General features: G+C 42.7%; 1 protein-coding gene across 2 annotated transcripts; it reads left to right on the forward strand.

The window, feature by feature from the left end:
• The first annotated feature begins 29202 nt into the window (after positions 1 to 29202).
• On the forward strand, positions 29203 to 59178 carry BDNF (brain derived neurotrophic factor). 2 transcript variants are annotated; one of them, XM_074998994.1, is made up of 2 exons: positions 29203 to 29273; positions 58417 to 59178. In XM_074998994.1, exon 2 carries the CDS (start codon positions 58438 to 58440, stop codon positions 59176 to 59178), a length of 741 nt encoding a protein of 246 aa, XP_074855095.1. In that variant the 5' UTR covers positions 29203 to 29273; positions 58417 to 58437. The 2 variants fall into 2 exon arrangements, with proteins under 2 accessions (XP_074855095.1, XP_074855094.1); XM_074998993.1 differs by lacking the exon at positions 29203 to 29273 and adding an exon at positions 30168 to 30275.
• The last annotated feature ends 12911 nt before the right edge of the window (positions 59179 to 72089 follow it).

A 72089-nucleotide genomic window follows, 5' to 3' on the forward strand; every position in this document is an offset into this window, starting at 1 on the left:
AAATCAATGGAACTATGTTGATTTACCAGAAATAAGGCCTAGCTCAGAAACTTCTCTACATAGCTTTCTAAATAAGTGTGTTTGTGTGTTTGGGGCAGCAAACTCACAAAAATGGCCAAATTTGCTTTGAAACCGAAAGAAAAATTTTCTGCAAAGATTGAGGAAATTTTCTGATATGGAAACTGCGTATGGCAGAAGAATGTTGACCCATATATCCCCTGTGAATGCTAATTTGAGGAATTTATTGCAATGGTGTGTATTTTCTCTCCTTCCTCCTCCTCTTCCCTCAGCAGTAAATAATTCCTGTTGCCCCTTACAAGCCCTATTAATTCCATGAATGTTCCTTTATATAATTTAAAACTTTCTCGTTATTGCCTTGATTGTTCCATGTGAATCCTGAATTCTTGGGAGCTGACAGGATCCAAACATTGTCGATCAAATTCTGCCCTCACTTGACTTGACTCAAACTTTTGTACTGCAAGTGGAGCATAGGTCATCTACAAGCCTCCTCCACTTCGCTTTGTCTAGGGACAAAACTTCTAGTTGACTCCAGGAGTACCCCAGTTGTTGTCCTTCAATCTCAGTAGATCTTCTCCACATTGTCTGAGGTCTTCCTCTTCTCCATTTTCCTTGCAAGTTCCATGTGAGAATTTGACAGACTATGTTTCAATTACCCCATTCTTAATTTGGCCCAGAGAGAAAGTGTCACACTCTCTACTTGTGTAAATCAACATCTCTCCATTAAAATCAATGGAACTATGTTGATTTACCAGAAATAAGGGCCTAAACTCAGAAACTTTTCCAGATAGCTTTCTAAATGAGTGTGTTTGTGTGTTTGTGGCAGTACACCTCATTAATTTGCCTTAGGAAACAAAAAAAGTCAATGGCTGAAAAAAACCAGCTTCTCCAAATACATTCACTCTATGGATTCTTACTGAAAGAGTTGACAATTTGGGTTTTAGTCTGTGCACTTTAGGCAGTGTAGTTCTATATGGCCTATCAATGGGACAGATTTTCTTTTCTTCTCAGGTAATGAGGAATTCACTCTTTTTTAACTTTATTAATTGGAGACAATCATGTGATCCTGACATTCCAAATAATTAAAAACCTTAAAGAGGAAACGAGGCTACCCACACATTGGTAAGATGAAAACTAAGGACTGGTTAGAAGAGTTTTGTATGTACCTGGCTTTATATTTGTCCTTACCAGTGGTATGGCTGGTGCTTGCTTAACTGAGAGACTGAACTTCTAGAGGTGGGACGTAATGGGAAATGGAAAGAACTGCTAAAATTAATGCTGCACTAATAAAATCCTCCACCCAAGACCACAGAGGAATTTATCATGTACCCATAGTCAGGCTAGAACTTTTAAGCATATACATAGTTTTGTGTCATCAAAAATAAGATTTATTGTGTTTTCATCTCAAATTAAGATTCTATGGATCTAAAGGTATTCCCCATGTTAACTGAACATCAAAACATACAATATATTCATTTTTGAAAACTGACATTCCCTTTTTATCTGCGAAATATGGCTTGGAGTTTTGAAAAAGAAATGTTTGGCACATCAGAATATTTTACGGGTGAGGGTTTACAAGGCAAATGAAAGAAGTGGGTATAATCACAAATCGATCATAGTCTAACACAAACACAAGATTTTCTGCGTAATTTCTTCTTGTAGCATGTTGGGGGTGGGAGTGATTGGCTCCTAAGGAAGGAGCTCAGCAGTGCTATCCTGGGCAGTAGTGCTAGGTACCTCTATTAGTTTTTCTACAACATCTTGCACCCAGGACAAGGTAGAGAGGAAGATGTCAGCTGTACTAGTCTTAGGGCAGCATCTGCTGGTTATTCCATGGATCAACATATATGGTTGTCATGGAAGATGCTGTTTGCTTTGTCTTCCAGAAAAAAAGTAACTGTTGAATCAGTGACTTGCAGAGCTGGGTTGGAAGTGGGAGGGAGGCACCGGAAAAACCATACACAATTAAAATAACATAGCACGATGATAAAGATGGGGGATACCCAATGAGCCTTAGCTCAGATTAACACGTCTGCATCTTGCATTTGGATATTTTGAGAGAACAACAGCCATAAACTTAGAGAGACAATCTATGGATTCTCAACTTCAGCCTAATCAAGACTGTAGCTTGACTTCAGGATTCCTCCAAATACAGAAAAATAATCATTCAACCTGTGTTTTTAGGGAAACTTGTATATATTTAAAAGGGGTTGTTTTTCCCATGCTTTTTGAGATCTAGGGTTGGAAATTACCAAATAAATAAGCAAACAGACATGACAGGAAAAATAATGAAACTTTAATACATGCAAGCTTTTACAGAAATGATAGTTGGGATTTATTTTCTAGTAGGGAGACTGCAGTTATATCAAGCTGCTCTGGAGAATAATTCATAGCCTGGTGTTTTATGTGATCCTATAACCTAACAAGGTTTCTTACTTTAAATAAATAAATGAAAAGGAAACCTAAAGGACAATAAGTTTTCTGCTCCAGCTATCCTGCTGTGAATCAAGATGAACATGCAGTTGACTAGCCAGGTTAGTTTTGACTAAAGAGACTTGACAATGTGGATTTACAGTAGTCACTGCTTGACATGGCAGGCGCTGACAGTTTATCAATGCAATCTGCAGTATCAGAGTGACCAATGGGAACATAGTGATAGTTATGTATTGCTTAGGAGCCAACAAATGGCAAATGAGGGTGGGGAAAGCCCCATCACCATTTCTGCTGCAGTCATAAACTTCCCTAAGTTCATGCCAAGCAGTAGACTCTTCTTGACACTTAAACTATAAGAGGTTGCCTTGACAGACCTCCATGATGACTTTTTAAGTAAATCTGGGGTAATATGGAGCAATGTCAATGAAAGTGTGTTGCCATGCATCCACCTCAACAGGTGCAGTATACATCACAGTTGTCACAGTTGCTGGATCTGGAAGGTGGTATGTTCACTCCAAGTCACTATCCCCTTTGCTTTTGAACTATCCCAATGCCATCCATTAGCTTGGGTGCTTTTATTCTTCTGACTAAAGCTTTGCTAATCAGGCGGCTATTTTGCCAGTCCCTTGACAGATAGCCCCCAGCCATCCGTGTTCAGCCGCTCCCCCCACCACCCCGCCCTCCTCTCAGTCACCCTGATTTCAAACAATACCCATAATTGGATTAACTAAATCGCAGCTAATCAATTTCCTGGCAGAGGAGACACTGACTGATGCGAGGATGCTTCTCTGGGTAATTCCGCGGAGCTAGCTCCGAGCGCCAGTTGGGTTATTTCACAGCACAAGACGCCAAGTTGGCTCTCCGAGTGTCGTTACTCACATTTAAAGCTATTACAGTAGCCTAGATGCAGCGATAACTTCATTCAAACTCCGTCACTAGACGGAGGCTGAATTCCCCACACTTTGGGGGGCAACTTTCGGCTTAGAAACGAAGAACGCTAAAGCGCGCGAGATCAAGGCAGAACGGTGACTGAGCTGCTGAAAACAAACCCCAGTGACGCCCCCCTCCCACAGTCCTGGGGTTCAGGCGCTCCCCAAGACCAGCGTTAGCCACACGTCCTATTTCACACGGCTGTGCCCAAAGAAGGGTGGGAAAGAGACGCCCGTTTGGGAGTTCTGCTTTGTAAGTTACAAGGGGTTCCGAGCGAGCTAGGCTTGACAGTGGTACCTCTGTCTCTCTGGGAGGCACGCTGCAGAAGCTTGTGTGCAACAAGTCTCTGGAGCGCTTTCCCTATTAGCTAGCGGGAACGTGACATTAAAAAGCCAAAGGGTTCCTTACCTGCCACCCATGCAAACTCCAGAGCCAGCTCATCTTGTACTGCCCCAGGTGTGAGCCAGCAGGTTGTAGGAAAGTGATCTGGAGGCTGAGTTTGTTATAAAGAGCGAGCCCAGGAAAGACTTTCCACGGGAACTTTCTGCCAAACTCCCAATTTACAGGGAGGCGGCTAGAGTCACGTTTTATACCATGTTGGTTTGTAATCATTGGTAACCTCTCTCATTCATGAAAATCACGTAAGAACTCAAAGGGGAACGTGTCTCTGAGCTAAGGCGTTTGCGTAAATCTTTAGGTTTTTAAAAATCCCTGCCAGTTGCATTCTGTCTTCTGTAGGCACCAAGGTGGTGGAGAGTTTAAGCTTGCGGATATTGCAAAGGGTTATTAGATTCATAAGTCACACCAAGTGGTGGGCGATCCACTGAGCAAAGCAGAAGTTCTCACATGATGACTTCAAACAAGACACATTACCTTCCAGCATCTGTTGGAGAGACTGGATTTTAAGGCACTTCTGTCTCCAGGACAGCAAAGAAACAATGGTGAGTACCAATAAAAATCCTCTTTTTCTACCTGCAAAAAAATGTTTGAGATGTTGCTTAACAACAGTCTGTCGTATCTGGGCTCAGCTTTGTAGAACCTAATATGCCCATGAAGCTAACCCACTGAGGCCGGATGAATGGTGTTTTAGACGGTGTAACTTTAATTGCAAGGCTCTTTGATTTAAGACTGCGATGCAAAGACTGCGTAGAACAAACTTGGAGCTGGGGGAACCTGGCATAGCTGAGCGCTCAGAGCTGACGGCTCTGCCAGGTTCCCCTCTCTTCCACCTTTTCTTGGTGGGCATGGAGGCTGATTTATGGGTGGCATCTGTGGGTATTTCCCTGGCATTGGTGCGCACTACTGATGGAGAATTAAGACAAGGAAACACAATGGCTACAAGAAGCAGGATCCCAACACTGAGAACCCTGGGTCTCTCTACAGCTGACGGGCGGGGGAGGGGAGAGAAGCCGGGAAGCGAATGCAGCCGATAATGAAATGGGTGAGCCTCTTTGCAAAGCAAAGGGTCCAGTCAACATGTGATCGTCTATTAACAGGACGGGTTTGGCACGGCGATATTCACGTGACAAGGCGTGGGAAACGCGAGGAACTGTCTAAAGCGGTATCAAATGTCACTTAATTAAAGTCTAGATGGTAGCCCTTGTGCTGCTGGAGCCCGCTGTGCAGTCTTGGGAGCGCTGGGGCGGGGGGGGGCTCCATCAGGACCTTGGACAGGGGCATTGGGTTAGGCAGAGGTGGAAGCACCCCAGGTATCCGCCTCGACTCCGGAGTGAAGCCCGTAGCCCTTAAAAGGCGGCTAGCCCTGAACATCAGCTCACACTATAAGACCAGGCTGGAGGAGAGACTCTAGCTCAGGAAGCCGATCGCACTTGTAAACGCGCCCCAGTTCCGTCGTCTCTCCGGTGCCGGCTGAAGTTGAATTCCTGGCGGTGCAGGCTGGACTAGGGGCACAGAGAGTCTTGCAAGCGCCGGGGCTTGGCAGACTGGTGTCAACTTTGGGAAATGCAAGTGTTTATCTCCAAGATCTAGCCACTGCTTGTGGTGTTAGCTGTGACTAAGGTAAGCCAAGGGGTGCTAGCCCCCTAGCAACGCCCCCTCTCTCTGCGCACTCCCTCTCCTCCGTGGGGCTTCTTTCCTGCTCTTTGCCTAGTTTTCTTACCTTTGGGGCTGACCTGTGTGTGGAAAGGAACAGAAAAGGTAGGACAATGGTTGCGATGTAGCGGAGAGTTAAGTTTACTTATATCTGATTTAATGTGAGAATTGCTTCTCCCTCCCCCTCTCCCTGGTAGGTTTTAAATAAACCTTAAGCTGCTGTCTCGCTAACGAGATGCAGCTGATCTTTAGATAGGGCTGCAACTGATTTTAGCTGGAGATGTAACTGAGCTTTCGCTCCATGGAGATGAACCGATTTCTCTCGCTAGCTCGCTGAAGCAGCCGCGTCTGCTACATATGATAGTATGCAAAAAAAGCCTGACAGGGTTGCTAAATCAAGATCTGTATCTACTTTGCTATAACTAAAACGGGAAGCTGCTGAAATTAACGACACCGAAGCCTGCACGCAAATAACAATCGGGCACCGTTCTAGTGAGCCTTCTGCTCGGCGCTCTCCTTTTCCCTCCTTCGCTTCTTCCTACGTAGAAATGTAGCTAATAATATTTAGTCTCCGGGCTAAAAATAAGCCCTGGGAAGTCAGCAGTTTGGGGAAGCGGCAGCAGGAGCAGAAGCTTCTGGCAGGTAGCGAGGCTCGGGGGTCTCCGGCTCTTTAAGGGGCTGCTCTCTCTCTCACACACGCGCGCGCGCACGCAGAGTTTATTAGTCTGCCCCCAGCCGGAGCAGAGCGGCTGTCAGCGCACCAGCGTCCGGGGAGCAAGGCGGGTGCAAAGGGAGCCCACCCTGGCCGGGGCTCCTGGGGGCAGTGCTGGGGCTGCGCACCGAGGAGGCGGGCAACGGCTTTCCCTGGGCGGCAGAGCCCCGCGCGGCGCCCGCTGCCCCCGCGCGGCTGCAGGGCAGGCCGGGGAGGCTGCTGCGGCTCCGCGCTCCGGGGGCGGGGGGGTCTCGCAGAGTCACGAATCCCTGCGCCCCACCCCTGGGGCCTCCCAGCGGAGCGGTGATTCCCTGCGTCGGCGCTCTGCCTTTGTTGTCGCTTCCCCCGCGGGCTCCGGGGGAGGGGGCGCCCCAGGCGGGCCGGGGGAGCGGGGAGCAGCCCGCCCGGGCTGGGCTGTTTCCCACCAGGGTGTGGTCCGCACGCACGGGGGGCGGGGGACGCTGCCCCGCTCTGCGGGGGCCTGTGGCAGCCAGTCCCGCGGAAAGCCCCCCCTCAGCTGTGTGTGCTGGGGGGGGGGGATTTCTGCCTCAGCTGATGCAATTGCGAGCGTGCAGCAAAGGAACTCCGCGGCGCCCGCATCAGCGCCACCTCCCACCTGCCCATCTGGCGCGGCTGTGAAGCCGGCTCCGCAGGGCTGGCGGGCTCCAGCCGGAGGCCGATGACGGAAGGGGAGCCCTTAAAGGCGCCGCGCTCCCTCCCCCGCCCTAGCCGTCGTCCCCGGCAGCTAATTCATAGGCGGGGAAGAGGAGTAAATATTGTGACGCGCCTGGCTGGCGGAGGGGGCTCAGCTGTCAGCCTGAGCGGCAGCGTGCGCTGGAGGGGGCTGCCGGGCCCTGCCCCCGCCTCCACCAGCTGCTAAGGCTGCCGAGGAGCGCCGGGTGCGGGAGGCGTTCGCCGGTCGGGGCGGGTGCAAGCCGAGGCGGGCCCGTGGCCGGGCTGCGGTGCCATGCGGCGAGCGGAGTGTTTTACTCCAGCGGGGGGACCGAGCTCGCCCTCCGCGACGCAGGAGAGGCGGGGACTGGGCGATCAGCCGCCGGGGAAGTGCGCTGGGGCCCTGCCCCCGCGTGCTCTTCCCGGCCCCGCCCCCCGCTAAAATGGAAGCACGTTGTTGTGATGGGCGTCCGGCAGCGAGCAGGGCTTCAATGGGATGCGCGCGCTGCTGCCTTCTCGGGGCGCGGCTACACCAGCTCCGGAGCCGTCGCGCCTCTTATGTTCTCAGTCATTGAAGCCTTTAGTGCAGCTCCCCTGCTGGAGCGCCCCGGGAGGGAATCCTGGACTCGGGTGTAGGGGAGACAGCCCAAATCTCCCCTTGCATAATGGCAGCGCCACCTGGCCGCAGAAGTTACTGGGCAAGTTGTGAGGTGGGGGTGGGCGAGTGTGGGGTGGGATTAGTTGGGATCTGCATGGCCTCCCCCCCCTCTATTTCCCTGCATTTACTTCTGAAACTGACCCTTCCCATGCCAGTCCAACCCCCGTACGGACCATTTGTTAGGCAGACACAAGATGGTGGGAAAGCAGACAAGAAGAGGTCAACATCAATAGTGTTCTGGCATTATCAACTGCTTCTAATGTACTTGCCTAATTTGCACTTTCATTTAATTTAAAGTCATCATGAACCCCCCTCCCCAACTAGAATTACTTTTTCTTTTGTCACTCAGGTATTGTCAGTCTTTTGTCACTCCTCAATTGTATGGATGCCTCTATTATTAATTAGTTGCAGTGTTCCATGCTAAAACTCATCTAATTCCAAAAATAAATGGTTCCGTCATCTGTTATGTTGCCAGGGAGTTTCTATTCATGTGATTCTTCTACTCCAAGGATAATTTTATATATCTCAGTCTATTTTAACTGTACTACTGTTACTTATAGCTCTTGAATAGTCTCTTTTCTTCTGTTGAATTCTAACCATTCCTGGTAGAGATCAGTGGGCACTGGGATGTCTCTAAGAAACAAGACTGGGCCCAATTTGGTTACTCTTGTTTCAACGGGGCGATATATTACTATGCAAGCAGGTTTCTCATTCTGCTCTGGTTTCCAAATGCCCTTTCTAGAACTGTAAAATACGTAGGCAACCTCAGCCAAAGAGCAGTGTGCTCTTTCTACATATGGCTTTTCTAGGCATCTGGCTATCTATGGCTCTTTCCTTTTGGGCCTCAGATTAGGTGGAGGTCAGAGAATGCAGCATTTTTCGTGTTATGCTCATTGTGAAATTAGTATAACCCACAGGCGCAATTTAGGATGACAGATTGAGGGTTAAGGCCCATGCTCCCTGTAAATGAGCCTTTGGGCAGCCACCCAGGAGAGATTCAATGGCTGCCCAGTTGATTAGCAGAGTACCCACAACCATTCACAGTGGGCAGCATGTTTCTGTTGGTGCACATCCACACATGCCTTGGTGCATGTAAGAATTTATTCCATCCATGGAAAGAAAACATAGAGGGAATGCTGATTTGAGGCCAGCAAAAATGCTAGCATTGTCTTCAATGTAGAAATATGCTATCCAGAAAAGGAAAGTCTGAAAAGTAATTTTGATTGAATTTGTAATCCCCATTCTCATTCATGTTTAGTGAGTCAACTTAACCATGCAAAGTATGGGCACATGATGAATTAAAAAAATCTTTTAGTCTCAGCTATTAGAATTTGATATCAGTTATCATAAAGAGCAACTTATAGAAGTGCAAGTCTGTCCTAGGGGGCACGTCTATTTTCAGTCTTCCCTCCCACCACTCGAAGTTTGTGCTTCTGTGGGGCTCCAACCAATGAGCCTGTCATTGCTGTCACCCCTGCCATCTTGTCGCAGCCCCAACATCACACACACTGAGAAGGTATCGTGGGCAAGTGGACACCATACCATGTCTGAATGGACATGCCACATGTCTCTGGGAGAGGCTCTGACTAATACCAGTGCAGTGCAAAAAACAAGAACGATGTCTGTGACGTCCTACACCTACGTGCTAGAGAGATACCAAGCAGAGACTGTTCTGCCTAACTGAAAATATCTCTGAGAAATTCTGTTGCAAATTTATCACCAGAAAAACACACTAGCCAGCATGGAGTGCGCATAACAACTGCCCACCTATTTGCCTTTTTTCACAAATGTGTCACTCACATGCTTGTGAGTGTCAGTATTAACATTTCCATCTGGTTTTGTTTATTGTTACTATTCTTAGGTGATATATGTTGGGCGTAGGTGCCTGAAAAGGACTTTTCCCCTTTTTGGGTTTCATGAAAGAATAAACGAGAGCCAAGTACTGAAATAAACTCATTTGTGAATTTGACTAGGGCAATGTGAAACGGAGAACACTGGGGACCAAACCTGTGAATTAATGGGAGTCTGCATGGATAAAGACATCAGGGTTTGAGTCTTTGTGTGCTGCTAGGAAGTCCTCTGCTGGCACAAAGCGTAACTAAATCAGAAAAACCATTTCCTCTGCTGTCACAAAGGAACAATATCAGTGCCTGGCCTGGCTTACACTTGCAGAACATGCTGTATCAGCTGGTAGTATTTTGGACTCCTTCTGATCTTGCAGTTTTCGGGCCCAATTTTGCAAATCCTTTATGCACATGACTAGCTTTGCTTAGTCCTATTCGGCTCCTAATTAGGGTAATCTTCATGGGACTTACTTGTGATAACTTTATTCACACATGCTTGAATGTTTGCAGGATTAAGCCCTTACTTGCATATACATTTTCAAATCTTCCTCTGTCTGTGTACTCAGACCTTTGGCAAGCAGAAGACTCTACATATAACTTAAACTCTGTATGGGTCTTCCCCTGTGGCAAAACTGGGTCTGACTCTGTTGCCATTTTGGTTAATAGACATTTTGCAATTGACTACAATAGGAGCACTGCTTGATCCCATTGACTGTATATTTCACTTTCTATTTCTGTTTGAATGCAATAACAAAGGAAAAAAATTCTGGGCTACTTAGGAAAAACTCTTATTGACATCAGTGACAGGCATGTGTCTGGGTCTCACTTTTATTCTATCACTAGGCTCCCTTGTTTCCCAGAAAATCTGGAGTCATTTCTGTCCCTGACAGACTTTAAAGCAGCCTCCTGGCTTCTTCACTGTATAAGGCTGATTTCTAATGGTCCCACACTGGCTGGCAAGCATTGTAATGCAGTGTACTCTGACCTTACTCCTTAGGGTGGGCTGGATAAAAATTGAGTAAGGGGTGAGTGAGATATACTTCCTGTGTGTCAGGGCTAAAAGAAATTTCTGTAGAACCAGGTCTATGGCAACTATGGGGATCCCCGCAATGCTCAACACCTTATACCCTTTTGTGCCACTGAAGCGCAGTAGTGTGAGTGTGGTATATTAGCATACTGTCATTACTGGGTTAGGATCTGTCCCTATGTGTTTAAATTTATGGTTCCTCCCAAGCCCCTCACATCCTTGGTGATTGGACAGCAGAGTCTATCTGGCTTTCTTCAGACAACAGCACACAGAAACAAGCTGGATATTTAAGCCATAGATCGTACCCTCCAATTTATTTTGACATTCAGTGAGAAGGATTAAATAACATGTTCATTAAATTTATAACTTTCTCACTAGTCTGCCATTTAAAACCGTAATTGAATCTAACATGTGGAAAGAATGAATTCCTTTGAAACAGGAAGTAGACTACAAACCTCTGAAGTGAATGCATTGGTTAGTGATGCAGGAAATAGACACTTTTAAAGAAACCATGACTGTCAGAAATCATGGTTCATTTTTGGAAGGGGCAAGGAGTATGTACCATTGATTAAAATATTGTGCTTTGTGCAACTAAGAAATCTAATTATGCAAGTTGTTTCCCTTTTAAAAGAGAAGGCATACCTTGAAATTCACCAAGTGTCTTGAATAATACATTAAACAGCCATTCACTAAATAATTAGATGGACCAACTAAGAGGAATATGAAAGGAGGCTGGTAGCCCAAGAAGTACAGAAAATGTACTCCAGGAACTGAGAACTTTTGACTTCCAGGAACCACTAAAGATCTGCCCTCGCTACCTCAGCCTGATGAAGATAATTATGAGGAAATGTGGGTGTAGAAACCTAGATTATTTCAGCAGTTCAAAACGCAATTGGCAGACACCCACATTGGACACGACTGCCCTTTGATGAGGTGGTTATTGACTTTTTACAGAGGTCATGGTAAAAATTATGTCTTAAGTGTATTGGATGACAGGCTTCTGTCTAGAACTGTCATTACAATAAATGCCAAAATACGCACTGAAGTATCCAAGAAACCCTTAAACATTGCTTGCCTCCATCCACAGTTGAATAGCAAATGATTCCTTAAGTCCCCGTAAACATGAACAGGTACACAAATGTACCTTTGTGTAAGCAGCCCCTGTGCAATTTGAATCTGAGGTAATATGGCCTCTGTGAGAGGTTTTTTGGGCTGCTTTGAAGGAAGAATGGAAAGAAAAGCATGCAGCATGACCACTGGACAGGGCATGATGAGATCTCAGTATATTTGTGGCTGTGCCACTGAACTGCCATATGACCTTGGGTAAGTCTCATGAACTCTGTATGCCTTAGTTTCCCCATCAACAATAATCACCTTAACAGCAATTCCCATCCTTTGCAAAGTATTCTGAGATATAAGTAGAAAAGTGATATATGATCCAAGTATCTATATTTATATACCAGATTTCCTTTTAAATTAGGGTTTATTAAGAAACCTTCATGAATATTGAGACTGGTGACACTGGAAACTTATAGCACCTATTCACAGGGCAAATAGGATGTAACAAAGCATGTTTATCTATAACCTTCTCTAATGCATTGCTATAATATTACAAAGCTATAGGAACTTCAACATATCCACATCAGACCTAATTCTGTATACAGGTGGCTATGTGGAGTTATTCCTTACATTTATTGTTGAAACAACACTGGAGCACTGTCCAATATGCAAGCAAGTAGGGCAGTGGCTACTAAATAGTCTTCAGGACCCACTCATCCAATTCTTACCCAGCCTTGTGTGGCATAAGCAGGTTTACGGGAGAGATTGGCTCAACTCCGCTTCTGCTACATAATGGGAATGCAGAATCTGAGCTGGTACTCCATTCCCATACCAGGAGTAAACTGCCCTCTAGATAGTTACTTCTGATACAGATCTGATATCAGGTATAATGTACCTGAACATATATACAACTACATTATAGCTGAAAAATGTGCAGCCTGTACCAACCAGTCCTGTGGGCTACAGCTCTTTATCTAAAAGTTATAAAGTTTGTGATGCTTAGTTTACTATGTCCTAGTTTCCTTTCTAGCACCAGGTAAATATTTCTTACCAAATGGTGTGTATGAGGAAATCCCAGGTGTGCAATTACAACCTTAACACCCAGAAAAATATTAAATTTACAACAAGCCATACTCGGCTTCTACATCCCCACAATGTAACAGCTAGCTATTGGTGCAAAATGTACCTCATACCTCCCTAGAGCATAATATTTCCCTTTGCCTGGGAAGTCTTCCCAACTTTTCCTACAGATAATTAAGCTATTTCACTTTTAGAGGCATTTATTTAAAAGCAGGCCAGAGCCTGCATGCAAAAATTCAGTTACAGTTTAGATCCTATATTGGTTTGTGCAATTAACACAAATGTATGTGCAAATAACTTATTAGACATCAGAACAAGCATGAACTTGGAATGGCAAGATATTGACAGATGTTTGGTTGTGTGTTTGTGTGCCATGTGTGCCACCTTAGCTCTGTACAGACCGCTAACATGGCAAATGGCCCAATGACCACAAGATCAGTTATGGAACAAAGGCATCAGGACAGGTTTATTGTTGGTAAAGCATGGTAATAGCACCTATCAGACTCTACAAGGATACGTAAACATGTATGCCTGTGATAGTGGATGCAGCTCAGATAGTAAAAAAGTCTTTCCACTGCCCACTAAGCCAACCAAAGATACTTCCTGCGAGACACATTTTATACCCTCATACAAACAAGTTAGTACTACTCTCTGACATCACCTTGTTCATGTTGGTTTAATTAAAACATGTTTATTGTTTGCTGTTAACCTAACCTTATCTTATAAAAAAGCTCAGTGTGTTCTTGCTATCCTTGGGAAATGTTTTTATACCATACTTAACAATGAAATGTTTTGCTACAACTAAATAAGGGAATGTGTTTGTGTAAGTGCTTTGTGACTAGCACTTCCTAGTCAGATTTTTGTAAACAGCTACTGCCTCCTACCACGTCTCTAATACAAAGGCTTGTAGTTCAGTCTCACTTCTTACTACGCCTGATTTCTGTGCATAATTAGTTGCAGTTTTCAACCCCGCTTGTATTTGTGCCCACAGATTTCAGACTTAAAGACTTCTTTGCAAATTTGGCCTTTGCAGTTAAGGACTAGAGCTGGTCAGGAAATGGCTGATTTTAAATTTCAAAGGTATTTTTGTTTCAAAGTGCTCAAAGCAAATATACTTTACATTTTTTTCAATATTTTTCTATATTTTATTGAGAACATTACAGAAAATGTTATCATAATGTTGACAATCAAATTTTGTCAGTTTTTCAGAATAAAATATTACAAAGAATGTTTAATGATGAATGTCAATTTTTTAATTTAAAAAGCCCAGTTTATGGTGATTTAAAAACCTACCTATTTTTTGGAAAAATCTGACTAGCTCTATCAACGAGGTGATGTGAGGTAAATTCTACCATTGGTATTTTACAGTGGAGCTGTGTCTACACATGCATTCCTCTTTTGAAAGAGGAATGCAAATGAAGGAAATAAAAAACGCAAATAAGGCACTTATTTACATACTTTCTTTTCAGAAGAGATTCTTCTGAAAGAAAAAAAGCAGCGTAGATGGGGCTCTTTTGAAAATAAACCCCATCTTCGAAAGAACCCTTCTTCCTGAAACAATTCTGAAACAAAATAGGAAGAAGGGTTCTTTTGAAGATGGGGTTTATTTTTGAAAGAGTCCTGTTTACACTGCTTTTTCTTCCGAAAGAATCTCTTCCAAAAAGAGATTATGCAAATGAAGCATGATATATGTAAATCAGTGCCTCACTTTCATTTTCAATTTCCCTTATTTGCATTCCTCTTTTCAAAGAGGAATGCAAGTGTAGACACAGCCTGAATGGAAGGCTGGCCCACTTTCTCAAATAGCCTTCATTTCAAAAGGTGTCCCTCATTATAGTCCAGAGATATCTGAATTATACATGTGACGTCCTCTCATTTCTCTTGTTGATAATTAATTGCATTTAAAACAATGAAACCAAGGTTACAGAAAGTCATACATACCAAGGAATCCATCTCACAGCATTTTTAAATTTCTTCATAATAATTTTGTGCCCCTCCATTTGGGTCTGTGCCACAATATAATGTATATTTGGGCTATGGCATGATGAAGCCAACCATGAAACTTTCTGTCTGTCTCTTCCCACTCCATATCAAAGCTGTTTGTTTCTCCTACCTCAGTAGTTGCCTTATACACAATAGTACTTCCCAATCCCCAGTTATGCCTGATATCCAGTACCAATAGGACTTTCAACCCACCATTGGTTTTTGCTTTCTTCAGTCCTCATGCTTACCTAGCCTCAACCATCAATCTAACACTCATGGACTTTTTTCAGACTCCTCGTTGCTTATCTTGATTGTAGCAGAGCTCTCTCCTAGGTTAGCATTGTCTTAAAAGTACAGAGGCTTTCCCCAGTCTACTATTCTTGGCACCAAATATCCATTCTGTGTTACTCTTTATCACCTACCTTACTACTGAAGATTTCTTGCAGGCACATAAAAATCTATCTAGAAGCTCTAAAATTTTAGGGAGCCCAAAAGACACAAAGAAAAGGCTAAGCCTAGATTTTTGAGGCATTTCTGGATAAAAAATTGTCTGACACAGCCAGCATCTTGCACACATTTTTCTGTAAACCTTTATCACAGAGGATGAGAAGGAAATGGGTATTGAGTGTGAAGCATGGAATTCAAGGCATCGGGCAAGCTAAATGAGGTGAATGTGAACCTTACCAAAGTTATGTTCTTCTAAATCCTTACCAACTTAGTGACAACATGAAACGAGCAAGCCAGCCTGACAGAGAGCAATAGGGCAAGGGCAGAGAAATGTGATGACTTTTTTCACTGCCCACAAGTAGATATTTTGCCAGATGCTGTTTCTGTTTGACAGCTGCCTGGCACACTGATTAACAGAAAAACTTCTTAGCTTTCTTCTGCCAGTATTCTTCACATGGTGATTGTGTGCTATGCCTATTCCCTCTCAAAAACTAGAAGTCAGCTAGAGTTCAGTACGTACTCCTGTACTGGGGATGTGTCAGCCACAGAGCTGAAACTTTTTGAGCTAAATTTGCTTATGTCTTCTGATCCTTCAAATTAGGCTTCCCAGGTTGCATTTGCAAGCCAAAATGGTAACAATGTCCAGCAACTGACTGAGCAAAGCAAGGTACTACAGTCAATTTGATGATAACATATTAACATTTGAATGCTACATGTAATGGCCTTTATTAATCCCTCTGCCCATTGTTTCCAGAAGAATTTAAAGAAATTACTTATTACTCAGATGAAAAGGAAAAAGGAACAGGAGGGAATGGGGTACTACTATTGGGGGAATGAGGAGCACTGATATGTGGTGAGAGGAACAAACAGAACCTCTGGCAAGTCACAGATGTGGGAATGAAGAGGCACAAAGAGCCTCAACAGTGATGGGGAAGAGAAAAATGAGGGGAAATACAGCCCCACCTCTCACCCCTCGGCACGTGAAGAAGAAAAGCGGGACAATGATATGGAAGAGGGTGACCCACAGAGTTTCTAACATGGGTATGAAAGGAGAAAGGGAGGAGAAGCTCAGACACTGGCAGGGAAGACACTGGAATGGGGTACATATAGACTACATCTATATGAGGGGGTTTTCCAAAAAACTGGGGTTTTGTCAGAAAAACCCACAGAGCATCAACATGCAAAATGTGCTTTGTTAACAAACTGTCGACCAAACCTGGCATATCCACTGGCAGAATTGTGCTGCTCTGTGTTCAAGACTACGCCTTCATTGACAGTTTCCTGTCAACAAAAAAACCATGTAGACACTCTGGGGTCTGTTTTGTTGACAGACAGGGCTCCTGGTTCCCTGGGCAGCCCTGTTTGCTGAGCTTCCAGTTGGCCCGTCCATCAAAAGAGTGGCTGGGCAGTCTGGCTGGCTGTCGACAGACCAGTTTGCTCATTGAATCTGCTTTTGTGTGTGGACATGATCTGACAGAGGTTTTGTTGGAAGATCTCTTTTGACAGTAACTTCTGGCAACAGGTTATTGTAATATAGATGTCGCCATAGAGTCCTAGCCTAAGGAAAAAAGGAAGTAGGAAACTGCAGAGTCCCTGAAAGAGGGGAATGTGAAGGTGATGCACAGGGGTCTTGTGGATTGTGATGAACGAATGAAAGGAGCCCCTGCTGTGTGCAATGGATTCAGCCTACAGAAGCAACAGAGTGTGCAGAATGTCTAATAATATTCTCTTAAAGTCTGGAATGCACACCAGGCCATTCTTAAACTTAAGAAAATGGCTGCCTAAGCAAGTACAAAAAATGAACAAAAAAAAAAAAAGGAGGCACAACAAAAAAATACACCCTACACACATCCCAATACTCCTTGTTTATACTCCCAGAGCGCAGTCGGCAGCGTAGGTGTGACACAATCCAGCTCTGGGGCAGAAGCACCATGCAAACAACCACACCCAGCTTTTCAGAATATATATAATGCAATAAGAAGGTACAGGTTATAAAATGGAATAGGCTTACCTTGGCCACAAACATCACTGAACGTGTTTAACGCCATTAATTTCCATAAGTGCCATCTGCAACTTGGCATGGCAGAGACTGCATGAGAGTGTGGTGCAACCCGAGTATAACACAGGTACAGAGGCTAAAAGTAGGGACATCATTTCAGACTGATCTCCTGCACATAGTGAAAAGAGCTCCAGGTACTCATCAGCATTCCCAATAGCCTCTCTACTTCCACAACCAGTACTACTACAAACAAGCTCTGAGCTTTGCAAGTTATTTAGTACAGGTACCATTGCAAGATGGAGGCAGAGGGAAAGGAGGGGCACTTAACGAGGGCTTTTATGGGTAAGAATATACGGATGTGACCAGCAAACTAACAGTATTTACAATAAGACCTTACCCATAGTGGGCTTCATCTTGCAGTCAGCATATGAGGAGTCCCACTGATATTAACATGAGGGAAAAGCTGCAGAACCGAGTCCAATATAAGGGTAACAAATCTCCACAGTTAAACAGTCAGTGTTTTCTGGTACCTAAACTATCTGGATCTCTGGTAATATATGGATCTTCTGTGCAATTTAATAGCAAATAACTTGATAGGAGCAGTTGCCTGCATTTTTCTGAGCCAACGATGCTTGTGGGCTATCAATAAATATCAAAAAATTCATGGGCCAAATTTGGCTAGTGCTGCAGCTACTTACTCCAAGTCTGTCTTTTAACAAATGAGTATATTTTCTCATAAATAAGTCTTATTTGTTACAGCCTTACTTGATATTGAAATTTATATTACACCCTTTTCACAATGCTTGTACTTTAAATTAATCCAATCATTAACACTTCTTTAACAACATGCAAATAGAATTAAAATTAGGGATCCTTACGTAAGAAGAGTAGTTGAAGATCTCTCAAGTAATCTTCATTAACAGTTGAACTTCCTGAAAGAAAAAATGGTGCATTTTTATTTTTAATTGTATAACATTAATAGGGCACTGGAATAAATTGCCTAGGGTGGTTGTAGAAACACCAACATTGGAGATATTTAAGAACAAATTGGATAAATGTCCAACAGGAATGATACAGATAGTGCTTGGTCCTCCGTGAGGGCAGTGGACTGGACTTGATGACCTCTTGAGGTCTCTTCCAGGTTTAGTATGTTATTATTCTAGGTAGGAAACTGATTGGAAAATATACCTTTAAATTCTATTAGTCCTCATTTTCTTTATTTGACATTGACACAGCTACTGATAAGGTACTTATTTAACCTAGCTATCAAACATCAATAACAAGAAGCAATAATCAAAATGCCACAATTTACATATGAAGAGATTTCCCTCAGAGGAACTCCTATCTAAAGATGACATAGTCTGAGAGTCTAAGTAATACATTCTGTTGCAATGAGTTTTGCATCAAAACTGTTTTTCTATATTTAAAATCTAAGGGAAAAGTGTTGAATATTTAACATTCTGTATCTTTTTTGATCTTAATTCCCATCGCAGAAGAGCTCTTTAGGCCTCATCAATGTGCTCTAGGTACAGCATCAGAGTATATTATTCATATTATGAGATGTAACCCAAATTAGTAAACCAAAGGGGAAAAAGATATATATGACTGGAAGATAAAGGCTCAGATGTATAAAATACAGCATGGCAGAGCAATGAACAGAAAAAATATATATAGTGTCTACAATCTCTGCAGGAGAAATCAGTTTTCAAAATAAAACAGGTCAGTGTAAACCCAATTTATACACATTGCATTCCTGTTGACTTCAATGGTGGTTACACTCATGTAGCTAAGGACACAATGAGGTCAATGTATTGCATATAGCAAAAATAGGTTATAACTAAAGAGAAAACAGAAGCTAACAAATATGACAAACACAACATGAGGAAAGAATACAAACCCAAACCTGACACACAAAAGAATTTGCATCACAGCAGAGTAACAATGGAATGGAAAATAATAGTGTTTGTGGAATAACTGTATAAATATTATTTACAAATTTACACTTCCTGGGTACCAACCCTTGAACCAGCAAACAAAATGCCTTATCCAATGTCACCCTCAAGTCAATGGGTTCATTTCTAGACTTCTAATCTCTTCTGTAGGCTTTGGATCACACCCCAAACTCAGACTTAAAGGGGTGAGGTCAAGTGAAGTTGCACTGAAACAGACATCAGGGCCGAGAAAGAGAATCCTCCTGTCCTTCATGTATTCTAGGGCCAAGGTAATACTGCATGTTTTAGAAGGGCTTGGGCATGTGCAGAGAAGCAGTGTTGGGCTTAGGGGGAACATAATATATGTGCCTTAATGCCTTGTTTCTGTGTGCAGTTATGGTCAAGTGGTTCCATATTCTATGTGAGCACATTGGCCTTGCCCCGATTGACTGACCACAAGCTTACACATACACATCACCTTGCTCAGCCCTGACACAGAAGGTGTTCCCATGGTGCAGTTTCTGCTCTGAAGCTCTCTGCCATGCAAAAATGCATAGTGTAGGCCTTGCATGCCCAAGCAGGGCAGGGCAGAGCAGGCTTTGGTGCACAGAACTGAACAGGTTAAATCCAGGAAATTCAATACAGCACACAGAAGGTTATTTACCTCATAACAAACATACCTTGATTTTAAATAGAAGTCATAGTGTAGATATTTATATCTGATAACTGCAGATTGGGGTTGACAACTTGCATTAGCCAGTAGTGGACGGGGAGATTGCATCTAATGCATCTTTTCATTTCTAATTTCTATTAATCTGTTCTAGCTCAGGGAGTATACTTGTCATGCAGCATCCTGAGAGTCAGGGTGAGTCTACACTGGGAGCTAACTTCAAAGTTAACTTTGAATTTAGGCACGACATCGAAATAGCCAGCAGACAGAGTCTACACACATTTTCCCTTATTTCGAAGGGAGCCCAACTTCGAAGTCCTTACTCCATTTCCAGGAATGGAGTAGTGCCCTACTTTGAAATTTAACTTCCAAGCAGGGTGTATGTAGACACTCTACTATGAAGTTGCTTACTTCGAAGTTGTACTTCAAAGTAAGCAACTTTGAAGTTATTTTTGTAAGGTAGACACAGCCTCAGAGAGTCAGTTGGTGGACCATACAATTAATTTATGCACTAAAGTTTGAAAGTTTGGAAGAATGAAATATACAAGCTAGTGGGAGGAAAAAAATAATGAGAGCTTCACAATTTCAGTTAACAAAATAATGGATTATACAAATGGCTTTGCTGGTGCAAAGCTGACCATAAACCAATTTACCCAGAGAATCTCCCCAGCATCCTCATGGGGCATAGTTTTGCCAGAACGGCTCCCACTCCAGCTCCCCTTCCCTGGGGCTAGCACTAAAGATATAGCTGGAGGATAGAGGGTACAGCGAGGCTATTCCCAACATCCCAGCTAACACCAGCTGCTGCAAAACACTTATGGAATAGCATAAGGTTGCTAGAATCCCATGCAGAGACATTGGCATCCTTTTGGCAGTGGTAACATGCACCATGGAATAATCTGACACTACGGATTCCAAGGTTCAGGAGTACAAACAGTTACATGTGCACACAAAGCATCCTCTCAGCTGTACCAGGTATTCTTCAGCCACAGTTGAGAGTTCAACTCATTTTACCAAGAACTAAACATTAAAAAGATGAGAGAACTAACATCTGTCTCTCAGTTGAGCTCAGCCAAAGAATGCATTGAAGTCTCCATGCATAGTGACACTGGTTATTCAGTAAATGGTAGATTTACAATCTGAAGTAACTGACAAAATCAAAGCCACCTAACAAAAGTGTATTAAGGATAATCTTGGTCCTGTCCACAACTCATTTCAGAAAAGGTCTCTCTCACCACAAGCCATTGGTATGGAATGAGAAAAATAAGGTGTGAGTCTGGAGTTAGTTACTACCATGGTATTTTGGTCCTCAATGCACTGACATTTATACTCTGAAACTAAACTATCTTCCATAGTTTTTCAGATTTCTCATTTTCTGACATGTGAACATGGACAATGTTCTTCATGATCAGCAGTACCTCTTTGATGAGCTATTAAAAAAAAACCAACCCTGAATCCATCTCAAAACAACCACTGAATAGTTAAAACTGAACAGAAAGTGAATCATAAATGTACTTATGCTTCAAAGGGGTGATGTGAAGCCCACTGAATTAATTAGACAGATCAAGACTTAGTGCTGTGCACAATATAGGATGCCGCAGTCTGGAAGTGGCAAAAAGAAGAATTACTGGAGATAATTATAATAGCTGACAGCTATACACACTCTTCAGTCTCAAGATTCTCAAGGTGCTTTACAAATATTTACGTGTACAGGAATTTCCTTAATTCACTTCTGAGACCAGAATGTGGCAGCTGTTTAAAAGTGTGCAGCAACATTATGAATCTTCTAGCATGACACCCTACAAAAGGAAAATCTAGGAGCACATTTTGCTCTCTGACACACTTTTTAGATAGGCAACCCCAACTCTGACCCCTCATAATATCAATAGGACTCCCACACCTTCAGGATGTGTATGTTTGTTTTAAAAATACAAATAACATTAACATGTAGAAGAATCTTCTAACGTCTGTTACATATGTTTCATCCAATGATTTGCAGAGTTACCTTTAAGAGATATCAAAACCAAGGTATAAGTCAATTATTAACTGGTAAGTCTTTGGTACAACAGATAGACACAGCAGTGGCTGACTAGATGATTGGTTAAATTTTATCATACTAATAGAAACGGAGCCTTTTAAAAATTAAAAATAAGTCATTATAACACCTAATTGAAACACTCTGGATGCTTACAGGAAAGGGGAGATGACTCAACCCCAACACCTTTCACCCTGAAGTGCAGCAGTAGTTTTCTGATCTCCTTTAATCATAGAGCTCCAATAGCAGGATTCATCTCAGACGTACATCTCTCCATGTCTATCTAATCTACCTGGCTATGGCTCATGTTTCCCCAGCCCTGGGGAATCACATACAGCCTCTGTTGGGAGATGGATTTTCTTTACAGTATCTGCAACTGCCTTTGATCCTCCTTTTTGTTATTTCATCCTTTCTTCCCCATCATCACCAAGAGATATGAATTCAGGACCTTTCTTTGTTAATCACCAGGGTCATGCAGTGAACATTAGAATTGCCCAGGTACTGCACAGTAGTCACCAGATACGCTGATGCACAACCCAGATACTTTGCTATTGGTCTAACTTTTTAATGCCTGTAAGGGCACATGGGCGTAATGCACTGACACTAATTAAATTATTTCCCAGTTTCTATGTGTATTGGGTGTGCAAGAAAGATAGAGATACAACTTTGAATTTTCCCTTCTGGATAGGTCTTGCTCGATGTCCATCCTCCTTTTTATGTCTGTCCATTGTCACTCAAGTGCTGTGCTGCTATATTCAGTTGTGGCCTTTGTTCCTGCTCTTCTGCTGCCTCTGAGTCCTTGCATCCTGAATTATGCCTTCTTTATCTTGCATTACACTATGCTGGTGTCTTTGATTGTTGTCCTCTCATGTCTTGTACAGAGCAGATGTACTATAAAACTACTGTAACTTCCACAGTACACTAGAGAAGAGTCAATGCAGTACATTTATTATACTAGAGATCCTGCCAGTATTTTCTGACGATTGTAAAGTGATTTCATATCCTACTTAGAAGTTACCACATACATTCTTGAAATTGCCTAAGCAGTAAATTAAATTATTTTAGAATACCAAAAAAAAAAGACCAAGAAATCATATTATACATAACTGGACCAAATCCTAACGCAGACTTTGGCCCCTCTCCACACTTTTAACATGCAGATATTGATGCCTCTGCCATGGGGAAACTCAAATTGGCATAGAGTCAGTACAGCCAGCTCTCTGCCTCCTTCTTCTGGCCCCTCAGCCATATACGGAGTGCTGGAGATGTGAACAGAGCACAACAATCCCTGGCTTCTGTAATGGATCCCAGGGATACCTACAGGCTGACACTAAGTCTGCTCTAACTTGCCTTACCTAACTAACTAACTCCCAGCAGCCCCAGGGACAGAAAAATGCAAAGGTGGCATGCTGCCACCTTTTCCCACCCCTGTATATCATACTGAGCGCAGCTTGGCTCCCCACTAGTGTTTGAAATTTGATCTGTGTTGATTAGCTGTGATTGGCCAAATACGTCCCCTATTTTTTTTTCTGTTCCCTGACTGGAAACGTGTGCAAGTATATTTGGCTACATACTCACATGTGCAAATTTATCATGCAGTGTCTGTGAAAAAGCAGCATATGTGAGTTGAAAATTCACAATCTATTAATATTTGTGCCAATAAAATACAATCACATGAACATTTACAAAATGCAAACAGAAAAGGGAGAGAAGATACAGCCAGAGCAAATTATATATAAGTAGTTTGCTCTGGCTGTATATTTTTAAATGCACACAACTCTAATACATTTGCTATAGGTTAGTTTCCTCAGCTGCAAACATTAAAGAAGTTAATAATACTTATCAACCTCACAGAAGTTTGTGAATTATTTAGTGTAAAGTAGATTGAGCTCCTTGTATAGAAGGTGCTATTCACCTGTAAACAAAAAAGGGAAGATTGCTGGTGTTTCTAGCAGACATAATTAGCAAATAGCCATTTGACCCATTAACTGCCATTTTTGCTCTAATGGAAGACCACTGATTCTCTTGCTTTGTAGGATTCTTTGAGTACGAAGATTCTATAGTGCCAGATGGTGTCTCCTTTTTTTAACAGGCTTCCTCCCCCGCAATTAAAGGGTGAATTTCATTGTTTTATCACAAGCACACCGTAATATCAGAGGGGCTATGGTGAAAGGTTTATATGCTCCTAGGTAATTGTTTTTGCTGTTGCATTTTTTGCAGGGAAGGGGGTGACTAGAACAGTTCAGAGTTTGCAGGTCAAGCACATTCAGCTTGGTATGAGCACTCGACACAACTAAACCCACTTATTCCAGCTTCACAGATGACCACCCAAGAGGTCTCCATGCATTAGCCACCGAGTAGTCCTAGTCAGGCTTGGTCTCAGGGCAAGGTGAGACTACACAGTTGCCTTGGCCCCATGCCTTCAGGGCCCTGCACTCCAAATGATGACCAGCTGCCCACTGGCTGGGCCCCATCATCAGCCTGCTGCCTTTGGTTGCGTCATCCCCTCCCCCCTCCCCCCCCCAACCCGCACAAGACAGGACTGCATGATTCAAGTCTACAGGGATCCACTGGTCTTTTAATGTACTGCGGATAGGCTGTGACCATAAAAGAGTAGTAGCTGCAAGTCAGTTGGCTCCAGGTTGCACCCTGGCCCCAAACTGAAGGAGCTGATTTTGTCCCACCATGGTAATTCATAAAGTTTGGTATTCATACTCGGTATTCATACAACTGAGACAAATTTAGCTCAACCCTACAAGGTGCTGAGGACTTGCAAAGAACAAAGTGAGGATGCTTAGAACCTTTCCACTCTCAGCCTTTCAGGATCAAGACACTAAACTTGCTTTTTTCTGTGCTACGATTGCCACACAGGCATATGAAAGAGTCAAAGTTGAGTAGTTCTGTTGCAAATGTGGCTTGTCTGCAAACTCAAATTGTATTTATAGCTCATTGTGATTTCCAGCATCACTTGAGTTGGCCAAGTTGATTCTGATCAATTTTCCATTCCTTTAATCTGAAAAAAGGAGCCAGGATATATAACTAAGAGACGTGAATAAACATAATTAAACATAAAATACTATAGTGATATTAATTCTGACCTCAGCCAATTAAAATTATTAATAGAAAAAATACGCTAGTGTCAAACTTGAGTACATGGACATTATTCTCATTTGTATAATCAGGATTAGTTATTAGTTTGTATTTCCTGATAACAGGGAGAGACGGGAATCCAAATGGTTGCTCTTGACCTTTTTCTGTTTGAAAAACAGGTTTGGAAAATGCTATGCTAATAAAACAGATGGTATGAAGATAACAAGAGAAGTTTTGTTGAAAAAAAAAGTCTCAAAAACCCATTATGTATTCACTAAATACAGAATTTTTGGGGAAAAAGAAAGATTATTTCTTTTAAATACTGGAGTTTTATTGCTTCCATTAGCAGTACGAAGGTGAAGTTTAAGCACCCTGCAAACTAGTGTATCATACAATGACAGCCTTTTATGGTTTGGTCCTGATAGATCAATCAGCTTAATTCATAACCCCAGCAGACATAGAAACCGGAAATGCGTGGTTCTGCTTCTTATATGTACTATTTACTGCATCATTAGTGCCTATGATATAGTTAAATTTAAGTTAGGAAGACGGTGCTGATATTTGCCATCTCCTGTTGCTGCAGGGATAAATCAACATTGCATTGATTGACAACCTTTATTTGTACTCTCTTTCTCTTTGTTGAGAAAAAAGAGAGAGAGAGAGAAGTTTATTTCATGTACATGAAAAACCATTTTAATTATTTAGGGGGCAGTTTCAAAATAAATTTTATCTCTTGATGTGCCATGATAATGATTCCTAGAGCCTTGGAAAACACACATTGATGCTGCATTGATAGAAAGTGAAGTTTATCTGATATGGAAATAATTGCTTGTCGTTTTATTCCTTTCCAGACCGCCTGCATTTTTTGGTGTTTGTTTGAAGTACCTCTGTATGCTGATGCCTGTAAAATCCCACAGGGGAAAAAAGTGTTCACCTGACACTGTTAGGTTATGAGACATCATTTTTCAGATGATAGTGAGGTGAAAATGCAATAAGCATGCTCTTTATGGGTCCACCTGGAGTCAGTGGGAAATCTCAGGTGGCATAATCCTTGCAATAGGAATTTGGTAGGCAGTCAGCTATATATCTCAGAAAGCTGACAGAACTTCTAAGACTGATGGGTAGATTTGCCCATGGGGTTGCCTTTATATTCTGAGTGTTGTTTCAAAAATCTGATAAACTATGGGCCCAATCTTTTCATGCTCACTCGTGCAAAGCCCATTTGAAGGCAATGTCAAGGCCTAGAAAATCAGGAACATAGTCTGTAGAGTTAGTGTAATACTGCAACTGAGATGGAGCACTGTTTTAATTTCCCCAGTAAGCAGAGCCTCCAAAGCCTGGCTGGTAAGGATCCCCAAGGGGCTGGTTATGCCAGTCTGGAACTGTCAAAGTGCAGCGGTACTCTTACCAGGCCCTCATCACTCAGGTACGTCCTCTGCCAACACAGAAGGCAAGTGGGGGCAGCAGAGCCAGCTGGAGATTGCTGCATGCTGGGGAAATCCTCAGCTCCCTCATCAAATCAGCTTTATGGCCCTTTTTCACCACCAGAACACAGTGCGAGTAAATGTAGCATGATTAATGATCCCATAGTTTGTAAAGGGCTGTAACATGGTTCATTACCTAGGTTAAAAACACTGGTCCTACCTCCACAGACAAAGCCAAAATAAATTTTAACACAGTTGGGAAGTTATAGGCTGTGTCTACACGTGCACGCTACTTCGAAGTAGCGGCGCCAACTTCGAAATAGCGCCCGTCACGGCTACACTTGTTGGGCACTATTTCGAAGTTGAAATCGATGTTAGGTGGCGAGACGTTGAAGTCGCTAACCCCATGAGGGGATGGGAATAGCGCCCCACTTCGAAGTTGAACGTCGAAGTAGGGCACGTGTAGACGATCCGCGTCCCGCACCATCGAAATAGCAGGGTCCGCCATGGCGGCCATCAGCTGAGGGGTTGAGAGACGCTCTCTCTCCAGCCCCTGCGGGGCTCTATGGTCATCGTGTGCAGCAGCCCTTAGCCCAGGGCTTCTGGCTGCTGCTGCTGCAGCTGGGGATCCATGCAGCATGCACAGGGTCTGCAACCAGTTATCAGCTCTGTGGATCTTGTGTTGTTTAGTGCAACTGTGTCTGGGAGGGGCCCTTTAAGGGAGGGGCTTGCTGTTGAGTCTGCCCTGTGACCCTGTCTGCAGCTGTTCCTGGCACCCTTATTTCGATGTGTGCTACTTTGGCATGTAGACGTTCCCTCGCAGCGCCTATTTCGATGTGGTGCTGCCCAACATCGAAGTTGAACGTCGACGTTGCCAGCCCTGGAGGACGTGTAGACGTTATTCATCGAAATAGACTATTTCGATGTCGCTACATCGAAATAAGCTATTTTGATGTAGAGTGCACGTGTAGACGTAGCCATAGTGTCCTATCAAATCAGCTTCCCCACATGGAAAAATTGCTGTGCCCATGAGCTCTGGAACTGCTTTCAAAAATTGTTTAATTTAACATAGTTTAACCCCCTCCCCTTTAATGAAGTGCAGTCACCATTTTCGCATGTCTTACAGTATTACTGCTACCAGCACTGCTACCAAAAGCCAGTTAATAGGTGCTTCCTTGTCCCTCAGCCAGGATTCTTGATACTGTTCATGTGCACCTCTCTCTGCAGAAATAAAATAGATTGATTAAATTATAGCTAATATATAACCTTTTAATAGCTGGCTTCCATAACATTTGCATGGTGGATTATTTAGATTTGTTGTTCTGAATGTGCAATATAAAAGAATGTTGTTCTGTTCATACCATTAAAAAAAACAAAACAAAAACCAATCCCCTAAGTATGGGTGTCCCTAATTGCACAAGACAAAACTCTCATACTAGTGCAGTTATAGTTGTAAATTTGAGTGATGCCATGAAAAGTGTGATCAAAATTAAAATAGATGTATTAACTGCTGACTAATTTAAACAAGTTCCAACACAAGGTCACATGTGAGAGCCTCTTGTCTGCAAATTCTGCCCTCAGTCACATCTGTGCAACACCACTGAGGCTACGTCTACACTACCCCGAAAGATTGACCAGCTCAGGGTCGATCTTCCAGGCTTCAATTTTGCACATCTAGTATGGACATGCAAAATTGACCTCTCAAGGGTCACAGTCGAAACCTGTACTCCTCAAGAGATGCAAGGAGTAAGGGAGGTTGATGGGAGAAAGTGTCCCATCAATTTTCCCCAGTATAGACAGCCAAGTTAGCCAAGTGCAGATATGTCAATTTTAGCCATGCAATTTCTGTAGCTAGAACTGTGTATCTGTGGATGACTTACTTTGCCTAGTTTAAATGTAGCCTCAGAGAAACATGGTTGTATAGCTGTGAGGACGTGAGACTGGGCAAAAGAGTGGTGGAGATATACTGGAGGGCAGAAATGGATGTGGATTTCTAGGGATGCAGCTGAGGACAGTATTTGGCCAGTGGAATTGTTATTACATGGGATTATGCCTGGGATAGAAAGACCAAAGCATAATTTTTAGAGGGCTGGTAAGTTTGCAGGGCTGGCAGTTTGAAAAAGCATCTTTTTTTTCCATGTAGGCTGAGTTAGTCTGATCTGGAAATCATTGAAACAGTGAATGTGGAACCCTTTCCAGTCCACAGCTAACACTTTTAGCCAAACCAGATTTAACAACTCCCTCCTCAAGTGTAATATGGTACTTTAATAAGGTTTTAAAAACAGTTGTAAAAGCTATAGTAAGGAAATATCCCACGTTAACCATGTGCAAGCTGTGATGCTTGCCTTAACATAAAAGTGGGTTTACCTAGGAGGCCTTAGGTAGCCTCAAATTTCAAAAAGGCTGGAACAATCACTAGTTTTCTGATGTTATAAATGCAGATATTTCATAGTAAAGGCCCACTGACTTGCACATATTTGTTCCTGTAAAGCCTTGAAGCTCTGGCTGGGGAACTGAGCCTATGGGAGTTCAAGGAACTTTTATCATTGACTGCCCTGACCTCAGGGTTCAGGCCTTAACGTTTAAAAATGTATTTGCTCCAACTGATTCATAGGAGAGATGCTCCCCTTTTGAAATTAAACACGATCAAACTGTGCTTGTTTTGGGGAAATAGAAGCAACTAAAGTGAGAACATCATAAACATGTGTAAGGCACTGAAACGCAACCTTGTTAATAAAAGATGCATCATTCTCAATGCATGGTATTTTGATTCTTGTAATCCATGCAGCAGTGTATCTATTAGAGGCAGCCAAGGTATCATATGACATACACGTCAAGAGCGGAAAGCAAGCGCTGGTGTGGCTCCCCACCCACACTCCCATTCAGAGCGCTCGAGGTCTGCTGAAGCTTCAGCTAACCCTAGCGAGCCTGCAGGAAATCTTTCTGTCTTTCCCAATCTCAGATGGAGCAACTGAGTCAGGGGATGCCATTATTCCCTCCACCATGCAATTGCCACTCTCAATAATCCAATCTCTTTGCTGCATAAACAGAAGGGGAACTCAGCAAGGCAGACGTGTGAAGGGGGAGGTAAAACAACCTCCCCCTCGCCCCGAAACAGAACCAGCTGGGGAGTTTCGTCCGAGGTCCCACGTGCAGAGCTGTTGACACTGACTTGTCCAAGTAGCCACCTGGAAAGAAAAAAAAAAGAGGTGGGTTTTGGATTTCCGCCTGTTGTTATGTCTCAGAGAAAGTCTTTGCTGTCTAGATTGGGAGAATGTGCCCCTGCGTGTCTCCAGAAAGTGACTAGCGTAACGTTATCTGGCGCGTTCATTAATAAACAATGCTTGTTATTATCTTGATTGCATTCTTAATAGCCAGCTATGAAGGGGTCAGTCAGGGAGCTATATTTAAGCGGATCTGGTTTGTTTAATACACTCCCAAGTAAACCAATAGTCTCCCGCTTTTAAGGGATCAAGGGGCGGACTCGGGCTCCGGGTGCCTTTTGATTTGGTTCTTCGCTGCCCTTACTCCATTTCTCAGGCTTCCTCAGTAAAGCGAACCCCCATGTGGCCTGGGGGAGCGGGGCCACAGGAGTCACACACGGGGCAGAGCTGCGCGAGCAGCTGGGGAACCCGAAGTGCGTGGCTCAGACTAATTTGGGGGAGGGAGGCGCTGGGGTTTCCCTACCTCCGCGCAGGCACTGACCGGGGAGCGTGTTGCTCGCGGGCACGGAAGAAAGGGGCGGGGGATGTGGATCAGACTCCTGCGGGGCGCGAAGTTGAGGGGAAGCGGCTGGTCGGGAGCGGAGGGCCGGCGGGGGGCTCTTCCCACCAGGCGGGGAGGGAGGGGAAAAGGCGCGCGGTTCCTTTAAGCCGAGCAACCCGGTGCTGGTGGCTCGGGCTCGCTGGAGCTGCTTGCTGGAGACCGTTTGACCAATAGAAGCCCAAACGGAGATCTAAATAATTCCTGAGTGCGAAGAAGCCGAGGCAGAGGCTTGTGTGAGAGGCTCTTGCACCAGCCGGGGGGGAGGGGGGGACGATCGGAGCCTCACAACAACTCTGCTGCCCTCCCACCCTTCATAAAGCTTTGATGAGACACTTGAGCTGCCTCCTGTGTTGCTGGGGCTGCAGGAGGCGGCTGGTGGGACTGGGCGGCTGGGAGAGGATGTGACTTTCCGGAGGGACCCGAGCAGGCTTTGTGTGGACAACAAGGTACGAGGGGCTCTTGGCCCCGGCTGACTCGCTCTCCTTCGCCCGCGCGGCCGGCCGGGAAAGTTGAGTGTCCGGGCTGCGCGCGGGCGGGGGGCCGCCAGGGCAACTTCTAGCCGGGCTTCCCCCTCCCCTTCCCCAGCCAGCCCCCGGGGGCCGGCAGCCGCAGCCTGAGCTGGGGGAAGCGGGGCAGAGCGGAGTGCAGGGCGAAGGGGCAGGAGGGGGGTCTGCGGGCTCGGTGAGGGGCGCTATCGCCGGGGAAGAGGAGCGGGGAGCGGGCTGTGCGGCCGGGAGGGGATCCGAGCCGGGCTGCGGAGCCAGGCTTAGTCCTGGGGCTACCCGCTCAGGAGCCCCGCCGCCGCCGCCGCCTTTGTTCCTCGCAGGCTCAGCTGGCCCGAGGAGCGCTCGGCTGGGGCGCAGCCACCTGTCTGCCCGCTGCCCGCTGGGCAGGTAGCAGCGAAGGGGCCGGGCTGGGGTGCGGGGGGCTCCCAGCCTCTCCCCTGCCCAGCCCCCGGGGCTAGCGATGGAAGCCCGTCCGGGCAGCCCGGCGGCGGCGGCTCGGAGCTGGGCGGGCCGGGGACTTGCCAGGCGGAAAGGCGGACCCGATAAGCGTGTCTGGCAGCCAGGGCTTTCCCCGGCGGTCCAGCTCCGGGCGAGCCTGGCCGGCGGGCTGCACACAGCCGGTTGCGCAGCAAGGGAGCTGGGATTGCGCAAGGGAGCTGGGACGGGGACTTCCCCGCACCCCAGAGCTGCTCTAGCACCAAACGCACCGCCGTGTTCGTTCTCTCTCTGTAACACACACACACACGGGCGTAGGGAGTGCCAGGGAGGGAGCGAAAAGAGTTTTGATGGGCAAGGCGGCCCTCTGCTGGCTGGTGCTGGCGCAACGCCTTCCCCCCGTGGGGAGAGGGAAGAGCTGTCACCACAGCGGCTGGAAGGTCTCCCATGGATCCCTTACTAGCCATTTGAGGCCGCTTGTCTTCTGCTGAAGCGTCCTGTGTACCAGGGAGACACACACACCTCCCCCAAGGAAGGGGGGTTGGATAGCCTCGTCTGGCAGGCCGTAGCGAGGGGCCGAGCGTTAAACATCTGTCATCACTGTGAACTTATATGTGTTGTCTTAACTGAACTTGCTATGAGGTCTTTCCCCCAGTCGGTGTCTGCATTATCCGATGAACACTTTCTGCACCGGAGTGAAGGCATAGTGGATTTCTAAGTGGCAGAGTAATCTTCCCAGTCCCGCATCTCTTTCAGCCAGAATAGTTGGCTGGTCACACTCTAGCTGTATTGCTAAGCAGCTTTACAGGACAGCATACTGCAGGGAAAGTTCTAAAACAGGGCAGTGAATGCATTTGTGTTCAACATTTTATATCCTTTTTATTGGTAACATTTGATACTTTACAGTCTCACATTCAGGACTGGTTTTTTTATATAGTCATAAAAGTAACGTATGAGCTTTCATTGTTTTGCTTTATGCAACATTAGAGTTTCTCCAGATTTAAAGTTATTTTTTCGGTATGATATGGACGGCTTCAAGCTATTATAGCTCTAAGGAACTAAGCATGTAGTTTTGGCAGTGGGTATACACAAGTGTATGTGTAACATATTGCCTGAAATGGTAAACGGAACCTTTGAGTGTAAGGAGAAGAGACTTATACTGCCGCCCACAATAGTGTATCTGTACTATTCACTGAGGTACTGCAAGTGAATGGAAAGATACACTTGTTGAAATGTAACCTTTACTGGAATTTAAAACATGCTGGTTACCATAATTGGAATTCCAAGATCATAAAGTCTTTGTCCTTTTCATCAACTTTATGTCAAACTGAAGAAAGGATATGAAATTGTTCAGTAAATAATTAAACTGATTATATTTTGGGTGAGGTCAATGAAGAAAAGAACTCTTCAGGGGCTAAAAGTTTATATCTTTAAGTAAATTAGGTAATAGCTTTGTGTTCTTTCTTTTAAGAATTGGGAAGATGGTAGAATAATGGTTGTTTTGTGCCATCTTTTAAGTTCATGGCTAGACTGAAAATATTTCTGTTTCCTCTGAAAAGGAATTAGCATTCTGTGGTAAGTGGTGTTGGAGGGCCAAAAGTTGAATTATTGATTTGGATACCTTGATACTGATTTTTAAATATAATTTTACAAGATTAAAAAAGTAATGTGTTTATAATTATGGGCATAATTTTTAATTCCAGAAGTGCTCTTACTATCTTCACTTGAATATTAAAGTTCTTTACAATGTACGTTTTTACTTTCACTTTATTATAGGTTGCTGTTTTGATGTTATTGCCATTGTGAGATCAATAGTCATTACTTATTTATGCTTCTAGTAACTGAGTTTTAATGTATGCAGGGAATGTATCCTGGTGATATATTCTCTTCAGCAAGTATTTATGTATCTGTAATTCATGGTTATATACATATACATAGATATATGCAACACCATGGATTTTTCATACACACATACACATATATATGTGTGTGTGTGTGTATATATATGTATGAAAACAGTCTATGGTGTTGCATATACTGCACGTACACAAATGTAAGGGTCAGGCTGTGATCCTCTTGCTTATACATGTGGACAGTTAGTCACCTAACCAGTCCCACTGATTTTTGTGTGGATAGTTGTTCACCCACACGAATAAGTTTGTAATTTGATCCTTTATTTGTATGTGTATAATCTGTCACCTCATATTAAAAGGTCATAATATTGATTTGGGGCCAATTTCTCATCCCTTAATCACAATGAATAGTAACTCAGTCCCTGAATGGACTGACTGGAAACAATAGATCTATTTACAGAGTAAGTTACTGCTTATTGTAAGTAAAGGTATCAAAACTGGCCCTGTAGCATTTGCATTACTGTGAGTTCAATGGGGGCTTGGTTTGTGTTGTGGTACAGTGATGTAAACAGGTATAAGGCTCCCTGCATCCATGTGCTAGCTATCCAAACCATGAGTATATGTGGAGGAGAAGACAGTCTTCACAGAGGCATTATATCTCTTTCCACTGCACAAATGTTTGCTTTAGTTGTGCGGATAGACCAGATACATATTACCTCTCCCTTAGAGGGTGGGGGAACTTGCAAGGCAGATTGAAACTCTCTTCTGATCCATTCCTGGGGTGTCACAACAGTATGCGGTCCCTTATGCTGGCCTCTGGGCCAAGCCACAACTTGGCGTCCAATATAAAGTCATATGAAAAGTACTGGTAGTCTCTGTTAGTTAACACATCCAAGAAGGACCTTTCTGTTATGCTCCATAACTTGAGTCAATTTTCCGCTATAGTACTACCACTTAATGTTCACCTCCACTGAACCACAGCTGGGAAACCCCATTTATAAATATTTTGGTGTCTGTGCATACCCAGAGCTGCCTTTGCTTTCTATCACTGCAGAGAGGATCCCATCATTATAAGGCTGTAAAGTCAGGTTAATGCAGATGGTAAGACGCATCTACATTTTGATTCTTACCTGAATAATTCTGCTGAAATAAGGGAGCCGGGTAGAGGTGTGAAGGGGAGGGCAAGAAGTATATTGTATGTTGTATGGGGATGAGGAGGTTGAACTGAAAAATCTGGTTCTCATCAATATGCTTTCAAACATAAAACACGTTAATTTATATGTTGCCACAGGAAGCCTGAAGTACCCAGCAGAAAACACAGTACAGGGTTACATTTTTAAAATTCGTCTTTCTAATGTTCAGTCAAGACACACATAGGAAAATAAACATCCAATAAATCTTTTTTAAAGTTGCACACATAATGAAGATCCAGAGCTGAAAGCAGTCTGCAGTTTTTACTTATTATCTCTACTGTATTTCTCACTGTACACAATGGAACATAATAGCTGAAGAAGTAGAAGTAGCACTGACTCAGTTAATAGGACCTCAAGGATGCACATATTAAAAACAGAATTCAAGGAGAAGTTAAGAGCAGTAGAATCTCAAACTTTGCATATGTTAGCCTGAGACTAGAGATGGGTGAGCTTTCACACTGCTATACTGAGTGTACTACTACTTTAAAAAATAAAGGGCCCTCCAATTTAGGTTGTGTCCACCTTATAGATTTATATAAATGACTCAAGTGCAGTTTTAAGCATGTGCTGTCTGCCTACCCTGAAAATCTCATATTATGCACTGTGTGGGGTAGTAGAGGCTCTGATGAAAGCAGATACATCCTTTTAGTAGGGTAATTTCTAACTTGTCTTGACTTGTTTTCAAATGACTGTTATGAGCACTCCGTGCCTCCTAATTGCAAAATTGCTACTTAATTGAAAGACTCTCAATCATCTCTTAAAGCAGTTTGTATGCTGGCACACTATTTGATATCAAACAGTGAACTGCATTTTAAATAGGTGTTTTTTAAAACATTTAAAGTTGAGTACCAGCTTTGTAATTTTTTTTAAAGTATTACGGAAACAAGAAGTGGTGGAATAAATTATCAACTCTGCTTCAAAAAAAAGGAAAAAATGTGAGTAAAATCTCCTTTGAGGCATCTTTTTGCTGTGGACAAGCTGTACAGGTATACTTTTAAACAAGGTGATTGTTGTGCAGCTGGATCTGAGACTGACAGCTGGTAAGCTGGGACCACTGTGTATTATCATGCTGACCACTTGTTGCCTTGTCTCATTGTTGCCTTCTGCTCTCCTATCTGACTATCTCCATCTGCTGTCTGTTGTCTTATACCAGGATTTTAAACTCTTGAGGGGAACGGCTGACTTTTTGTACTGTGTCTGTACAGCCCCTAGCACCCTAGGGTTCCCTGTCCCATGATTAGACTCCTGGAAGCTGCCACAGTAATAATGTACATTAATTACACAGTGCATTTAACAACTTGCTCTTATACTGACTAACGTTTGTAGAAGATGATGCTGCCACATTAAATCCTTATACCACTAGAAGACATAGCATCAGAGAAAAGAAAATGCTTTAATTTTAGACTAGACAGGTGTGCTAACAGGACAATTGTTCTGTTGAAATACCACTGAGCATTAGTTTATGTTAGGCATGTATTGTGATAGCTTTAGGTGTTGATCCTTCAAACATGTATGTGGGTAACTGTACTCAACAGAGAGGTCTTGCTAACATCTCTGAATATTTACATGAGGAAATTTAAGCAGTAGTGCGTTTGCTAGTTTAGGGTCTTAATTTTTCACTTTCTCCCCAGTACTGGGATAGATCCTCAGCTGGTATAAAATAGCAACAGTGACTTCACCTGAGTGACCATGCCTAGGTGAGATCTGCTATCATATTGGAGATCTGATTACATTAACCACATATTTGTTAGTCAGGCTATCTCAACTTTGTCAAATGAGGCATGCAAAATAAATTCATTCTAATGTCAATCACAAGAAGTATTAGGTCTGATTTTCAATAATCTCAGATTTTGGGTATGTTAGCCTGAGACTGGAGATCAGTGAGCTCAAGTATATGAAGTGAAAAGGAAAGGTAAATAGATGGTTTATATTTTGCAATACAAACAAAGGGTTTACCCGGACAATACTCACTAGATGTGATTATAGTCCCTTAGTTACCCTGATATTACCCATCCCAAAACATCCCATTACAGCATAATCAAGGCATTTCTAATTGCTGCAGCTGTCCAAAGATGAGTTCCATTGGAGAACTAGGAAAAGCAAAAGAAGACTTTACTTAGTAAATTTTCATGCATCCATGACAGCTGTCATCATGCTGCAGCAGTTGTAGATTTACTTAATTAAGAATTGCTATCTTTCTGTGAAGTAATTCTCTTTTCAACTAGTTAATTAAGACTGTCATGTTTTACCCTGGCCATTGTGTACAGAACTGAAAACAAGACAATTTGTATGGTTTATTTCTGCTAAATCCTCTAAGATGCTTGACATTGAATGGCTTTTTATTCTGTAAATGTGCCTTAATTTGGGAGCAATTATATCAATTTGCCTTCTTCTATACACTCTGACAGCAAAATGTAGAAATCGTCTTACTTAATTTCCAATTGTATTATACAATTACAGAAAATAAGGATGATTTAATTACAGAGTAGAATAATTGCAAAAGGTAATTCTAGAGGCGAAGAGGAATACGTTATTGCTAAATTCTACATAAATTTCTGTAAATTTGAATAGCTCAAAATCTGAACCACTACCGCCACCTAGAGATAAATCCCACACATTTACCAGGTATGCCAACAGCTTCTTGTGGGTGGAACTCTTGAAGACTGAAATTAGTGATAAGACTATTAATCTCAACTGATCTGAATAGACCGAAACTAGGTTTAGCAACGCGTTGTCCTTGTTTTCAAAATATTTATGCGCTACAGTTGTGTCTATGACTTTTCTGATAAGGCAGATAACGCTAATCTTCACACTGTCCTCTTTGTGCAGAGTAAATAAACAAAGAAGATCACTTTTAGTAAATCAGATGCCTGCTTTATATTATTACTAGGGCATGCATGTTCAAAGTGTGTATCAAATATGATAATCCCTTTTAAGGATTTAATTGTAGTTTACACGAATGCCTGTTTCAAATGCTGTTATTGCATATGAAAGCAAGATGTTTTAATGGGAATTTTAAGAAGCTGTGTTTCTAAGGGTGAAATCCTCTCCGCATTGAAGCAAACTGAAAATCTCCACCATTGATTTGAATGCATTTGGAATTTCAGCCGCTATCTTTGACTACCGTATGGAAGTTGAATTGGGGAAGGTATAACCAGATGTGTATTTATTTCTTCCATTCACTGGCTAATGAAGAGTGGGTTATTCCATTCTATGAGTGACTGGCTCAGAAAATGCCTTCCTTCAGTCTGAGTGTCACAACTTGCCCTCTTAAATGTCTCCTATTTCCTTCTGGCTGCTGAAAATTACAGTACTTGCCTTCCATTTGTGAGCATGTCCTTCCTTGGGAGAGGGGGACAGCCATCAGGAGTTGCTCCTACAGAATACTAGAGTGTCTCTCTGCAGTCCCTTCTTCCCAGAACTCTCATAATCTTTTCTGATTATTTCTCCCTAATATCACATAAGAGAGCAGAAACCTAAAAGTAGACCTAAGATAGCCAATAAATAGCCATTATATTCAGGTGGATGTCTGAGGCTATGGCTACAAAATACAGAGGTATTTTGAAATAAGATATTTGGAAACTGCTACTTGAAATATCTTATTTTGAAATAAAACAGTTACACGCAAAATGTATTCAGAAATAGCACCCTACTATTTTGAAATAGCATTTCCAGACATACACAGTGATATTTTGAAATAGTGCCATTGGGCACCATTATGGCTTATTTTGAAATAGCTCTATTTTGTATCTTAATAGTACCTATTTCAAAATAGGCATTATTCCTCATGCAATGAGGGTTACCAGTTTCAAAATAATGCACCTGAAACAGAATGTGCATAGTGTATATGCTAGCAAAGTTATTTTGAAATAACAGCTGTTATCTCGATATAACTCTATAGTGTAGAATAGCCAAAGAGATTGAGGCCCAAACTCCCACTGAATTACAATAGAAAGTTAAGAATATAACTCTTAGACAATTTTGAAATTCACAGCCATTACTCTATAATATTTACTTAGCACCTTTTTTTCTCTCAGTAATCTTTGGAACCTACAATTACAGTTTCACACTCCAATATGGTGGAGGATTAATTTATGGTCCTTAAGTTTCTTTTGGTATTCAAGGAGTTGTGATATAAAGAGAATCCTTTTAAGTTGAGTCAGAAGCCCAAATGCAAAAGTCTGATACTATGTTATGCTACATTATATAGGTGTATGATACAGTGAACACTCACCAAATTATGATCTCAGATATGAGGGCATTTCCCGTTGATTGCAATTCAAGTTATGCATACATGTTGAGAACAAAGTTGGCCTACTGCAGTACAGTAGTCATTTCAGCCCACATATTTATGCAGTGCTGTGTAAGAGTAGACTGCTGGCAAAAAAAAAAAGTCTAAATTGTATGGTGTTCCCTTGAGCAAATATATTGTTATACAAACATATGGATTTAAAAGACCTCAAAACATGCTTCTGCATCATGATTATTTATAGAATGAGCAAGCATTTGGACTGGAATCATTTTCCTCTCACCTTACCAATGTGCATGGGATCTTATATTAAGTGTCTAAAGAAAACAGTGGAATCAAATTTACAACCTCCTGTCAACCACAATACCTGCTATGGCTTATCACAAAAATCAAAACATTGCTTTATCCAACATGATAAAAACACTGCTTTATTTGAACATATGAGTTCCTGAAGCATGCAGCATTGTTTAGAACTGGGCACTAAATATCCTAATCTCTGGATTCTTTAACAAGCTTTGTCGATGACTGACTTTGGGTACGTCCTTAATCTCACAGGGGCTTAGTTTGTCCATCTCTAAAATGGACACACATTCTGTGAGGCAGTTCAGTGCTTAAGGTCCTAGGATCAGAAAGAATTAATTAATATGGTTAGTTTTATTTATGATTAACAAAATTAGTCACTGCCTCTTAAGGATGACTGTGTTCCCAAAATACAGTTGCCAGTGTGGATATTCTTGGCAAGGGCTCCTGATCATAAGTAGGACTTTTTATTCTTGGTATTCTCAGATAAATGAAACTCTGCTGGTGTCTTGCTCTCGTACTTGGGTCTTCCGTTGATATCTGTGGTCCTTGTGAGTTAAACATCTGATCTCATTAGGACATAAGTGACTAAAGGCACACAGTTACAATATACTTCATTCTGAATGCTGACAACTGAATCCAATGGGGAAGAAAAACCACAAACAAACCGAAGCTGGCCATGAGTCTAAACCAGGTGCACAAGCTCCAAACACAGATGAACTATGATGAAGTAGGGATTCATCCTTGAACTTCAGGGCTACTTTTTATTTTGTCCATCAGCCATAGTGGGCTGAACCAAAATCAGATCTGAACACTTTCGAACTTCCCAGGATTTGGCTCCAGATCTAAGCTTTATGGCTTGTGACAAAGTCACAGATTATTTTATTCACTCACTTATTCATTCAGAATATGGGTAGCTCACTGCAGCTGCATGGTGCAGATTGGTGAAAAAGGAGGTTCTAGGTTTTTTTGGTTTTATTTTTCTTTTTGCCTCTTATTTTTTAAAAAAGGAGAATTTATTTCTGTATGAAGGAAGCAGGCTGGAATATATAGGCTGCTCCTAAACAATATAGTAGAAAGAAGAGAGAAGCACTTTTTTTATCCACATGGATGCAGTAGGAATAAAAATCAGGGCAATACAGTCACATGTAGTAGTGCAGAAACACTCAGAAACTGTAACGGGGTGGTATCCATAAACACAGATACCTAGCTTTCCCTTGAAAGAGTCTGGTATGTTGAAGAGCCCTGTCCCATAGCTCTGTCACATGTTTTTCTTGGGTCACAGGCCAAATGGCAAAGTGTTTTTTAAGTCCCTCTTAAAGTTGCCCCATAAAATTGTCCTAAAATTTACCAACCTTGGAACAAAATTTACTTTTCCAACCTTACAGTAACAGTACAGTAATTTGCTAACAGTAAATTTTTTAAAAATCATGATTTATTTGGCTATTCATAACCAAAAATTCATGCAGGAACAGTGAGAGAATAAGATTCTGCAAGACTACATTGAATAATAACATAAGGCTATGAGAGAGATGAGAGCTAAACCTCTACGGAATCTCATCGGATGATTTTGGCATATATAAGGATGACAGTTCAAGAGGAGTAGTGCAGAAAGCTTGGGCAACTGCATTTCGTTTTTCTGGGTTCAACATTGACATGTTGCTGAATAAAGGCCCCAAATTGTATGAGGATATTGAAATCATGTACTTGGAAAATTCTTCTATAACATCTTTGCTGGTGGCTCAGTAGTCATTAAATGAGAAATGGAAAACACTATAGAGTAGGCCCATGAAGGAGTTTAAACAAAGGCTGCTTGGAAGCAAAGAGATTTGGGGCCAGATCCTGACTGGTGCAAAGCACCTGCAATTTGCTTCTGTAATCAACTTCAGCTCATTGGGAATTGATTTAGTTGAGAGTTGCAAGTTCATAGCAGTTCTGATGATGGGTAATCATCAAGTGTATGCCAAAGTGTGATCTATTGAGTTCTGTGAAATGGCCCAGGGCCCTCTCACTTTGATGTGGCCTTGGAGATGTTAGAATCCAATATGCCTGCCTGCTGCTTAATTTTTGTTTCCCTATTGCTTGGATCAAGATGGAGTTCTACTTATTAAATCTTTTCTTCTCTGCAGGCAATGGGTCAGTATTACAGGTGGAGCAGCTTCACTCTTCTCTATTTTAAACATAGTGAGGGATGACTCATATTTCTGGTAAAATATTATGCAGTCTTCCTAAGTCAATGGTTTTGTGCAGCCCTAGCTGTCACCTACCTGTGCTGTGGTTGTTCCGCATGTGAATATTTATTTCCTGTATTCTTAAGCTGCTTTCACTTGGAGCATAATCACTGCTTTCACTGTGAGCAACAGAAGCTGTGATGTGTCTTAAATCAACATCTGGAAGAGCTGTCTCAGCATGGAAGAGCATGTTCCCACTTTAGCATGTCATTTCAATTTTAACTATATAATATTGTTGTTGAGTCCACATATTAGAAGCATAGAGATCAGGTTAAAAACTGAAGAGTAATGTGGGGGAGGGGAGAAAAGCCATATGGCAAGAGGAGGAGGTCCGGCCACCCCACCTTGGGCTCGTGACAACATGCCCTACATTTAACCTACAGTCAGGAACTAATTACCAACACAGATGGGAGTGAGCTAACATATGTGTTCAAAATAATACCCCTAAGGTTTTAATCAGCAGCCCTGCCTCTTTCAGAGTTAGAAACACAGTGTTGCTAAAGAGCTTTGCAAGATGTATGAGTAATATGTACAGTAGGCAATGCTCTGTAGTGGCTACAGCAGGGGACTGGGAGTAGGGGCTCCTGTGTTCTTTTCCTGGTTCAGCACTAACTCACTGTGTGACCTTAGGTAAGTTACTTACATCTCTCAGTGCTTCAGTCTACCCATCAGGAAAATGGGATGTTTACTACGATTCCTCTCTCACACAAGTGTTTGTGGGGCTTAGAGATCTCAGATGACAAGTGCTATAAAATATTATAACTCAGATATGTAGGGACTACAGAATTCAAGTACTAGATGTGTGTCCTCTTGAATTTAATTTTTGTAGCAGTACTATCTCTCCAGGGCTACTGGACCTGGTTTGTTTTCTTTCTGTCCATATACAGAGCTATTTGCTATTTCTGATAGGAAGGTTATTTTCAGGTAGCCAGCAAGGCATCCTTTTGTGTGACTTTTCTGTTTAGTTTTTGTTTGGAATGGGGAACCATTATATCTTCCTCAATAACTGTGGTTTGTTTCCTCATTCTCCTCAGATAGACGATCAGAGGCTCTCCTTCCTTGCAAGGCAGCAGAATTTGTGGGAGCGGCCTGCTCCTGTAGTTGCTTCATAAATATGTAACTTAATTGCTTTAAAACATTTGTGTACTTCCCTCCATTTGGAGCTTAAGGGGTCTTGCAACTAGAGCTGTACCTTGGCAGCAAACTCACTTCCCCTCCTCCTCCAGCTGTGTTTGCACGTGGATTTCCCAGCAGCAAAGCATTTCTAAGAGAAGGGTGGAGTGTCAGATTGGGGCAGTTTATCTTTTATGTAGCACTGCTTACTGGTATGTTAGAACTACTTGTACACTTCTTCAAACAGTTTTAGTAAACATTTGGTGGGGGAGCGGAGATTTCATGTTTGGGAAGCCATCTACACTCCTGCATTTTATGCTTCTGCTGTCCCTGGGGGGTCTTGCATGTAAGGAGGCTGTTTCACTGGAAACTCTCTTCTGTATGGCAAAAGATTGAGCTGCTCTGATGTAGATGTTCAGGTGGTGACCCCATTTAATTTCATTCCCACAAGATCAGTCCATGAAATAATAATTGGGCCATTGGCTCAGCTGGAGCAAATCACTATAGTTCCATTCAACATTTTACACCAGCTAAGGATTTGGCCCCCTATACCCTTCTGGGTTTTACCACAGCAGGCTACTTAGTAGAAATAATGTCTCATAGCAGCAGGGAGGCTGTCATTAGATCTAGTGACAAGTATGAAATCAACCTGTGTTACCACTTGCTGAATTAACTACAATGGAAAATTGAAAAACAAAATCCCTAAGTTTCTTAGGAAAGGTAACAGTTGCTCAGGCAAGGGGTAAATAAACTTTTTTTTTTTAAATTTGTAGGGAAAGAGGTCATTTGAATGTGTCATTTTTATAGAAACACAAAACAGTAGAATATTCCTTTGAGAAAATAAGTTGTTCCATTTACATTTGGGGGGTATTGATGGGGCCATGCAAAACAAATTATCTGACTCTGACCCGGTATTTTCTATAAGGTTACTGTTTGTATTTACTGGTATCTGTTTAAAAACAACAACAAAAACTTTGATTTGCTGCAATGATACACAGACTCTACTGCAATGCTGTTTATTATCACAATTTATAAATAATAATTGTATTTAAAAAGAACGTGCTCAGTATCCAACCATCTGCAGTGCAGTGCTGCTAATGTGTTAACATGCTACTCACCAGTAGCAATAGTATCTTGAAAGATTCAAAGCATGGAATCAGCGTGGCTCAGATGAAGCAATTCCTTGCATGCTGCTTTAGTGCTGTGACAGTGGCGATTTAACTTTCTAATGACTGTCTGTCTCCACATGCAACAAAAATTCCCCACCAGGGCATGCACGATGGAGACTTTTCAAACTTTTGGAGCTCAACCACTAAGTAAGCGGATTGTTACTAACAGACTAATATTATCCTTTACATTATGTGGAATTTTGGACTCCTGCCTTTAACATGCACTCTGAAGCCACCCTGGGACCTGAATCTAAGCTCTATTCTTTGTCCGTATATGGGTGTGTCTACACTAAGAACTAACTTCCAAGTTAACTTCAAAGTTAAGCACTACTTCAAAATAGCCAGTAGAGAGTCTACACACATTTTCCCTTACTTTGAAGTTAACTTTGAAAGTAGGAAGCCCAGCTTTGAAGTCCTTACTCCATTCCCAGGAATGGAGTAGTGCCCTACTTCGAAATTTAAACTTTGAGGTAAGGTGTGTATAGATGATCAACTTCAAAGTTGCTTACTTCGAAGTGAGCAACTTCAAAGTCATTTTTGTAGTGTAGACACAGCCTGTGGAAAGTAGCCCCACAGAGATGCCAAGTTGATGAATAGACTGAGCATGTGCTGATAGAAGTCCACACACAGTGCAGATGGACAGATGATCGCTGACACCGCTAACAAGTAAATACAGGCACAGTTTATGTTAATACCCACCAGAGCTCTGATAACAGGCATTTAGTAATACTGATTCATGATCGTCAGAGCATACTGTTGATTTACTTCATTTGGAGTACTGACTGTGGCTAACAGCAAGGTATCCAATCAACTAGTCTGTCCCCTACAGCAATGCCACACACAGTCAGGACCTCAACAAAGATAAATACCTTGCTTAGAACAAATGTCTGTAGTGTCCCTGTTGGTTTCTGCGTATCTAGAAAGCACACTGAAGACCAGGCGAGACTTGGTTTTTTCTTATCTAGAAAGCACACTGAAGACCAAGCCTTGTCTGTCTTCCCATATCGCTGGGGAGAGTGTTTGACCTGAATATTATATTTTCTAGCCTTTAGTCCTCCTAGCAACATGCATTGTCTATTGCTTACATCTGATCCAAACTGCCACCTATGTGGCCCTGTATTTGGCCAGAAAGGAATTACTGCTTTCAGCAGTGTTTTCATAGGGGAGTTTCTGCAAGCATTCCCGTTGCTGATAGGCACCCTAAGCAGTAAACAAAACTTGTATGACAACTCGTGTGCCAGCATGATCATGGCTGCAATCCAGCTAGGCATGAGTTTCTGCACTCATGGCTCTCAGAGTTACCAATTTTGGTTAGACATATTCCTGGAGATTTCATCACAACATAGTCTTTAATTAGAGATTCATCTGGAGGCTCCCGGACAATCTTGGAGGGTTGGCAACCCCAACGATTGTTGGAGAGTGGCTTGAGCAAAACGCGCCTTCTTAAATGACTTGAGATCAGACCCTCTACCCTCCAGTGTGAAACAGGCTAACTTACTGACATAGAATGGTTACATTCTACTGGAGAGTTAAAAGCATGAGTGATCATTTTCATAAAGGAATCCATCCCATCGCAAAAGAGTTATGCAGTGTTTTGGCTGAACCAGTCCCTGTGATGTACCATCACAAGTGTTAGCCTTCCTAAGATCGGTGCAGGCAGTTTTCAGAATTAACCACAGTTTGGAAATCAGGGTTACTTCCAGTGATCAGTCTTTGCTGATGCTTGGATGTCACTCCTGAAAGGCATGCCTCTTCTGTACAGTTCTTCTTCAGTGGTGCCAGAAACATAGCATGTCACCCCCACACAGTACACAGCAACTGGTAAATAAACTTGATATGATATGAGAGTGGTGCTACTTTTGCACAGTTAGGTATTTCAGTCCTAAGCTATTTTCTGGTTAGTGCATGAAACTGTGTTATTGGATGCTCATTAACACTTTCTGTAGCTCAGTCTGCAAAAGTGTGTCACTGATAGTTCCTTATTCACATGCTCACAGGTTTCTGATTTATTCCACTTCTGAGCACAGTGTTCCACCTTTGGCCCATAGTGAAATGTTAAGGGTCTAACCCCCGAAAGCTGATTACCTAATAAATAAATTTGTTAGTCTTTAAGGTGCCGTAGCACTGCTTGTTATTTGTGAAGCCACAGACTAATACGACTACTACTCCAGAATCCATTTTCAAAAGTTGCTGTTTTTATTCACTGCAGTAGTGCTCTGAAAGCCCCCATCCAAATCATGTCTCCAGGGTGCTGGTGTCCTACAAACATTTAAGAAGGCTGCATATATGATGGGCTAAACAATCATTTCTCATTGTGTAGGTAGTCCGTCATGTCCGATGATAACATCTTAAGCTTGCACAGGCTTATTGGTTGCAGACTCGCATGTGGCTGAGGAGTCCAAGCTTTGAACGGCATGGGTGTTCACAGTGGGGGCAAGGGAATTGTCCTGGCTCTGTTGGTACGGCTGCTGCTGTTGCTTTCTTCCTCTCACGAGCATCAATGAGGCGTATGCGTTGCTGCTCTTCAAAGTTGTCATACGCGTGTCATACGAGAGCATGCCAGCCTGTTCGGTCTTTTGTATGCTGCTCTAGCTGATCTGGTTTTAAACCAGCATGAGCAATGTTGGCCTTCATGCAGTCTTTATATCTCTTGCGAGGCCTACCTTGATTCCTCTTGCCCTGGGAGAGTTCACTGTAGAGCAGTTGCTTTGAGATTCTTGACTCCTACATTCGTATGACGTGCCCTGTCCAGCGAAACTGGGCTTTCAGAATCATGGCTTCGATGCTCATGATTTCTGCTCTGTCCAGGACATCCAGGTCCATAACTCTGTCCTGCCATCGAATGTACAGTATTGACCTCAGGTAGAAGTATTAAAATAATGTGCATGAACACAAACACACCACCCAAAGGACATCACCATTTCACTGAAATGAAGGTAAATAAGCTGTGATATCACTGAGATACTAGACTTGGAAGGTTGGCATGCCATTTTCTCATCGTCCCATGCTGCTACCCTTTATATGGTCTCCACTTCCTAGGCTACGTCTACAAGTGCACACTACATTGAAATAGTCTATTTCGATGAATAATGTCTACACGTCCTCCAGGGCTGGCAACGTCGACGTTCAACTTCGACGTTGGGCAGCACCACATCGAAATAGGCGCTGCGAGGGAACGTCTACACGCCAAAGTAGCACACATTGAAATAAGGGTGCCAGGAACAGCTGCAGACAGGGTCACAGGGAGGACTCAACAGCAAGCCGCTCCCTTAAAGGGCCCCTCCCAGACACAGTTGCACTAAACAACACAAGATCCACAGAGCCAACAACTGGTTGCAGACCCTCTGCATGCAGCATGGATCCCCAGCTGCAGCAGCAGCAGCCAGAAGCCCTGGGCTAAGGGCTGCTGCACATGGTGACCATAGAGCACCGCAGGGGCTGGACAGAGAGCATCTCTCAACCCCTCAGCTGATGGCCGCCATGGCTGACCCCGCTATTTCGATGTTGCAGGACGCGGATCGTCTCCACGTGCCCTACTTCGACATTCAACTTCGAAATAGGGCGCTATTCCCATCCCCTCATGGGGTTAGCAACTTCGACGTCTCGCCGCCTAACGTCGATTTCAACTTCGAAATAGCGCCCAACACGTGTAGCCGTGACGGGCGCTATTTCGAAGTTGGTGCCGCTACTTTGAAGTAGCGTGCATGTGTAGACGCGGCCCTAGTGTGTGTGTGTGTGATGCAGGGGAAACAATGGGCCTCTCATTGGTCAGCCTAAGAGAGGTGCTGCCAGGAGCTCCTGCCTCAAGAATTTTTCAGGGTGAGGAAGACGTTGGTGTGACAGTCCACCCCCAGGCTTTAATGAAAATTGGGTTAGGCATAATTAGGGTTAGGGTTAATTTGGAGATGCTTGAGAAAACATATGCCCTATAACCTGCCAATTTTAGAATCTGCTGGACCTGTATAGCCTATTTTGATGCATGTAGCATTCTTTTACTTGAAGTTAGAAATATGAAATATAGGTCTGTTCATGATTTTAAATATGCTGATAAAACCCATTACTGGTGCCCCAGAACCTTAATGACTGGGTTATCAACTTAATGATTTGTAAACAGCCCTGCTTCTCCTGTAATTCTTGAATGTGCTAAAGGCTAGAAAAACATGTGACCGTGCCTACTGGTACTGGGTTCCATCTTGAACCTGGTATATTTCCATAGGAGTGGGTATGTAAAACAATAGAGTTCTGCCCTGAGGGAAAGTCCATTTATAAAATGGAACGCTACCAGCTCTTTCTCTTTGGCGGGCCTGACAAATGACCCAACATACCCTAAAAGGGTACAGAAAGGGCTGGAGACCCAAGTTAGAGTAAAGAGTTTGTCTCTGACATGAAAATTGTGCCTGAAATGAGAACTGCTCTTTAGAGTCAGAACCTGTACACAATAAGTTTCTTAATGAATAAGAACTAGCTATGCATTTTCTTTTCATTTTAATTTAATAACTTACTTTGAGCTATGTGTTTCTTCACTTGCAACCAATTCAATCTGACAGTTTTATGTAATAAACACTTTTGTTTATTATCAGGCCCAGGGTAAATAATTGTTACCTGGGAATGTAATCACTCTTCTTATCTCTTTCATTGATCCAGTGGGTGAACTTACAAGCCCTCTCTGTGTAAAACTTTTCCACAGAGAAATACATGGATTTATTTGGGTTTTGATTCTTTTGGGAGGGTTGATTTCCTGTGTGCTGTGCCCTAGAACTGCATCCTTCCAGAGATGAAGTGGTTCAGCGTCTGAAGGCAGACAGTAACCCCAACTCTGTGAATTGTCTGGGGAGACCAGAGGATCTGATCCATCCAGACAGGGTGTTGGAGAGCAAGAAAGCAGATGTCAGTGGCATGATGAGCACACTGGGGAACAGTCCCAAGGGGACTTCTGTGACTACACACCATCACACCTGGGAATTTCTAGAAGTGCTCCCAGCAGCACCACCAAGCTAATATTTCAATGTAATATCTGGACATCATGGCACAATAGTTTTGTGGCTTTCTGAGACTCGGTTTGCCTCTTTCCTTTCCCCTCTCCTGGTTACTGTTGGCATTTTTTCTCTGGCCAGAGCTCTTGCACCCAAGAAAAACTTGGGGATTCCACAAAAACTACATAGACTCATAAAACAGGAAGCGACTTCTAGAGGTCATTGAGTCCAATCCTCTGCACTCATGCAGGACCATGTACCATCTAGATAATCTCTGACAATTCTAACCTGCTCTTAAAAATCTCTAAAGACAGAGATTCCATAGCCTCCCTGCAATTTACTCCAGTGCTTAACCAACCTGGCAGTTAGGATGTTATTCCTTATGTCCAACTTAAACCTCCCTGACTGCAGTTATAACTCATTGATTTTTTTTTTGTCCTATCTTCAGAAGTTAAGGATAATAATTTTTCATCCTCCTCCTTGTAACAACCTTTTCGGTACTTGAAAGCTGTTATGTCCCCTCTGTCTCCTGCTTTCCAGACTAAACAAACCCAGTTCTTTCAGTCTTCCCTCATAGGTCATGTTTTCCAGACATGTGGTGCCCTAAATAGATATATGCTTCTCTGGAGCCACATGTTGGATATTATGGCCATACAGTGTGTTATTGTTGTATAGCAGCTGTGATACTCTTGTGAGACAATAAAAAAGTCTTATTTTGATAAGATGTAGCTTCCTGCCCACTCAGCCTTTTTTTACAGCTTTATTTCCAAATAGTACCTACTTTGCGTAATTTGGTCACTGCCGTCTCTCGCAACATAGCTGGTTGTATTACCTGAGAGACCAATAAGCATCAGCATAAGTAGCGAATGATTCTTCTCTCACATCTCGCAACAGTTTAGGAAAGTGCTAATTCATTAGATTGTGTCTTGTGCGTGCAGTTTTTTTTCCTTTGTTTTCATCAATAAAATATAATTATAAAGTTGGAGGCATAAATAGCCCTCAGGATAAACTACATGCATCAAACATCCAGTTATGCATACATTAAAGGTTAATCTTGTTGGTTCTCAGTACATTTAGTCTTTGCAAATCATGTGCTGACATGAATTTGATTTTTGTATCTGTTCACACACTTCTGTAATGATACATAGAGCAGGAACTCATGCCTGTGCCATTCAATAAAATTCAGCAAATTAAACTCAAAAAGTCTTAGAAAATGTCAAGATAGAAATTGAATAGTTTCTTGCTGCTAATTTTATCTCCCACCTGGGGTTCTATGCTAATTAATTCAAAAGCCTAATGTACCATTCACTGCCTAATTTGCTCCCTTTATTTTAACTTTCAAAACCATACGGCTTTAGTGTCAAGATCCAGCGGAGACATGATCTTATGCACAGCTATTAACTAGCTCTCTACATTGGAAATTGAACCTGTTAATCTTTTTAGAATCTTCTTAAATTGTGTGTATGCATATTTCAATGAAGTCTCATTAAATGCAAATATTTATATTATTGGAAAGATTATACAGATATGTAATTAACTTGAGATATAAACTAGTTCTGGATGATTGGAGGGGCCTGCATTTAACCAGTTGCCTCCCCATTGTTACGTGGTCCACCTCAGCTCTCACTTATGCCAGTGTGATTCCATTGACATCAGTGACATTACTCCAGTGCAAACCATGGTAGGTTAATCTGAGCTCAGGACCATAGCATATGACATCACTTTTTGTTGCTTCTGCTCTGCCATGTTGTTTGAGGAAAACAAGATTTTTCTGTGGACCGGACTGAATGACTCAGGAGACCTCATTTCAATTCTTTTGCTTTGCCACAGGTTTCCCCTGTGACATTGGAGAATTCTCTTAATTTTTATATGCCCCGGGTCCCATGCTGCCAAAATAGTACTTCCTTTATCTTGTCTATTTACCCTGTAAACTTTATGGGCCAGCAACTATCCCTTACAGTATGCATGTAGAGTGCCTAGCACAACAGGACTCTGTTCTCAGTCAGGGCCTCTCAGCGCTACCACAATGCAAACTGGTCATAAAAAATGTATCATGTTAAGCTTATGATGAAGCCTAATACAACATCTCAAAGTATAAACTATGAAAAAAAGTGACAGCAACCATACAGAAGAGGCAGTATCAGCTGCCAGTCTGTTTTCTTAGATGAAGGGGGAAGATCTTGCCCTGATTGACCAAAAGGAAAAGCAGAAGGAGGAAGACAATAGCAGGGAGGAAAACGGCATTGTCATTGCAGGAAATCAGCTACCACCCTTTCCTCATCAAATAGGCAGAGGTGCTATCTGGCCCCAAATCCTGAAATACTTCAGAGATCTCCATGGATCTGCTACAGAGAAAAGATGATCCACAGAGGAGACCTGTGCATATGTGGTAGGTTTGTGGTCCCATTTCACACTTTTTATTTGTGCCCCATGGGAAAATAAAAGGGCATGCTACATTCACTTCTAGGTGCATTTGCTACTGTTTGGCTATGTGGGTGAGGCAAGTTCCTGGAATTGCTGAGGCACCTCTGTGCAACTGTTTAATGGAGGTGAAGTGATTGTCTTTCCACATGGAAACGGAAAGTGCCATGAAATAATCCTGAAAGGGTTAATTTCTCCATCCTACACAGATACAATAGTAAAAAGTATTTAGAAGTTTTGCTAGTAAAGCAAATTGGAAGGTAGACAAGTACAGCTCTCCTCTTTTTCTGTCTCCTCTGACTGATAGCACAGTATCTAAACACCAAAGAGAAATGCATATGTAATCTGTATTAGTATTTGAATTTACAAGACATCTATTGTAATAGAATAGGCAGTAATGCTATTGATCTGGAGGCAGAAGAGAGAGAACTGAAAACTCACATTTTAACTGTGCTGTAATCACTACTTCCAGTGACCATTTCGACACTTCTTTACAATATTAGGGATCTTGTACCAGTACATTAACTGAGATGCGAATCTTTAATCCTCCAGTAAATTTGCAGTGTCTGAGGTAATATTTTTAAAGTAGCAAAGAGAAAGCTTTCGGCTTTTGAAAGTGATTAAAAGGTTTTTTTTATCTGTGAACTCAGATTTTACACTGTCATGTCATTGTGATGTCATATGACAAAATTAGCATCTTTGTCGCTGCATCTGAGCTTCCAGCATGAGTTCACTGCTGCCTGTGAAATGAAAAGGGTTTGTATGTGTTAAAAGAGGTTCCTGCCACATTAGCACATTTGGACATCATTCTTTGCCAGCATGATGATTGTGCCTAATGCAGAAGTCAGTAATAGTCTCTTTTTTACATAAAGAAATACAGACCAATCTTTTGAGATGTTGCATATCAATGCTTGACCCACAACATATTTAAAGGGGAAACCGTTGAAATTTTAGGTCCCAAAATTCACTTACCAGAAATATGTGTTTATGGTGCTTTAAGGGGGATTCCAAATATAATTTTTCTATTTGCTGCCAGGCTAAATTACTAAAAGGCAAAAAAGAAAAAGCCATGGTATGGGGATGCTTACGTCAACAAATCTGTGTGAGCACTGTCCTTGTGCAACTCTGGCAGGGTAGAGGCTAGAAAGCTAAGAGGTTTGTTAATGGGATTGAAGGCCTAATTGGACTTCAGCCCCCATCTCGTCAGATTACTTACCAACTATAAATATAATCAGATGTCATGCTCTGGGGTGTAAAGTGATGAGGATTAGGCTGGATTCTTTTCTACAGTGCTGCAGAGAAGAACTGGTTAGGTGTTAACTGATTCTGAGGCCTTAGGTATTGAACACTGACGGACTGGACAGAGCAGTGGCCAGCTAGCAGAGCATATCTGTGAACTAAGAGACTGAAAACTTCTGTCTCCCAAAAGCAGTCACTCGTCTCTTTTCCATACTATCCCTTTCTGGCTGCTTCGGGGATGTAGGGGGTGGGCTGGTCTTCTCTCCCCTCCCCCCACTCCCCGACCACCCCCCCACCCTCCAGCCCCCAGCCACTTGTGGAAGAGGGAAGTACCAAAAACATTTTCCATCTTGGCCAGCAAAATGGAATTGAAATACCCATCCTACATCATTTTTTGCATAGCCACTATTCTCATTCCCATTAAATGCCTTCTTAAGGTCCATTGCTATCATGATGCCTACGGTAAACTGTCTAATACTAATGGCTAGGTGGGTTGCCTATTTGTCATTCATTCTGTCACTTAACTCGGGTGCGCGAAGTGGAGGGAGGGTGCAAAATTTCATAAGGGGGCACAGCACGATTCGCTGCTGGGTCTCAGGCTCATCCATCTCACTAAAAATATTGAAATATGTTACTGTTTTTATGTATGTGTAGTCACATTTGTATACCAATTAATAAAGTTATTACATTCTGCAGACTTATTTTCTTACACTTGCTGAAAGGCTTTTTTCATATGAACATAACCGAAATTTCCTTTGATTTGGATTACATTAGACCTGGGGCAAGGGGGAGGGGGTGTTGCTGCTAATTGCAAGGACAGAAAGCGGGGCCTGACATAAAAAGTTTGCTTACCCCAATTCACTTACCTAGTTTAAAAAGAAACTTTGAAGCCTCTGGACTGTACACCTAGCTAATATTTACAAATTGCACTTACATCTGTCTCGCCTGTCCTCACCCTGTTGTGTTTTACAACCACCTCATTTAAAAAGTAAGGATTTTGGCATAGGGCCTGTCTTTTACTTTATGTTTGTATAGCTCCCTTCACAATGAAACTTTTGATACTGACTGAGGCCTTTGGGTGCTATTGTAATATAAATAAAAACAGTGATAAGTACTTGAATACAAGCCATAATATATTGGTTTTGTTTCTAACTCTGCTGTTAACGTAATATCCACCCTGTTATATGACAGATGCTCTGTTTGAGCTGGCCAAGGTCATCTCAGACATGGTGTTGAGGACCCCAAAGCTTTTGGTCTTGGGGAACTTTAATATTCATGCTGAGGCTGTCCTATCCGGCCCAGCCTGCGATTTTATGGATACTATGATTTGGTCTTTTGGACTAAGAGTGATAGAGTTCTTGGGATAAGGGATGTGGTTACACTCCCTTTGTCATGGACTGATCACTACCTTGTTGATTAAGACTATCTGTTGACCTTTCCCTCCGCAGAGGCAGGGCTCTGATTAAAATGCTTCATCCTCGGCGGCTGATGGACCTGGAGGGCTTTTTGAGGTCCCTGAGAGATTACTCAGTTGTTACGGCAAATGGTCCTGTTGATGCCTTAGTTAAAATATGGTATACCAGCCTGAGTGGTTGACGTTATTGCTCCTCAGCACCCTCTTTGAGCTAGTCAAGCAAAGTTCACTCCCTGGTTCTCTGGGGAACTGATGGCAGCAAAACCATCTGTGTGATCGCTAGAATGCCACTGGAGGAGAACCAGAGTTGTCTGTCCAACTGCAGGTTAGAGCTGAATTGCGAGCTTACTCTGTAGCTGTGTTGGCAGTGAAGAAAAACTATCTATCTATACATATTGCATCTGCACAAAGCTGTCCAGCAGAACTGTTTTGAGTGGGGCAGGGCTGTTTACAGTCTGACACCTATGATGAAGTGGAGGCACTTTTGGCTTCCCACTGTGATCAGTTCACAAAGTACTTCGAAGCTAAGATCACTCGCATTCTATCTGACTTGGACTCTGGTTGCCAAGTAAATGGGGTGCAGAATGTGTAGAGCGCACCATCCAGTCGTTCTTTTTTGGAACAGTTTCAGTTACTGCAGACCAAGGACATGGACACGGTGCTTGGAGGAGTGTATCCGACCATATACTCATTTGACCCTGCCCATCCTGGCTTATTAAATGTCGCCAGGAAGGGATCCTAGTTGGGTCCAGAGGATTATTAATGCTTCTTTTAGATCTGGTGTAGTTCCAGCTGCCTTGAAAGAAACAGTGATAAACCGCTACTTAAAAAGCATTCTCTGGATCCACATGATTTGAATAACTGTCGCACAGTTGCTAATATTCCATTCTCGGGCAAGGTGTTTGTGTGAGTGGTGGTATTGCAACTTCAGGCATTCTTGGAAGAAACAGACTATTTAGATCCATTTCAGTCTGGTTTAAGGCCATGCTTTGGAACTGAAACCTCCTTGGTCACCCTGGTGGATGACCTATGGCAGGAAGTAGACAGGGGAGTGTTTCCCTGTTAATTCTCCTGGACCTCTCAGTGGCTTTTGATACCATTGACCTTCTGGAATGCCTGGGGGAGTTGGGTATCAGAGGCACTGTTTTGTTGCAGTTCTGGTCTTACCTGTTGGGATGTTTTCAGAAGATGGAACTAGGGGACTGATATTTGACCCCATGGCGATTGTGATACGGGGTCCTGCAAGGTTCCATATTGTCCCCTATGCTGTTTAACATCTACATGAAGCCACTGGGAGAAGTCATAAGGAGTTTTGGAGGACGGTGCCACCAATATGCAGATTGTACCCAAATGTATTTACCTGTGACAACAGAAGCAGGTGTGGCGGTAGCTGATCTAAACCTGTGTCTGGAGGCAGTGGTGGACTAGATGAAGTATAATAAGCTGAAGTTGAATCCAGTTAATACTGAGGTCCTGTGAATCAGGAGACCATGTATTCAAGAATGTGGCATGGTGCCTGTTTTAAAAGGGGTTGCTTCTGAAAGAAGAGGTACCCAGCTTGGGCATCCTCCTGGAACCTTTTTTAACATTTGAAAATCAAATTTCTTCAATGTCTTGGAGTGCTTTGGGGCAGCTTCGTCTGATCTGCCAGCTGCGACCCTTCCTGAACAAGCATTACTTGGCCACAGTGATCCATGCTCTTGTCATGTCTCAACTGGATTATTGTAATTCTCTCTATATGCAACTGCTTTTAAAGAGTCTTCAGAAACTTCAGCTGGTCCAGAATGCAGCTGCCTGAGTTTTAACTCACACTCGTTATGAAGAGCACATTATGCCAGTGCTCCAGCAGCTGCGCTGCCTTCCAGTGTGTTTCTGGGCACAACTTAAGGCATTGGTTACGACTTATAAAGCCCTAAGTGGGTTGGGTCCACGGTATTTAAAGACCACCTTTTCCCATATGAACCTGCCCGAGGATTGAGGTCAGCTGGGGAGGTTCTGCTCACTGTTCCCCCACAACGTGAGATAAGATTAACATCAACACAGAGCAGGGCCTTCTCAGCCTTTGCTCCCAGGCTGTGGAATTCTCTTGCCTGGGATATTCGCATGGTGCTAATGTTAACATTGTTTTGGTGCCAGGTTAAAGCCACCCGTTTTACTCAGGATTTTATTGGTGTTTGAGTTTGCGTGTGTGTGTTTTTCTTCTTTTGAGATGTTTTAGTAGGTTTTATGTCCTTGTGGAGTTTTGTATTAGGAGGACCATATCTCCCTGTCCCAAATACAGGACCATTTGATATGGAGAGAGAGGTGGCTTCTCGCAGCTCCATCAAGCCTCATGGAGCTGAGAAGGAGATAGCAGCTGCCAGTGCTCCCCAGGAGCCCCAGGGAAGCAGCAGCTGCCCGCGCTCCCTCTGCTTTCCCAAGACTCAGGGAAATGACTCCCACCAGCAGCTGCTAGCAGAAAAGGTCAGCGGAGGACAGCCCAAATGTGGGACAATGGGTCCCTTTGAAAAAATAAGTTGAGACACCTTTTTGGTGTCCCAAATATGGGACCGTTCTGCCCAATATGGGATGGATGTTCACACTATTTTGTCATTTTAAATCTTTCTAAATAAGTTGATATTTTTTTAAAAAAATTGTAAGCCACTTCAACTTTTTGAAATAGAGAGGTGGGGTAAAAATATTTTTAAAAAAATAAATAAATGTGTGACTTCAGCCAAATTACTGAGGTTGGAATTTTTAAGTTGTTCACATGTTGCTCAGTGTCTCAGTTCTTCGGTGCTAGCTGAGCATGATCTCTCAGTGCCATAGGTGCTCTGTCTGTCAGATAAATGTAGGTTTATTAATACCGATACATAGGCTATGTCTACACTTGCCCCGTACTTCAAAGGGGGCATGGTAATCAGGCTGCTGAGGAATTACTAATGAAGTGCTGTGGTGAATATACAGCACTTCATTAAGCTAATTCTCCCCCATGGCAACTTCCGAGTGTCAAACTTCAAAGTGCCAGCACGCGTGTAGCCATGGGCACTTCAAAGTGCACATGCTACTTCAAAGTGCCTTTACTCCCCATAGTCCAAGTGTGTAAAATCCAAGGGAAAAAAAGCACCATTCATGTACAAGATATTATTATTCCTCATTATTAGTCCAAATACTATATTCCCATGAGTCCCATCAGGCTTATTCAATTTCAACATATCTACAAAACAATGACATACTTAAACATGAAGGATGACTTGAACACAAAGAGTGAGCTGAGCTGGAAAGATCCTCAAGTAAATTCCTCCAGAAAGAAAAAAGCCTTCATTAAATGAAATGTTGGACCCTAAAACCTGGGTAGTGTCCCTCTGGCATCTGACCTTTCTAGTTAGGTTTCTTTTCCATTTGCAAATTTGGGAGCACTGGTTTCCCACAGAATATTTGTAGGATATGAAATAAGATGAGGTAAGTAAGTTGCCAGACAAATACAGCATTTACTCCAGTGTGCAGTACATGCCAAGTATGAGGTACTTCCGAATGAACTTCAAAAGTACTGAAATGAACATTAGCTGCTGCTTCAAATATGTGAACAATGCCATTGCTTCCTAGCAAGCCATGAACTGGCATGAGCAGGGATCGGAAAGCGGGGGAAAAGTAGTAAGTGGATTAAGGAGATGTTGGAGAAGCACTTTCAAATCAGCAAACATATCTCATTGTCGCTGTGGGGTTTGTGTGGATTTCTTTGAGGAGCATCTCAGACAGTGGAGCGTATAGCCACTACAGGCCTCAGGGCAAGGAGGAAGGGAAGCCCAGCTGTGTACCCCAGCTAGTCCTTAGCACTGCTCAGACCACAGGGTTGCCTTCCCCACTCCCTCAGAGCCTGGTAGAGTGGCACTGCTGTAGCATTGCAAAGGGGCCCAGAGCGCTGACCACCACCACTGAAGTAGCCCACCTCAACCGCCCCTTTTACCTGCACCCCTGTCAGTGGGCCTGACCTCTGATGTGCAGTGTATCATCTAAAATGTGCACATTATAGACCTATCCAGCCAGAGACGCTTCCTTCCTTGAAGTGCTTACAGCCTCAGACAAAGCAAAGGGAAGGTGGACAGACCTGAAAGCAGACTCTCTGAGGTGCTGACAGGAGCAAATTTTATTAATTCTATTGAGTGTGTGGTGTGGGTTTTGATAACATATAAACCACTCCCTCCCTCTTCCTCTTCCCCACTGCATGCTGTTTGCCTTATCAAAGACAGCAACCCTTTCTCTCATCTTGCCTGCCTCACACAGTGGGCTGAGTGTGACAGGAAAAAGGCAAACTAAACCTTCACTGTATTTAAATTTGGCAGAACACCGGGGTGGTAGCAGGGCCCTAATGACTGGTCCTGCCTTTGAAGTACATGCTATCCCCTGTGCTCAAGCACTGGAGCCAAATGCTGTCATTCTTGCTCAGGCAAAAATTCAATTCAAATCAACGTTGAGTTCAACAGCTAACTTGCTTGAATACAGACTAGGATTTGGCCCTTACCAGTTGCCACACAGCAATAATAATATAATGTGTTGAAATATTTCCATCATATTCAGCTGACAAAAGCTATTTGCTTAGGCTTCATATTAAGGTGTTTATTACAGTAGCAACTCTGTGATAGGTTGTCAGGTTGAACTGGCAATTTCTATACATACCTACTTTTAGGCCAGGAGTAGGCCTGCGAACACTCTGTAGCTTCTGTCGGTGACTGAAGACTTTTTTCAAAACATAGTTACAGCTTATGGTGGTTGTGTTCACAAGGGCTATAGACAACCTCAGGCAGACAGGCCAGGAGCGGGTTTGGCCTACAGCCCTCCTCAGAAAAAATGTGTGTGTGTGTGCACTCAAAATAGAAATCTTGTTTGATCCACGAGCAACAACCACACAGGAAAATAGTTAGTTGCTGGTGTGGGTTCTGGCAAAGCACCTTTTATTCAGTATAGCTAGTGTGCTCTTTAAGCACAGCTAATTAATTTTTTTCCCAGAATGTCCATGTTGTGGCTTACACAATGTATCCAAGAAAGCCATGCTTTACACCTTGACTCTGACATCAGTGTTAATATATATTGCTGTTACAACTACCCAGCTCTCCCTGAAACTCTTCAAATTCTTGCATTTGTTCTGTGGGTGCTTAGTGCTATTTCTAATTTGCTGTTACACTTGCACCATAAATGGAAGGTCATTAAATCGTAAGCCTCTGTAGTACCTAAAGTGTGACATTTCCTAATGAGTGACTTTGGGCAGGGTTGCCTATTTACTGGCTTATGTGCATGCTGAAGATTGAAATCCAGGGACATATGTTGAGTGTCTTTGTATAAAACAGAAACAATAATATGCTTTTAATATTAATCTGTACTTTTGTGTAACTGATGCTCATAACAGCTGTTACATAAGTAAAGTTTTCTCCTCTCAGGTCAGCTAAATGGTTATGGAATTGGTTTTGGCCCCAATGAAATTTTAAAGTTCTGTTTTTTGTCTCGTCCTTAACAGTTCCACCAAGTAAGAAGAGTGATGACCATCCTTTTCCTTACTATGGTTATTTCATACTTCAGTTGCATGAAAGCTGCCCCTATGAAAGAAGCAAGTGTCAAAGGACAAGGCAGCATGGCTTACCCAGGTCTTCGGACCCATGGGACTCTGGAGAGCCTAAGTGGGCCCAACACTGGTTCAAGAGGATTGACATCATTGGCAAACACTTTTGAACATGTCATAGAGGACCTTCTAGATGAGGAACAGGATGTCCAGCCCAGTGAGGAAAACAAGGATGCAGATTTGTACACATCTCGGGTTATGCTAAGCAGTCAAGTGCCTTTGGAGCCCCCATTGCTTTTTCTCCTTGAGGAGTACAAAAATTACTTGGATGCTGCAAATATGTCCATGAGGGTCCGGCGTCACTCTGACCCTGCTCGCCGTGGAGAGCTGAGCGTGTGTGACAGTACTAGTGAGTGGGTAACAGCAGCAGAAAAAAAGACTGCAGTGGACATGTCTGGTGCAACGGTTACAGTCCTGGAAAAAGTCCCAGTACCCAAAGGCCAACTGAAGCAATACTTCTATGAGACCAAATGCAATTCCAAAGGTTACACGAAAGAGGGCTGCAGGGGCATAGACAAGAGGCACTGGAATTCCCAGTGCCGAACTACCCAGTCTTACGTGCGAGCTTTCACGATGGATAACAGAAAGAGAGCTGGCTGGAGGTTTATAAGAATAGACACTTCCTGTGTATGTACACTGACCATTAAAAGGGGAAGATAGTGGATTCATGTTGTATAGATTATATTGAGACAAAATTATCTATTTGTATATATACATAACAGGGTAAATTATTCAGTAAAATTATAATTTTATGGACTGCATGTATAACTGAAATTTATACAGTACAGTGGTTCCACAATCTATTTATTGAACATATCCATGACCTGAAGGGGAACAAATGTCATTTGCGCACAACTAAAAAAATAAGTCTCTGCATTACATTCCTCGATAACATTGTGGTTTGTTGCCGTTGCCAAGAATTGAAAACATAAAAGTTTTAAAAAAATAATAAAATTGCATGCTGCTTCAATTGTGAATTGATGATAAACTGTTCTCTTTCAGAAAAATAATTTGAACCAAAACATTCCGTTTACATTTTAGACAGTAAGTATCTTTATTCCTGTTAGTATTATATCTGTTTACTGCTTTTAACTTCTGATAGCGTTGGAATTAAAACAATGTCAAGGTGCTGTTGTCATAGTTTTACTGTTTTATTTTTTTATTTTTAAATTCCCACAAGGTTGGAAAAGGAAAATAATCATTATGATATATGTGCTGGATAAAACACACTTGGTTTTTCCTTTGTATGTTGTGAAGGTGTTTGCAATATTGAATCAGGCTACTGACTAAATAAAAAAAAAAAGAGGCAACTGAAAAAAAGAATGCTGATGTGCCTCTTCACATTGCTGAACTGCAGGCTCAAGGACAGATCTCATGTAACTGTCTGGCTCGTTTTTGTAATGGCTGTATTTTGAAAAAGCTGCATTTGCTTATTTGTTTGTGTGGGGTTTTTGGTTTTTTTTGGTGGAGGGGTGTTTGGAATCCCCCCCTGCCATCCTCTCTTGGATATGAAATTGATTGCAATCTCTAAAATATTTAATTCCTCACCATATGACTAAAGCTTGTCATATTGAAAATATCATATGCAGTGTGGAGAGCAATTACTTAAAATGTAATAAAAGATGTTTGGTGCTCAGATCAAACATTTTTGTTGAAGCCCAATAAAATTTCACGATAATGTGGTCTGAACAGAGAACAGTAAACTTAGCTCAGGGAAGCTACAGGATTGGACAGTAGGGGCTCAGTTCAATGATGAGTTACAACACATTGGTTTGAGTAGTGCGGCATGAGTGTAAATCTGCAATGAATTTGGCACCATGTGTTCTGCAGCAGATCAATGCCATTACCTTGCACAGATGTATGTACTATAGCCTAATTCTTCATTGATGACAAAGGAAATATCTAATATGTTCTCCCCCTGGAGTTTCCAGGGGATATGGCACTTGAGAAATTGAGAAAATTCAGGCCTGAAGGACTGCTAAGGATTAGCTCTGGAATGAGCTAGAAAGAGGGCTCTGCCTCTAGCTTCTAGCACTGAATATATTCGGATACGTTCAAGAGATTCTAAAACTTAAGGTGCGGTACATGACAGCTTTAATCCATTTAAACAAACAGCATCATCCATAAATAAGACTTTAAAGAGTAGGTGTACTAGTTAGGATAACTAACGCCAAAGCCAGTTAGATGCAAATATCTATTCCAGCAGTTTCTTAGTAGTCCAATAGCATGAAATCAGTATTTTTGAGTTAGAAACTCAAAAACAGAGAATGAAGATGATTAAACAAAGGCTAAATGTAGATGTGGACTAAGTACAAGAATTGCAGTGAATGCAGTGGGAGAAACCTACATTCTAAAGTGAGTCTAATAGCCCAGTAGTTCAGTTCTGTGTACAACTCAGGTAGGTGGGAGAAAAGAGAAAAGAGAGAAATAGGTAAAACATGGACACTTAAATTTTGCGATACTTCATCAGGAATTTTATGCTAGTAAAATTTGTGCCCTATTTTGCATCTCTATTCTAAATCTTATGTTCAACATATGTAAAGCACCTATTTGATCAACACACAAATAGTTGTTATCCCAAAAATTAACCCAACCATCCTTGCCAGCCAAGGATTGATTAAATAAACCGTCTTTATACTGAAGGTTAACAGTCTCTGAAGCTATGTCTACACTAGAGAGTTTTGTCAACAAAACCTGAGTTTTGTCGACAAAACTCATGAAGCATCCACACTAAAAAATGCGTTCTGTTAATATATTGTTGACAGAACTCAGCACTTTTATTGACAGCCTTCTGCCTCTCTTCCAGGAGGCAGAACATCTTTCTTGACAGAATCTGCGGACACAAAAGCCATGTGGATGCTCCGGGGAGCCCTCTGTTGACTGACAGGGCTTCTGGGTCACCGGGCAACCCAGCCTGCTGTGCTTCTGGTTGGCCATTCTGTTGAGAGCAGCCAGGCAGTCTGACAGCTCCGTGTTGACAGAGTGAATCAACAGAGCAATCCGCTTTTGTGTGGGGCCACGATCTATCAATAGAAGTTTTGTTGGAAGATATTTTCCAACAGTAACTTGTGTTGACAGATTGCTATAGTGTAGACATAGCTTGCGCATCTGGATCTGTCAGTTCAGCAGAAGAACTGACCACCAGAAGTTATCTGTCCCACCAGCTTAATGACAACTTCTTCCCCCATCCTCAATATGGTGAAGTTTAGGGATGTCTAGAAAGAGATTACTGCATCAGCAGTGGAAATCCACAGGGATAGAGAGAAACATTTATCTGAAACTTGTGAAGCTGCAAAATTCAGGTTATATGGAGAGATTTCAGGCATGCTGCTCCCAGATGGGAACCAGAAATAAAATACCTACCTGAAGATCTTGGAGCTCCAGTTTGAATTTGCTTTATACTAATGGAAGTGTTGGGTGGGAGAGGATTTGAGTTTGTTCAAATCAGTTGGTCTATTCTGTTTTGTGTATGATAAATATCCTTATTTTTCATAACCCTGATAATACTGTATGAAGCAAGTACAATCTCAAAAGCATTTCCATACTGTTTCTGTGGAGAGAGGTGAAATTTTGGTTCCACTGAAATCAATGAAAGTTTTGCCAGCAGCTGGAGTTCCAGCCAAAACGAGCAACTGACTCTACTGAGGTCTAACTTCAGGTGTGACAATGGTTTTATTGTCTCCCATTTTTCAAACCACAACATTTAAAAAAACACCCATGTAGAAAAAGGAAAGGGCAAAATTAAGTAGTGTAGAGGTGTGTAAGCTGTGTCTTAATTTGGCAATGGAAGGACAGCTAGAATATGGCAGGAATCTAATTTGAACATAAAATAATAATTTCTAATTCATATTAACTTACTAAAATCAGTTATGTGTCTTTCTTTAAATATTTGTGCTAGAAAGAAAACAAAGATAGTAAACTTGCAAAATTATCTATGGGTTTGTCCTTATTCAGTCAAACCTCTCAGCCAGGGTTAGGCCAGATATAAGGACTATATGTTGTAAATTCTTAAAAATACTGTACCTTGATCTATGTTCAGATTCTGCCACTCTTTCTTTTCAGTAATTGAAATTAATGGGTCTACTCATGAACTGGCTTATTAAACAAAGTGAGTAGAGGTTGTAGAATCTGACCTCTATTTTTCTTTAATAATGGTACATTTTGAAAAATCCACAGATTCTCTTTTTGGGACAGAAATAGCAAATGAATCGTCTATGCAAGTATATTAACATGGTACAAATTATTCTCCTAAGGTATTAATATTTATAATTTCTTTAAGATGAACCAGGCAATTAATTACAGGTCCATGGCTGTCACATGCCAGGCCTAACACGTACGTGATCCCAAGTTTGGCAGTTTTAGTTGATTGAAATTAGATTTTTTTTAATTCACTCAGTTGAAGTCTTGCCGTGCTCTGTGGCAAAAGTATTTCATTCATGTCAGCAGGCCTATTGCTTTGTTAAAGTAAAGACTTTTGTGCAAATGTAAGTTAATGTCTGTAGACTTGTTCTCTATTACTCACCTTGTGTAACAAATATTTATTGTGTATATTTATATAATGTTATGTTTTGGGGGGAACACTGAAGTTGTCATTAAAACTTAATAGTATCTGCATCATACTGTAAATATAATTGAGCTATATTTAAGTGTACTAATTAATATATGTTTAAGTACAAAATTTTGTATTCTTTTAAAATATTTTCAATATATATAAAAGAAACCTTGGTGTGGGAAGGGTTGGGGACCATGTCACTTTTCCTTAATTGTAAAACGAAATTGAGTTTTACTATGAAGATGTGTGTTCCTTGCTTTAAAACAGTGTTTATTTTAGCAATAACACTTCATTAGAGAACAGATAGCCACCTGTTTTATACCTTACACAAGATGAATTGATATAATGTATTTTACTGGACCAACGTCTGTTGGTAACAGAGATAAGTTTTCGAGGTGACACAGAGCTCTCCTTCATAACCAGCATGAGGGCAGGTCCAGATGTCATTTTCCACAAAACTTGAAGATTCTTTTTAGGCGTATGTATTTCCATTTAATTCTAGACCATGAATGCTAGGAATATAAATCTGGCACAACTGATTTTATTCAACTATAAAAAATGGTTAAAACTGAAGTAGGATGATGGGGTTTTTTCATATAATGTTAATAACTGAACAAATGAGACATACATTCAATATTTATAGTCTGGTCATGTACCTTTTTTGGAAATGGTACAATGTATACTTATATCCATTATACTGAACTTATGTATGACCCTCTAGAGTTCTATCTCGGACTGCAATGTCCTTGGGTTAACATCTTGTTAGCCCTTCAAAAAGGATATGCCCCTGCTATAAACTGCCAAGCCTTTGTGTGCTTAATTATACCACAGTCACAGAATGATAAATAAATCTTCATGACAAATGGAAAACTTTCAAATAAGTTGCAAAAATTTTCTTTTTAAATTCCAGTGTTGCAACTTTCCCAAGAGATCAGTGCCAATAATTCCTTCACAGACCTGAGTAATTTGTGCTTCTGCAGATTATCAGTAATATTAAACACACACGCATACGTATAACCCTTTAGTGTTGTTTTAAAAAATAAGGCTGATTAAAGCCATAACAAATATTGAAATATACTGAAAGTATATGGAATCCATGGTAAGAAAGAGCTCTTGCTTCTATGCCCTAATCCTGTTCATTGCAATTGGTCCTTTGTTTGGAACTTGCTTCTACCCCTTTGTCACCCATAGCTGAGATTATTTTTTTTTTTTTTTTTTTACTTTTCAGCAGTGGGCATCTTTTTATTTTTTAACTCTTTCCCAAAGGCATTGAGCAGTTGGGGTTCAGCTGGATATATGGTATAGACTTATTTTGTTGTTTTAATATGTGCGTTTGGAAACCAGAGAACAGGATGGATACCTCTAGTTACACTTCCGAAATATGAAGATGTAAGTAATCCAGTTGATAAACTAGAAAAGCAGGTCTTCAATGGCTGATTATAATAAGATGGCAGAGACTGAAATGTAGCTTTGGCAGCAATCATCCCATTTTTGTTTTCCTCCTAAGAGACAAAAGATTTATATAACTTGGAATCTTGGAATCAAGCGAAAAGCATTTTAAATTTTTCAGCCAGAGAACCATGGTAAAAGGAGGTTTTGAATTCAACATTAATGCAACATTTAAAAATGAAATTAGAAGGGTCTGATGTTCACTTCACGCAGATCCAGGTATGTGCAGTATCTTGCCGTCACTGCCTACCTCTTCCCATTAATGTCTCATCAGGATGCAAATTAGCCAACAAAAACTCATTCTGTCAAGAATATTGAATTAGGAAGGAATGCACTGGTTTGGATAAAATATAAACAGTATCAAAATCTCACCCAGACCACAAACTGTCTTTGAGATTAAAAAGAATTCATCTAATTGTTTATTATTCCAGACTTCCCCTGCTAGCATGAGATGGAAGTATCATAGCAAAAGGGGTTGCCATAGTGGTATTTCCAGCAAGACCTTTACGAGGAAGTACTGGAAGTCTCCAGTGACAGCCTGGTTTTGCAAGAGCTGTAGAAGGAAAAAGTATGGATTAGCACTGGGGCTTTTGGATGCCTCTCTGAATCAAACTTTGCAAAAGCCAGTGTTGCAGACTGAGGTATAGCATTGTTCATAGATGCTGCTAGAAAAAACAAATGAACTCAAAGCTAAGCTTATATTTGCATTCCCGGCACTTTGGTCCGTCACAGAAATGTCATCCAGCTGCAGCAGTTTTGTTTTAGTAAAGGACTATACAAATCAAAGGTAAAGAATGAGTCACTGGACCTTCTCTGTAACCTGAGCACTCCTCAGCCCTATCCACCCCAAAGAAACAAACCATGAATGCTTTATGTGTATTAAAAAGAATGGCAATTCATCTTTTCACTGGCTAGGTTTGTTGCTTAGGTATGTACCAAACATAGGTACAAGCAGTCCTACTAGCCAAAACCCTACCAAGATAACCTCCAGCTGAGTATGAGCAAAGATTGTGCTTATTGGGGCTTGTACACATCTCAGCCCACGGTGGGCACCCCCTCTGGGCAGTGTGGGCCTCCGCACCTTGCCCCAGTCTGCGTGCAGCCTTGGGGCCAATGGCCATCTCCCTGGGGTTTTGTCCCCTTTAATGGGTCTGCTGCCCAGCAGCATACGTGCCCAGGCCCTGGTTCAGGGCAGGATAACAGGCAAACAAATAGCCACCAAAGTGGCATGGCTCAGGAAAGGTGAGGGGCTGCCTCTCCAGAGATGGAATAGGGGGACGCAGGCCCTACCACTCCACTGCGTCCCGGCCCAGGGCCCTAGCGACAGCTCTCACCGTGCGCTGGGTAGTGGGGATCCAGGCTGCAGCACACTACCGTGGGCTCAAGTGGAGCATTTCCTGGGCCACTTCCTGCCTCCACCTTGATCGGTGTTTGGTCCCACTTGGAGTGTTTGGCCAGCTCTGGAAGGCGGGTTTCCTCTGGGTAAGTAGCAGTGGGTGGGTCCGGCCAGTCAGGCATCTCCATATTGTTTGGGTAGTATACCTGGGGCAGGGCTGTGCGCTCCAGCAGGTCCAAGGCCTTGCCGTTTTGGGTGGCAGGCAGGACTCCAGACCCATGCCGGTGTGGGCCCCCCGGGGTAGCTGGCCATGGGCAGGCTATCTGGCTCCGACAGGTCCTTGGGGCATGGGGTTTGCTGCAAGCCTGAGGGCCCCAGTAGATCAGGAAAGTCTGGGCGCTTGGCTAATGGCAGGCTTGGCTGTGGCCCCCCAGGTTGGTCAGGGCAGCTGGCTGGTGGCTCTTGTTGGCCTGGTGGTATGACCTGGGTTCCCAGGAGCCCAGTCAGAGGCCTCTGCCCTGTTCAGAGGCCATCCTTTTAATGAGCCTCGAGCCCCTCCCCTAGTACTTCTGGCCCCAGGTGCTGCTCTCTGTGGGCGTGGCACAAATGTTCTGGGCTTGCCCGCGAAGGTCTCTGAGAGGCCTCCTCCACCTCTGAGTCATGGGAAGGCCACTGCACCTCACTACAGGCCTTGTGATTTGATACCATGGTCATAAGCATAGCAGAAGAACTAAAATGTAAGTCATCTGAACCACAGCCTCATGAAGTAGAAGGAGAGACTCCCAAGGTGCGTCTACACAGCAAAGCTATTTTGAAATAATGGCTGATATTCCGAAATAACTTTGCAAGCATCTACGTAAAACAATGGCTATTTCGAAATAGCAGATGGGTTATATCGAATTTGGTAAACCTCATTGTACGAGGAATGGTGCCTATTTCAAAAGAGATATTTTGAAATACTGCCTGTGTAGAAAAGGAATAGAGGTTATTTCAAAATAAGCCAGAGTGCGTTCAATGGCTCTATCATGAAATAGGCTCTGTCTGGATGCTCTATTTCAAAATAGCTGAGTGCTATTTTGAAATGTATTTTGTGTGTAGATGCACTATTTTAGAATAAACTATTACAGAAAATCTCTTCCAGAATAGCTTATTTTGAAATAATGCTGCTGTGTAGGCATAGCCACATTTTCTTTAGTGAGCTTTGGGCTGGTAACCAGTAACGTGGGTGTAAACGTGGAAATAACCCCGGGGTGTCCAACATGTGGCCCACAAGCCAGAATCTGGCCCGTGAAGCCTTTTTATCCAGACTGTGAAGCCTTTTCCTGTGGCAGCGGCAACATTTTAACCAAGCCAGTCAAAGTGAATGTGGGGTGCGGGGTATAGTCAAACTCGGGCAAGGTCTGGCAACCTGCAGCTCCGGAGCCTCATGTGGCTTTTCAAGGAGCCACTTGTGGCTCCCTGCCCTGTCACACTGAAATAATGGAACTAAATTTAATTGTTTTAATGCCTGGCAGGGTGGCGGGAGGGATCTCACCACTTGACCAATTAAATTTAGTTCAATTGTTTCAGCGCAGAACAGCAGAGAGCCACCCACGCTGTAGGTGGGGAAGTTAGCAGGGGAACTGGGGGGAAGGGCATCCAAGTCTGTCCCTGCCAGACCTGTGCAGCCCTACTGACAAGGGGTGGAAGGGCACACGAAGAAGTGGGGGAAGTGGTGGCAGCTGAGGAGCAGCGTGCAGAGCTCGTCATCTGAGGTAGGTTAATCCTGGGGATTTGGGTGCAGGTTTCAGGCTGAGGTGGGTTAATCCTGGCAGTTTGGGACTGCGGCAAGTCAATCCTGGGGATGGGGCAGGTTTGGGGCTGAGAGGGGTTAAGCCTGGAGATTGGTGGGGTGGGTTTGGGACTATTTTGTGTTCAACCCCCAGAACATGTAAACAATTGTCATGTGGGCCCCAATGCAAAAATGTTGGCCACCCCGGAATAACCTATGGTCAGGACTAGAAATACTCTGAGCAGAGAGGCTTTAGAAACAATCTTCTTAGCTGAGTTTCCCACCAGGAAAACCACACATTGGGGCTATCACCTCCTCTGGGACCCCTGACCATAACATTCTGAAAGAACTAGTCTGCCTGAGGTCACAGCTGCCATGAGTAAATGGGAGGATGGGTACATGTTGGTATACAGAGGCACTCCCACAAGCAAATGCTGACTCAGATCATTTTAAGTCACACTGGTTTTCCCATGCAGAATTGTTACACTGAGACAATCTGGTAGAGTTCAGCTGTTCCTCCTGTCCTAATCCCCACTTTCTCCCTCACCTAATCCTGAAGGGAAAACTCTACAGAGCACCAGGGAGAGCTGCTGGGAAAGTGGAGGCAGAGAACAACCCTCTAGCGCTACCAACTTGTACCCCACTCCTAGCTAAAAGACACAACTTCAGGTTCTCATCTGTTCGCATAAAGAAAAGGGAATCATTTGGTTCGTAACTTTGCTGGGTGTAGATGTAAAAGCTGCAGACACACTGAGGTTTAGCTGGCTTCATACATGTTGGCTATGGTTAGGCTGACCAGAACTGCTGGCAGTAGTATGCAAATGGGAGGTCCCAAAATGCAAATAGATGCTAATTTGCATATTCACTCACAGGCAGAGGCTGCTGCAGGCAGAAGAAAATCTGTGTAAATGTGGTTCTGCTGGCAACACTACCCCCACCCCACTTTGTCGGCAGCCTGTCATGCCTGATTTTTTCCAGGAATAAGAGGCTGCTGACAACGGGGGACGGTTCACCACCAGAACCACATTTACACTGCTTTTTTTCTGCCGGCAGCAGCCTCTGCCAGTGAGCAAACATGCAAATGAATGTCCATTTGCATTTTCGAGACCTCACATTTGCACATTGCTGCTGGCAGGTCTGGTCAGTGTAACTGTAGCCATTAAAAAAACAAGGAATTCCAGAGTTTCCATTGTTACCTCAGCGCTCAGCTACTGCAATGACAAGAGCCATGTGATCACCTAGCTAAAGACAGATTCAGAGAAACAGCGCCAAAAATCTGTGTTTAACATTTTCAAAAGAAAAAATTATTTAGATGTGATTACAGTAGGTAGCAGATGCTCTAGTCCGCTGTGACAAGCGCTACGCTTATCAAGCCATAGTGTTTTATAAGTGGAACCCCCAATTAGCTGCCTTTAAGCTTCTAGGAATTTCAAAAGATATAGACAAGCTACATGAATAAAAATATTTACCATAGATACCTTAAAGCTGCAACAGTATTTCCAACTTGCCTAAGAAGGAACAATTTTCCTCCTCAGTGGCTATAAACTCCCTTTGAAGCTGATATACCAGAGCATAAATTCCAAAACTGCTTTGGCTTATTTCATATCAACAGTGCCTCTCTCTCTCTCTCTCTCTCTCTCTCTCTCTTTCTTACTTTTCCAAGGGGATTTGTTTCACAAGAATTGAAAGCTTTGCAAGTTCCAGAGACTCATGAACAGAGAAGCCAGCAATTGTGTCACATCTGACATCAGAAAATGTTTAGCACCTGATAACACAAAGCTTCTTAATACAGAAATCCTTCTCCCCCGCTGCTTCTGCCCCCCTCCAGATATAGCCTTTGTGTAAGAAATCCACTCTGAGTTAAATTGATAAAGAATTGGAATTTCAAAGTTAAAACTCCTGCTCATAAATTCAGACTAAACTGTTTTCTCCTGGTTTATTGTATTTGATCAAATTGTCTTTTAAACTATACAACGAAATCTGCACCAACGGTGCCTTCTTACCAGCACCTTCCCCATCTACAATGACCTTTTTAAATTACCCTCTAAGGATTTTTTTTAAACCTTTAGTTAAAGAACATTTCTGTTGGGGAGCACATTTTTGTTCATACCCTGGACTGTTTAATGCAAGTTTCACTGTACTTTGATTATATTGAAAGACCTCATCATATAAAAACATTGTAAAGTTTGTATGGACCTATGAAAAAGTTACCGCTGCTTACACAGCTATTTACCGTTAAAAAAAATCCAGTGAATGTATTCGACATCCCATTCCCTTTCACACATATTTATATCACTAACAAATGGCCAAATTACATTTTGGAGACACACATATGAAGTAATAAAATCATTTTGGCCAGGATTCTGCCTGGAGTCAATATTTCTGAAGAAATTATAAATGGCAAAACTCCAAAAGACCTTTCAAAGTATTTACCTGAGCTATGTGTTTTATGCACACAGATCAATTTACATGACCCACTCCAAAAGAGCTACATGGGTAAATTTTGTACATCAAGTTAAAAGCCTATGAGAAAATGTTTCAGTTGATTCCTTGCAGATCTAATGGCACTTTGTGCAAAGTATAACAAAGATACTCTAGCATAAGACAGCAATACTAAATGTATTTCTGCTCCTTTGCTGAGCATTAGAAGAATTTGAGGCTTACAAGGTCAATTTTCCTTTTGAAGATGCAATCTGTATTATTGAATCAGTCCTTTTCTTGATGTAATTTGCTCATTTACAAAATGTTCACACATTCCTTCAATAGGGATGACAACAGAGAGCACACAGGCAGGCCCTTTCTTGAGGAAACCTCCTGGTTGCACCTTCACTAGCAGGTTCTTTTGGAAAATCTGGCCCTTCTTCTAAAGAACATGCAAAGCCATCTACACACAAACTGCTCTTTCGAGCTGAAATGAGAAGAACACAGCTCTTCTTCCGGAAGCCCTCTTCCGCTCCTGGATCAGGAAGAGCACCTTCTCTTGAAAACAAGCATGTGTAGATGCTCTGCAGGCCCCTTTTTTTGAAAGAACAGTCCTCATTATGCCTGATTTTTCGATCCCTGGCCTGTTCTTTTGAAAGAGCAGGGGCTGTGTGGATGCAAAAGAGCAGATCACTCTTCTGATCTGCTTTTTTTGTATGTAGACACGCTCTTTTGAAAGAAGTTCTTTCGGAAGAGCTCTTCGAGAAGGACTTCTTTCGAAAGATCGCTGTAGTGTAGACATAGCCCATTAAATGTGCCATTGCTCTATTTAAGCCCCTGCTGGCCCTGCTCAGAACTCACAGGCAGTTTCTACACAGGCCACTTTCTCCGAAAGTGGCATGGTAATACATGGCCCGAAATATGCTAATGAGGTGCAAATGCAAATTCCCCACACCTCATTAGCCTACGGTCACGTGATTTGGAGTCCGGAAGACCGTTCTTCTGGACTCCAAAACGCCATGTAGAAGCATGGCCCCAGGGGAGCTTCTGGAAGGAAGTCCTTCTTCCAGACACCCCTTCTTCCTGAAAATTTTTGGGAAGAAGGGGCCTCCGGAAGAAGGACTTTCTTCCGGACGATGCCCAGGGGCCACACTTCTAAACGGTGTTTTGGAGTCCGGAAGAATGGTCTTCCAGACTCCAAATCACGTGACCGTATGCTAATGAGACGTAGAGAATTTGCATGTGTGCCTCATTAGCATATTTCAGGCCGTGTATTACCATGCCACTTTTGGAGAAAGTGGCCTGTGTAGAAACGGCCACAGAGATCTAACAGTTTAACCTTTTTTCCTCCTCCTCAGTCACTATAGCTGGGGAACTCGTAGTCTAAGACTTTTACATTGTGTGGTAAGGGGGCCTGGCCAAACTCTTTGATGGTGTGTATCTACCCCACACTGGCACTGGAGAGGTTAACTGTACATTACAGGTTGAGAATGCCCCATCCTTCCATCCCTGCTGGGCATGCTCAGCCTGGAGATAGGGTATAAAGGGAAGCAGCCCATCTCATTTGGGCTGATCACTGAAGAGAATGGATGCATAATGTGAGTGACTTCTGTGGAACTGCCAAGGCCCCTGTTCACTGAGATCAGACATGCCAAGCCCCAGGCAGGTACTGGAAAGCCTGCAAAGACCTAGGAAAGGAGTGAGCTGTCGTGGCCATCACTGGAGAAATGGTAGGAAGTAGCCCAGAAGAAATAGATATCACTCTGGTCATGGGACCAGGAGACCCATCAGCATGTTTTAGTGGGAGCCCACCCTCTCCTCCTCCACCCCCCTGACCCAGCTGGGGGATTTGGTGGAGTGGGTGGGCCTAAGTCTCCCTATGCCCTGCTGCCAGCCCTTACCATTGTGGTAGCTTCTCCCCACCTTAGACCTAGAGGCCTGCTATTGTCTACCACTCACTTGAGTCAGAATCCTGGGTTATTGAGACGCTGAGTTTGGCCCTCTCTGTGGGCCTGAGCAACCCAGAGTATTGATTTTCTGCT

Source organism: Carettochelys insculpta, chromosome 6 (assembly GCF_033958435.1).
Source record: "Carettochelys insculpta isolate YL-2023 chromosome 6, ASM3395843v1, whole genome shotgun sequence".
In the NCBI taxonomy this organism is placed as follows: Eukaryota; Metazoa; Chordata; order Testudines; family Carettochelyidae; genus Carettochelys; species Carettochelys insculpta.

Excerpts from the sequence above, each read along its gene's own strand:
- BDNF (XM_074998994.1), top strand. The coding sequence starts at position 58,438 with ATGACCATCCTTTTCCTTACTATGGTTATTTCATACTTCAGTTGCATG.